Source organism: Cynocephalus volans, chromosome 9 (assembly GCF_027409185.1).
Source record: "Cynocephalus volans isolate mCynVol1 chromosome 9, mCynVol1.pri, whole genome shotgun sequence".
Lineage (NCBI taxonomy): Eukaryota > Metazoa > Chordata > Mammalia > Dermoptera > Cynocephalidae > Cynocephalus > Cynocephalus volans.
The window spans coordinates 136,825,369-136,897,457 of NC_084468.1; the positions used below are offsets into that span (position 1 = coordinate 136,825,369).

At 34.6% G+C, this 72,089-nt stretch overlaps 1 protein-coding gene across 2 annotated transcripts; it reads left to right on the plus strand.

Moving 5' to 3' along the window:
* The first annotated feature begins 7,714 nt into the window (after window positions 1-7,714).
* Window positions 7,715-42,348, plus strand: RBM46 (RNA binding motif protein 46). 2 transcript variants are annotated; one of them, XM_063108593.1, is made up of 4 exons: window positions 7,715-7,865; window positions 8,798-9,265; window positions 9,777-10,559; window positions 42,149-42,348. In XM_063108593.1, exons 1-4 carry the CDS (start codon window positions 7,715-7,717, stop codon window positions 42,346-42,348), a joined length of 1,602 nt encoding a protein of 533 aa, XP_062964663.1. The 2 variants fall into 2 exon arrangements, with proteins under 2 accessions (XP_062964663.1, XP_062964664.1); XM_063108594.1 differs by lacking the exon at window positions 42,149-42,348 and adding an exon at window positions 33,675-33,730.
* Window positions 42,349-72,089: the final 29,741 nt, after the last annotated feature.

The following is a 72,089-nucleotide window of genomic DNA, read 5'->3' on the forward strand; positions in this document are numbered from 1 at the left end:
TGTTAAAAGCAATACTTTAAAAATTTATTATTAGTTACAAACTTTTTAAAAAATAGTTTAGTTGAGTCATTCTAAATTTAAACCTGCCTTCTGCAGTAACACTAGTACTCAAACTTTTTATACATTATTTATTTAACTTCTAGCAATAAAAGGTGTTCTTATTTAATAAAAATAATTTAAAATGAAATTGAACTGATTCATCTGTACATTTTCATTTTGAAATAATTTTAAATTTATGTACCTACACACTTTTTATTAATCCCTCTCATTTTCCAACCATGTAGCTGTAGTGCAAAAAAAAAAAAACCTCCATTGACCTGGCAATCAATGTACCATACTCAGTAACAACTGAACTAACGAATCAGGAATATAATACCATGTAATTTAAAGATCTAATGTGCTTTCTAAAAATGTATTTTGATATCTTAAAAATTGTCTTTTTATTATTACGTTTAGTTTTAAAAACCCACAGTAAAATGTAATAGTCGCCTTCAGAACTTTGTAAATTTTTACAGTAATTTGGAAGATGAAATTTCAATTTAAGTAGTTTGAACACAGCTGAAACAAATTCCTGTAGATAAATGATTTTTGTTTATATTTTGCTAAAATTGTGCTTGCCATTTTTTATTAATATATTTTCTATTTTTGAAAGGCAGTACCAGTACAAGTTTGAAATTTTGTGTTTTTCTTAACTATTAAGATGCTTAAAATTAAACACGATACAGTTAGCAGTTAAAGCTAAAGACTTGGTTCAGATTGTCACTTGAATATCTATTTTGTGATTGGCTATGCTGTCTCAGCCTTTTACATCATAGCTTAGTGGGTTTCTTCTTTTTTTCTTTTGAAACCAAGCTAGAGAAGCATTTTGAAAGTCCAAAGTTCAGGAAAAAAGATTTATCTGTGAAAGCTTGAGTTAAATATGCTACAACAATTTTTAATATACCATTTCCAATTTTTTTTTTTTTTTTGGCACAAGCCATTTATGTCCTCCTCTTTTTCAGGACCCCTCTTTCTCTTAGTCGGATTGTTTGGGTCAGCAGGGTAAGGAAAATAGTTTGTAGAACACTTTGGAATGTGAATCCACAGTGGAAAATGGCGGAGAACTAATTGAGCTGGGAAGCCTAAATTGGTATATCAGCTTTGTCATAATGTACAGGATTGCTATGCTTCCTTGGACATCTAGGTAACTTTCAGATTGAGTCTCGAATATTTTAGAATGAACATAAAGATATTGTATGCTTGCTTTAGATTTGATTATAATTCTCTGGCTAAGATTCTTGAATTCGGGCTTTTTTAGAAATATATATTTTTTTGGTTAAATTAATATGGTGTTAAAGTTAGGTATTTTTAAACTTTCCTGACTGAATTATACAGGCGTATGTATGTTACTTTTGCTTTGGAGGCTTTAAAATGAGAACACATTCCTTCTAAAGAGAGGACGGGATTGGTGATTCCAGTATGTCTTATACTTCTGTAATTTTAAGTTTTTGTAATATTTTTGATTGAGATTTCTTGAAATGTATATAGTCTAGCATATGTTTCTAGTAAAAGGAGTCTTTAATGTGCAGACTGGCCTGTTATTTCAACATAAGACCTTAGATTGTGATCTTTTAAAAAATACATTAGAGACATAGATTAACAAAAAAAATAGATGTCTATAAGGTAATTGTATGGGTGGGCTGGGTTGCAGAAATCAGTCGTTTAGAGCCAGTTATGAATAATAGTAAAAAAAAAAAAAAAAAGTCCTATTTATTAAATTAAAATCTACATTTTGGATGAAATGGGAGCAGAACCCATATTTGTCTATTGCTTTTATAGGCTATAAGTAGCATATGTAAGGTAGCGTATTAAACTAGATTCTTATTTTTTCTCTTACCCTTTTTCCTGCAACATATTTAAAAAATATAAATCTTACTCTTTCCTATTCTCCACATTATATCAACACGATCTTTAGTGTAGTTGGCCAGTATGATGTCCTGTGGGATGTTTAGGCCATCAGAGTCCCTCTGGAATAGATTATGGAAGGGAGCCAGAGTTTATGAATTTCTGAGGCAACATGAGAGACTAGGGTTTGAGCTCCAAGTCTTTTCAATTACTAGTTTTTTGGCCTTAGGAAGTCTCTTTAGCTTATTTGCTCTTGGTTTTCTCATGAATAATTTAAGGTCCACTTACAGTCCTAATGTTTTCTTACTATAAAATCTTCAATAATGTTATAACAGCAAAACCTAGAGTAAGAACAATCTCAAATGGAGAAGGGTAGTTATATCATTTAAAATGCTTTTAATTTTAAAGTGATGATTATGGAAAAATATTGCATTTTTTAAAAGACAAAGGGCTGGATGTTGGTTGGTCAATTAATTGTTATCTCATTAACGGTTCTGATTATCAAAAAATGACTTTTTATGAGGATTTATTAATACATTGTTTTATTTATTGGATTTGATGTCACATAAATCACATCTGTCCCTGGAGGGTAGGTGCAAGATGTACAGTTAGCTGATAGTACAGACTTAAGACACTAATGTTAGTAAGATTTCTTCCCTACTTCCAAATTCTGCCATTTAATAAATATGAGCCTAGTAAATTAGAAGAATCTAAAAACGATATAGATGAAGAGAAATGGGATAGTGCCTGTCATGTTGAACAGACTAGGGGAGGAGGAATTGAGGGAATGCTGAACAGCTTTTTACTTTCTCTGCAGGTGGGCCTTTACAATGTAGCTTTATAGTTAAAAAAATAAATAATTTTTTTCCGGAATATCACATATGCCTGTTCTTCAAATGTAAGTACATTTTAAGATGAATTTTTCAAGGCCCAAATAATATTGATGGGTAGATATTTTATGTCATTACAAGGATGACAGAATGTTGACTGTTTAAGACAGTGCAGAATCCTGTTATTACTCACTGGTTAGACTAAGGAGTTTTAAGATGGTTTCAGATTAAATTTGGACAGATAGCTATTAATTGAGTTTGCCAATATTAAAAGTTATATCTTGGCAAAGGGGGATAAGTTAGGCCATTTCATGGATGGGACACAAGTGGGTAGAAGATCAGAAGGGAGGTAGGAAGAACTGGCAGGTTGAATCTGATAACCAGGCAAGCTGAATTTCCTCATGGTAACGTTTTGCAACGGTTGAGTGCCTACTGTCCTTTTTCAGATGGGCTTTCCAGTTAAGCATAGTACATACCACTTTTTGTGGTCTTGTACTTGCCATCTACTCTTAACATTTCTTGCCAGGGTCTTGTAGGCATTTGAGTTGTTTATTTAGTAGATATTCAAATATAACATGTCCAAAACAGAACACTAATCTTACTCTTGAAATTTATTCTACTCAGCCGTCTTCATTTCTCTTCTTTTTGCCCAGGCCAAAACTTTGGTGTCATTCTTCACTTCTCTGTTTATCTCACAATCCATATCTGATATTTCAGAAAATTCTATTGGATATACCTTCAGAGTATATCTCAAATCAAACTGCTTCTTACCTCCTCCACCTCAGCCTCTTCTATGCCATTGTCATCTCTCACCAGGATTTTAGTAGTAGTCTTCTAATTGGTCTCCCTGCTTCTACCTTTGCCCTTAGGCTGACTTTTCAAATTTTAAAATGAAAGATCGTATTGACTCCTGTGCTCAGAATCTGCAGTGGCTCGTCATTTACTCAGAATAAAAGGTGGAGTACTTAAGTTACCTAACTTAAAAGGCATACGTGATGTGGCTGCTAGTTACTTCACTGGCTACCTCTCCTACTGCTGTCCCCTATCTTTCCCTTATTGGCTCCTTTTCTGTGCCTTGTATATGGCAAGCACACTTCTATCTTAAGGCCTTTGCCCGTGTTTTCCATTTGTGTGGAGTGTTCTTCCCAGATAGCTGCATGGGTAGGTCCCTTTGTTCTTTGCTCAGAGGTTACGTTCTTAGCAAGGACAGCGCTAGCTATCCAGTTTAAAATTGCACCCTCTCACCACTCCATGTGCTCTATCCCTGTTTCTTTTAGGTATTATATTATTTACTTACTATTTTTATTATCTATCATTTGTTTTCTCCAATGGAATATAACGTATTCAAGGGAGAAGGAGGAATTTCGTACTTTTATTTACTGATGTATCCCAGGCATAAGGAATAGTCCCTGGGACACAGTTGGTGTTCAATACATACTTGTTGAATAAATGAATGAGTTTGGGTTTATAGTCCCTGGTAGGCAGTTTGTGTTCTCCTTACTGTTTTATTAGATATTGAAAATAGTAGATACATTTATAGTGCTTATATGCAAAGGACTGTTTTAAGCCCTTTATTTTGAATCCTCTGAGTCCTTCTACCCTATGAAGTAATAACAAAACAGAGGCATTGAGGTAACTTGTCCAATGTCAACAGCTTTATGGAGGGAAGACCAGGATTTAAATTGAAGCTATCTGGTACCTGAATCTGCTCTTAACTTTGACTCTCTGCTGCTCTTTTTATTTTAAGGAACGTAGCTCTTTATCGTGTCTGTTGCTGATGATTTTTTCCCGTTTGTAATTTTTTTTTGACAGTTTTGTGGTATTTTTTTCTTCCAAAATTATTTTTTATGTAGTAGGAAATAATCTATTAATATTTTCCTTTGAGGCTTTTTTTGTTTAGTTTTTAGATGGACCTTCCTGATTCGAAGACTTAAAAAAATAAATTTACTAATTTTTTCCATTAGTTTTGATTTGAAATAGAAGTTTAAGAGGATCAGATATATATTTTATATCACCTTGATAGCATTATGAAGATTTTGCTTGAGGGGGACAAGACTAAAAAGTTGGAAAAACATTTAGGAACCTAGCACTAATTCAAGTAAATAATTGTCTGAGAACAGGTCAGGAAAAGACTGATTTCAAGAGATATTTAGATTAAATCTGGAGGTCTTTGTGGCTCATTACCAGTGAGTCAAAGGAAGACTCTGGGATTACTCCCAGGTTTCTGATTTTGACAGTTTGGTAGAGAAGGGTGTGTTTGCTATGGTGCCATTTATTGGTTGAATGGATGAATTGATTGAGATAAGGTAAAACAGGAAGGAACAGGTTTGGAAGATAAATAGACAGTTCAGTTTTTGATATGTTGAATTGGAGATAGGTAATGAACATCTCATTTTCAACATTTATGTTTATTTGGCAATTTGATAAATGAGTCTTAGCTTAGGAAAGAAAATTGGGCTGCAGGTATGAAGTTTAGGGAAATGAGGTAGATGGCAGGTAGAAGCACTATGGGTACATGAACCACTTTCCTGCCTTGTTTTTTTCAGAATTACTCCATTTGATGTAATACAATAATAGCTTGGAAGAAGCTTTAAAGACTGTAAAAAGATTTTGTGTATGTGGCATATGATATGGATGTGTTTGTAGCTATATTCATCATCACTCAGAGAAATGTAGATTTTTCAAAGGACTTAGAGATCACCTAATTTAGCTATATTAATTTATAGTTTTTGAATACTTCATTTGCATAAAGGTCAACTGCGGGGGAGGAGTTCCTGTTCTTTGGGGCACATTCAAGTAAAGTTGTGGGAAAAGGTATGCCAGGATAACTTTCATGGCAGGAAGGGGTGTTTGAAATCAGGGAGATCTTGGTTTGAATTCTGTCTGTGCCACTTTCTGGCTTTGTGATCTTGGTTGATGTAGTTTTTCTCTCTAAGCCTCAGTTTCTTCATCTAAGTGAAAATAATAATTTTCTTTTAGCAAGGTTAATACTCCCTTCTGGATGTTATAGAGATTAGAGATAATTTGTGGAAATGTCCTGGCATTTATAATAGCCCCCTACTAAGTACTTGAACCTCTTATGATCATTATACCTTATTTCTATCTGTTGTCACAATTTAGTTTTGAAGCCAATTATAGTACTTGAAAGATGAGTTGAATAATTGGATTCTAAGCTATAGTTATTTGCAGATGTTTAATGATTTGAAAAGTTCCAGTGTATGCATAAATATTAGTATGATAGTACCTCAGAAAGTTCGTGGATTCATATTATTTTTTAATTTACTTTTTCATGAACTTTTTGAAATACCCTTGTATTTGTGAATAATTTTTTTATTATTTAAGGACAAAAATCCTAGGGTTTTTTTTTTTACATCAGTTAACTGACTTATTATTCATAAAAACTCTGTGAGATATCCATTGTTATTATCTGCAATTACAGACGAGAATACTGAGGTACGAAGGAGTTAAGTAACTTACTCAAAATTATACATCTTGTAAGTGAAAAGGAATGATTTGATTCCAGGCAGTCTGGATCTAGAGCCATCGTGCTACATACTAAGTACTAGTGAGGATAACTGTAGTAAGTTTCTCTTGCTCTAGAGCAGTGATTCTTTGGTGACATCCTCTACACTCCCACCCTCACTACAGATCCACTGTAGAGATGCTGATACTTTTCTGTAGGTATCTGAGTACCATATCATACCACCCCTCCTCCTTTGTGAAAACAAAAGATGTTTTTGGAAAAAGTGTACTGCCTGTGTCAACAGTGTGGGTGCATAAAAAATTATGATGCACTGCTCCCTAGTATTTATCAAAACTAACCTTTATTTGATCCTTATGGAATTTTAATAAGCCTCTTACATACAGTGTATCATTTAATCTTAACAACAACCTTGTGATAATTTATGTGGGTAAATCCCATTTTCAGATGAAAGGACTAAAGTGTAAAGAAATTGAATAAGTTACCCGAAGTTGCACAACTAGGAAATCTGAAATTGAGGTTCCGTGGCTCAGAATTTCATACTTTTTCAAATGCTGTGGTACAGTGATTTGGTTTCATTTATAATTAGGAAGTTTCTACTGAAAGCCAAAATAGCTTTCCCAGTGCATTCTCTATGCCGTGAATTTCAATTTTTAAATTTATGATAACACTAAATGAAAGGGATGTGAAATTAACTAAGAAACAATAAATCACAGCATTGCATTGATCATTGGGAAAAAAATTAAAGGCTATGGTAATTAATTTCATTTTAAAAAATTAAAACACACATATGGTGATCAGCAGATGTCTCAGCTCCTCTGTCTTAGCTCCTGCCCAACCATTGATGTAAGTTTCTTAAGCTTGGAAATCACAGTAGCTTCTGTTTCTGCTCAGATGACAAGGGGTTGTGCTCCCTGTTTTCTCGATTAACTTCTTCTAGTAGATGGGTACAGGGGTAGAGTTGAAGCTCTCTTTACTTATTCCAAGCATCTGTTCAATTTCTGATAACTGGTGAAGCTCTTGAGGATTGCTGGCAGCATGAGTAGTATTAGCATTAGGTTACATGAATCTGACAAGTATAAGTCACAGAAAAATCCAGTTGGCGTAAATGATAAAATGATTTAAACCTCGGGCTGTGTAAATGATGCAGTGATCATATATTCAGAGATAGCGGTATATTTTTACTCCTTTGGCTTTCTTTTTTCTTCTCTAACTCTCACTTCTGTTTTCCTGTTCTTTGTTCCTTTCTCTTTATCACTTTTACCTCTTTTTCTTATAGCTTAGGCCTTCTAAAGGTACTGCCTAAACTGATAAATGATATTAAACAACTTTTCCACTTTCTGCTGTATGGAAGAGCTTTGGGGGCAGAAACCCAAGGGGACAGTGAAGTGTAATCACCAACATGGCAGCCACAACTGTCCTTGGTTTCTTGCAACCCAAAGAAATGCTCAAAGATTCCTGGTACTCTATGTCATAAACTTAAACACTCTTATTAAACTTTGTTTTAGGAACTGCAGCCATGAATGAAGGAAATATAAATGGAACAAATGGATGCAGTAAAGTTCGAACTGGTACTCAGAATGAAGCAGCATTACTTGCTTTGATGGAAAAGACTGGTTACAACATGGTTCAAGAAAATGGGCAAAGGAAATTTGGTGGTCCTCCTCCAGGTGTGGATTTGTTTATATTCTTTTAAATTAAAAATTTTAAGTAGTCATTTAGATTAGGTGAAATTCCCACAAGTGTCCCAAACAATAGCTCTTTTGTTGTAACTACTTTTAAGACCTCAGCAATCATTTTTACTGTATGAGGGGAAATAGGTAAATTATAAATGTTATGTATATCTTACCCTTACCTTTTTTCGACCCTGCTCTTGCTTTAAGAAGCAGTTGAGAAAGAAGTTGGGTTGGGCTGAGAAAGAAGTCAGGGTGTGGGGAAAAAGGTATTCTATGTAATACTCTAGGTATTAAAGGGGAGGTCATTTGGGAAGGAATTTGAAGGAGCAGTGAGTAGAGGAGTAGTGTTTATACTGGGAAAGCAGGTGCAAACAGGTGAGCAGATACAGTGCTACCTTTCTACCAATAGCCAATGCAGTTCCTTTGCTCATCACCCTTCAATTAACTTTATCACACTTAAAATAAAATTCTGGCTTCTAGTTACCTCATGGCTATGTCCCTTACTGCTTTCTTCCTCCCTCAGGTACACTTTAGCCATACAGACCTCTGTATTCTATGTATTTCTTACATATAGAGCACTTGCTCTCTCTTCTTCCTAAATGCCCTTCTCCCAGGTAATCCTCGTGGCTCTATTAATTTTTGGTCCCAGTGTGACCAGAGATTCACCTGGCCACTCTATTGAAGATAACACCCCTTATGTGGCTTGATTTTTCTTCATAGCACTTATCACTCATTCATTGTTTCCCTTCCCTATTGAATATAAACTTCATGGAAAAAGGGGCTTTATTTTGTTTGCTTTTGTATCTGCAACACCTAGAATGGTGCATGGCACATAGGAGATTCCAACAAATTTGTTGAATGAATAATGATTGAATAGTGAATGTAAATATCTTATTAGAATTTGTTTGTCTATTTTTGTCTTTCAGGTTGGGAAGGTCCACCTCCACCTAGGGGCTGTGAAGTTTTTGTAGGAAAAATACCTCGTGATATGTATGAAGATGAGTTAGTTCCTGTATTTGAAAGAGCTGGGAAGATTTATGAATTTAGACTTATGATGGAATTTAGTGGTGAAAATCGAGGTTATGCTTTTGTGATGTACACTACAAAAGAAGATGCTCAGTTAGCCATCAGGATTCTTAATAATTATGAGATTCGACCAGGGAAGTTTATTGGTGTGTGTGTAAGCTTGGATAATTGTAGATTATTTATTGGAGCCATTCCCAAGGAAAAAAAGAAAGAAGAAATTTTAGATGAAATGAAGAAAGTTACAGAAGGAGTTGTAGATGTCATCGTTTATCCAAGTGCAACTGATAAGACCAAAAATCGTGGTTTTGCGTTTGTTGAATATGAATCTCACAGAGCTGCTGCTATGGCTAGAAGAAAATTAATTCCAGGTAAACCGATTCATTTAAAGGTTATTGTTTCATGTTAACCTTATTATAAATATGGAAAAATGACAGTACGTCATAGTTCAGTATTATCAAAATATATAATGTACTTAAAGAGAGATAAATGATTAAGAAAGTAAAATAAATTATTCTAAAAAACAATCTTCCTATTAAATCCTATTAAATATTTTCTGATAGTTGACTGATTTACTGAATATGTATCTTCAACTGAGCTGATAATTATTATTTAATACAAGTCCAAAAGGGCAATACTTAATTCTTCTAATAAAGGTTTATGTTTGAAGTGAATTTATTCTTTTGACTCTTAAAATAATTTCACCATAAGTTCTGGTTAGGTTGCTTTAGTAAAAACTTGTGAGAATAGGAAGCAAATGATTAACCAAATATATATTGATCTGTATTTGAGTTTCTGCTTCTTTGGAGAAACAGTTTTGCTTAACATTTTTAACTTTTATCCTTTGTATTCTCTTCAAATTAATTTTTTCTTTTTTTACAGGAACTTTCCAACTATGGGGCCATACCATTCAGGTAGATTGGGCTGATCCAGAGAAAGAGGTTGATGAGGAAACCATGCAGAGAGTTAAAGTTCTCTATGTAAGAAATTTAATGATCTCAACTACAGAGGAAACGATTAAAGCAGAATTCAACAAGTTTAAGTCTGGTGCAGTTGAACGAGTAAAGAAACTTAGAGATTATGCTTTTGTTCACTTTTTCAACCGAGAAGATGCAGTGGCTGCTATGTCTGTTATGAATGGAAAATGCATTGATGGAGCAAGTATTGAGGTAACACTGGCAAAACCAGTAAATAAAGAAAACTCTTGGAGACAGCATCTTAATGGTCAGATTATCCCCAATTCTGAAAACCTGATTGTTTTTGCTAACAAAGAAGAGAGCCACCCAAAAACTTTAGGCAAGCCACCAACTCTTCCTGCTCGTCTCAATGGTCAGCATAGCCCAAGCCCCACTGAAATTGAAAGATGCACTTACCCTTTCTTTCCTGGGACAAAGCTTAGTCCAATTAGTATGTATTCCTTAAAATCTAGTCATTTTAATTCTGCAGTAATGCATTTGGATTATTACTGCAACAAAAATAATTGGGCACCGCCAGAATATTACTTATATTCAACAACAAGTCAAGATGGGAAAGTACTCTTGGTATATAAAATAGTCATTCCAGCTATTGCAAATGGATCTCAGAGTTACTTCATGCCAGACAAACTCTGTACTACGTTAGAAGATGCAAAGGAACTGGCAGCCCAGTTTACATTACTTCATTTGGGTAAGTTTAAAAATACTTTAAATAATATTGTAGAATATGAAATCAGGAAATATTATATATTATTTATAAACTCATATTTTGAACTCTTAACATTGTGGTAAGTATTTAATGTAAATTTTATCTCAATTTTATGAATTCCTGATAAACTTTGTTGAAAGTTGTCTCCTCTGTACTCTTCCTACGTTTAGCCTTCTAAGCATTACTTACTTAACTAGGGGAAATGGTTTTGATTTACTGTAGAGTATGACTTTGTTACATTTATTTATTGTTTTTCTAATGACTAATCCTCATTTGAAGTAAAAATTTCTATATATATTACAGGATTTGTTACTTAAACCAGTTTACAAGAATGTCCCTGCATCTTTGGTGAAGTCTACGCAATGATCTTTTGGGGGGGCAGGGTAGGGAGTTGGTAGAATTGGAGGCATTTCAAATGGGTCATGTATAGACATAGCCTTATGCTCACCAATCTGGAAATTTGTCATTATTACTCATGAAAAAGCATCATTAGGAGATGTTTATGACCATTCTCTTCTTTAATTCCATGCTTTTTAAAAAGTAGGTTTTCTCTAAAATGTTTGAAGGATAATTAAGAAAGGCTTTGGACATGTAAAGATATGCTAAGTAAATATTTGATGTTTTGAAGGAAGAGACATAACATCACTCTGGTGTTTTCCTACTCCCAGTTGTTTTTCTTTGTTTGTTTGTTTTTGTTTTTTTTAATGTTAGCCTTTTCTCCTTTCTACCAGTTTGTCTCATTTACTAATGCAGCTATGGATTTTAGTTGGTGATTACTTTTTGCCCAAAGTAATATTTATTGGAAGAGTAGTGATTTCTCGGGAGTCGTCAATAAAAGGGAAAGGTCTCCTACTAAGAATTATAATTGTTTCTTGATTATAATTGTCAAATTCTTATTTTAAAATTGGATTTTTTATATGGTTGCACATCATAATACTGAATTACATCTATTTAAAATTGATATTCTCAAATTTGTTTAAGAGAAGGCAGTCAAAAAAGGAACAACATTGTCAAAAGGGAGAGTAATTCTATACATTATATAGAATTGCTTTATCTGTCATAGCCACTCCCATGGTTTTATGAATATTTTAAGAGATTCTGATTTGGAGATCTCATCAAAATTTTAGGGCCGAAGGTAGGGTCCCCTTCAAAGAAACTTTTCAATGGTGTCCTTAATTATTAGTTTGGAGATATTCGGGAATTTAGCAATTATCTAAGTTGGTAAATCCTTAGAATGGTTTTTATTGATTGCACAGTTTGTGTCTTATGTATTTCCTAAGTCTCAATTTACCATCAGGGAGAAGATATAAACAAAAAAATTAGATCTCACCCTATGGTGTATTTGGGTGCAGTATGCAAGGCTGGAGGTCTTGTCCATAGACAGCAACACAAAAATCCTTATTGTGCTTGACTAGGAATATAAGTGAAGAATGTTGAGTTAGAAGTAGGAAATACATTTAGGCAATTGAGAAAGTAAATTCAGTGAGGCAGAAGAGCCACAGATCAGGGGTCTAGGAAACTTTGACGAGAAAATAAATGTCAGACCTTCAGAGGTCATTAAAGTAGAGTCAGGAGCAGCCGACAGCCAGGAGGTTACATGTAGCCACATGGCAGGTTAGGAATGGATTGACTATTGCTATAGACATGTTCACTCACTTTTTTCTCTCTGTTAATATTGGAGCCTCTGGGCTTTGAAGGGTTGATGCCTTTTTAGGTATACCTTCCTTCAGGTGAAATTTGTAGGGTTTCATTGGTAGTTAAAGGTTGAGATCAACTGGTGGTAGTTGTGTGTTTAGAGGAGCCAGGGTGGTGTGTTATTGATATCCTGCCGAATACGTGTTTCAAGGATTGTGTTTTGGGTCCTGGAGTTCCTCAAATGGAGTTCCTTATGTTTTAAATGATTCAGCTTTATTTTCTTGAAGAATTTGAGAAATCTAATTTTCTATATAGTGTGTTTAGCTACCCTTTTTAAGATATTTTCTTAGGTATAGTAATATTTTTTAAAAAATTTGCCTTCATACTCTTAGTTTAACCCTTTCAGTTTGATGCTGCTTCAGGCATTATTATCCAGTCTTACGTGGTGATCTTGGACTATTGTATAATGGACTACTGTGATACAGATAGCCATTTATCTTTTTATTTTGGATTTCTTTAAGAATAGACTTCTAATATTCACAGTTTTGGCATTACCATCTCCATTTTTCAAGTTTAAAAATAAAAAAAAAGGCTTAATTTACTTAAATGACCATTATTGGTGTTAGGGAAAAAAAAAATTGTCTTTTTTTGGATAACAGGTACCTAAATGAGTACTGGAAATCAGGGAGTTTACTTCTGGTGACCATAAAGTCCCCCTACCAGAATCTCAAAAGTTTTTAATCTATAGTACCTTAAAATCAATTTTAAAAATATTTTTTGTCTCATCTGACATGAGCTCTATTTTAAGTAAAATACTCCTAATAAAAGAAAAGCTGAAAACTGGGGTTAATGCAAAAATTGAGCCCTCTTTATTTTTTATTTTATTTTATTTTTTTACGTACTTCAAAATTAGAGACTGTCTCCATTTTTGTAATGTCTCCATCTTTGTAATGTCAGAGAGTAACCTCCTTTATCTCATTGGAAAGTGATCACCCAATTAGCAGGATAAGAAATTATGTATTCACCTGGTTATTTTTAGGGACCTGTAATAGCTAGGATTCTCAGTGAGTTTAATTGGTAGAATACAAACTTTGGGGTTAGGATAGATAGGATTCTATACTAAATGTTTGATATTTGAAGACATCTTGGGTCATTCAATAATCATTTCTTTTTAAATAAGTGTTTTCTATTTCATAATTTTATATCTGTTTGGTAATGGTACAGACTATCAGTGTTAATACTACTTTTCCTAAAAGTTTGATTCTGTTTTGCATCTGGACCTTCCGTTATTGCCACTGCTTTTCTTTCAAGGATTCTTGGTCATGTAAGAGTAGAAAAAGCAAAAAGCAAAGAGATGAGAGAGAGTTCTGGAGAATTATAGTTTTGAAGAAGAAAGTCCTGGAGATTACTTAGTGGAAGAAGGGAGGTGGTCTCAGTCTTGATAATTCACCTTGTTAAATAATTTATTAACAAATAATTGTAGGCAAGACATTTCTTGTTTCAATATTTGTATCGTATTGATGCAAGTTGTAGTTTTTTCTAAACCACCCAAAGCTTTTAAAAACAGAAATGAAGAATCTCTGTGTCACAAACTAGCTTGTGTCATTGATTTAAGTTAATCTGATTTGTGTACTGTTGTTCTGGCCATGACGGATGAAGTTGTATTAGATACCAGATCTTTATTGAATGCCTCTTGTGTGCTGTGTACTTCCCTAAACATTCACGAGCTAAAGAGAAATAAAACTTGGTTTTTTCTCAAGGAGTCACAGTCTAGTGAAGAAGGCAGGTACACAAATTCTATGCATAGGCTATTTTGGTAGTAGTACAGGGGAAGGGTACACTTCCCATCTGATCTGAGTTGTGAATCTGAGGATAATTTGTGGGCAAGAAAAATAGCATTGTGGTGGGTTAATGGTGGCTTAGCGAACATTTGTATAATGTTTGCTTTGGTGGTTTTACTCAGATTTGAAAAAGAATTAGAGAAATTGAAAAGATGTGGATGCTGGATAATTAAAATTTCATTAGTCCTGCTTATTAAAACTTTGCAAGTATTTTTTTAGTACACCTCCATTGGCTGTACTTTATTTTCCTCTGAGCAAGTAGGTTTTTTCTAGATAAATGTATGCTGATTTCTGCGGACCATTTTATGTGTGAATATTTATGTTTTTAATATCTTTTGTGCCTTCTTTTTTCAATATTCATTTTGTGTCTGACTTGTATATTGCTTCTTATACTTGACTTTGTAAAGACATGCATCATTTTTTCCTAGCCATTGAATGGTAAAGTATTTGTTGTATATATTCTAAGCAATATGTTTGCTGTCTCCTTTGTATCATTTAAATTAAAGTTTTGATTTCTGTTATCATTTGTAACTTTGTTGAAAGTTATGAAATAGACAGCAGGGTGAAGTTATGCTGTTGTGAGAAGTTTTAATCTGAAAAATAATCGGTGCTTTTTTTCTTATGAGCTATCATTTCCAGATTGATGGGCAGAAATGCAAAAATAAGAAAATAGAAATTTCAGATTTAAAAAATTTGCCAATAAATTGCTTTGAAATAAAGAGAAACTTTCTCCAGGTTTTTTAAAGTTTAAGAAATTATTTTGTTAGACACTTAAGCTAACTATAAAATAATGGTTACAGCATTTTATAATAGAATTTTTAATTATAAATAAAAGAAAAATAATACTTTCAGAAAGGTATTCTTTCCAGTTTTAGAAGACAGAACTAACTTTGATAACTATTTAAAACTGATATTTTAAAGAACAAAAATAATTTGCTGAATTCACCTAGTTAAATGAGAAGTAGACATCAACAACATTTTACACATTTACTTATTTTCACATGACCAAATGGTGAGACCAAATTCCATTAACTCAACTATGTGTCTTCCACCCTCTGACAGGGCTCAGTCCTTATAAAAATGTATTTGTATTCCTCTTGAAGTTTCCTTTTTTTTTCCTAATAGACACTTTGAGCAATCATCTAGTAATATTCATAATTTTGATCTAACACTTGTGTTAATGGACCATAAATATTATTATGGAGTTAGTACTGTGAGAGAAGCAGCTTAATTGAGTAATGAGTGCTGGAGTAAAAACAGAAGAATCCTGTGGTCTCAGCCAGCAACAAACTGTATGACCTTGGAATGGCAAAGGAATCATTTGATCTTTGTGGACCTCAATGCCTTCACCTCTAAAATATCAGGGTTTTATTTGGTGAACTCTGAGGACTGTTATTTCAAAAATTTATGGTTTTGTTTAAAATATAGTCAAAAATCTTATGTGGGACCAAAAATAATACTTTGAAATATTTTATATATGCCAAGATACATATTTGAGTTCACATAGTTTAAAACCAAGAGCTGCTTTTGCAAGAAATAACTACTTGATTTCGATATCCCTTTATAGAATTCAAAGCTTATGTCTGTCTACTTGACAGCAGAAAAACTGGTTAAAAAAAGGATTCAGTCAGTCAGCTGTTTTATTTGAATGGTGACAAGTAAATTGCTTTTTGGTTATTTTCTTCTCTGAAGTTGCCAACTAATTATAGTCAAAACTAAGATTTTATAGACCAGGTTAATTACTTTAAAAGTTTGGAAGCGTTTTCTTTTTGTAACAGAGGATCTAGGAAAATTATGATGTATGATAAAACATAATGTGGCAAGTATTTGTCCATGATCATTAAGTTGTTACAGTGATCATTGTGATTTTATTTACTTTATAAATTTATTTCATCATGCTTGATACTTTACCCTGTAATTTCTTAGTATCTTGGTTAATACATTCCTAAAGTACCTGTTCTAATACACTAATTTTAACAATAGCTACTGATGTATTAATAAATGTAAAGTATAATTCCGTCATTTAAATTCATATTTTTTAAAAACAATAGTTTTTAAATTTTCCCCTCATATTAAATGCCACAATAAAATTTGCATGTATGTTCCATTCTTAGATGTCAGCTGCAATTCATAATTTTGCCACATGGTGTCGCCTAAATATATTTTTTCATGTGGTTTTAAAAGGAATTTTAATGTTACGTTGTTTTGTTTTGTTTTTCCTTAGGTCCCCTATGGCTTACCTTTTTGGGGTTTTAGAATTAGAAAAATCTGTAATCCGTGCGAGAAGCTGCGCTTAGTCTTCTTCAGCCTATCGTGCCTTTGCTTTCTGCTTCCTATTTAATATTTAGTAGATTAGTAGGCAATAATTGTTTATTCTATAGCAGTATGATTTAGTGAATGGACTAGTGATGGAGACAGAATATGTTTTAGAATAACGGCTTCACTGTGATGAATTTATTTTGTTCTTTTAACCACTTTAAAATTATTCAGTGTCAGTTGCTTCCAGGCCTTTTGATTAAAATCAAATGTAGTATCTACTCTTACTAATTTATGTGTGAGATATCATTCAATCACAGAGCAAATTGTCCTCAATCTTAGTTCTCTGTCCTAGAACAATACTCTGTCTAAGACCTGGTAATACATTACCTCTAGGAATGGTATACTTCCCTGAGGGAATTCAAAGCCAAAGAAAAACCTTAGTCTCCCCAACTAATTAGAAACTTTAAATCACCAGAATATTAATAACTACATGGGTTTTCTTCTTCCTTAAAATGATAGTATTTGGTTAAATATGTTTAAATTACATGTGGGCCATTATTTGTCTCACAGCAAGTGACATTAGAACTATAAAAATGACTATGGACTTTTATATATGCAGTAGTTCATGTTTTAAGAAAATTTGAGTAACAAGATAAACTTAGTTTATTTCTATGTTGCTTTGATCCAGTAAATATAATCTTCGTACACACTGATAATAAAATGATTTCTACTGAAACTGTCCATAACTTTAAGTTAAAAAATATATTGGAGTACATTCATTAGAAAACACCAATCTGCTGTAAATGTGTTGCCTCATAAATTTGTGAGGGTACTCTGGAACCACTTTTTTATTTTGTGTTTAAACAGTATACCTTGATTTCTGTACACAAATTAATTCAAGAGATTGACATTTGAATAAATAAACTTTAATAAAAAATGTAAATCATAAAACTCCAGTTTCTTTTATAGACTAGATATTTATGTTGACCTTTACTTCAGTTTTTTCTTCTGCACATTTTGATTGTCCTTCATTATGTTTCCTCAGGATGTTATTACTAGAGATACTTTTCTTCTTTTTACTTTTATTTTTTTTGTAATTCTGTTTTGTATGTGGATTATTGTAAGACTGCAAGCCCATTATCTGTATTCTTATTAACTTTGTTTCGGCAATACATGTTCCAGTCTATTTGTTTACTGGCCAGATTATGAGGTAAGTGAATGTCCGTAAAATTTGCAGCATATGTGCTGTATATGTGAATAGCTTTTTTTTTTTTTCCTGCTACTGCTCTGTTAATTTTTGGTCCAAGTGTGACCAGATCTGTAATTACAGATTTAAGAAAGTGTGGAACTATTTTGGGCACAAAATTTATATGGTTCAAGGTGAGCCATTATGAATATTTGGGAAACAGGTTTAAAATTGTATTCTTCAGAGAATTCCGGTCAAGATGGCAGATTAGACAGTCCCCAGTGTCACTCTCTCCCACAAATCAACCAATTTACAACTATAAAAATGTAACATCAGCCAAGCTGGGGCCACTGGAGCTCAGGAGAAGAGGAGGAAAGACCTACAGAGCTCATGAAAGCGGGAGAAACCACAATGAGAGAAAGAAAAAACTGCTCTTGAGCGTTTGGGGCCGCGGCTGCTTTAATGCTGGAGCGTATGGAGCAGGAGCTGGCAGAAGCCCCAGCTGTGCCCTTTGGATGGAGTTATTTGGTGGCGGCAGGGCAGAAGAGGACTATGGTGGCCCCCAGGAGAGCAAGACCACTAATAGGGTTCCCGTGGACCCACATCAGAGTGAGGAGCCAGAACAGCCGAAAAATCATCACAAGGGACCGGCGCACAGCCTGTCCCATGGGAAATGTTTGCAGCATGGGTTGTGGGGGAGACAGGCCCACTGGGAGAACACTGGGACACAGCAAGGACAGCTGATTAGCCCTCCAGTCAGCGTAGGACCACTCAGAGGAGACTGGTCGGGAATGCAGAATTGCATGGGTGTAGTTTGATGAAAAAATTCAGGCCCAGATCTGAATTTCTACACAACCCAAGTGCACTGAGTCTCTGGAGAGCTAGAAGTACCTATAAGGTCCACCGTTAAACGCTGAGCTACACATAAAGGCTTCCTAGGGAAACAGCAGGAAAGCAGCAATTTAGCTCAACCACAGAGCTCAAGTACTGGTCTCCACAGGAAGTTCCCCCAAGTTAGAAGTAAGCAAAGGACAAAAAACTAGTTCTGGCCCAGGCATACCACCAATGCCTTGGGGCCCTCCCAGGAACCTGAGGCTTGGAGCTAGAGACCAGACTCCACTCCCATATCTAGGCACACCACCAATACCTTGGGGCCCACGCAGGGGCCTGGGGCTAGCAGCCAGGGACCGGACCCCCCCTCCCACAACCAGGCACACTGCGCCAGCGCCTCGGGACTGGACCTCCCTCCCACAAGCAGGTATACCACGCCAGCACCACGGGGCCTGCAGGGGGACCCAAGGCATGGAGAAGGGGACTGGAATCCCCTCCCACCACCAGGCGTACCACACCAGCGCCTTGGGGCCTGCCCAGGGTCCTGAGGTCTGGATCTGGGGATCAGATACTCTCCATAACTGGGCACACTGCCAGCACCAGGGAGTATGCCAAAAACATCACCTCCATGTGGGTGGCCCACCACAGCCACCACAATAACCATGGCTGTAGCGAAAGCAGCTAGATGCCACAAGTACCATGCAAATGGTCCACCAGCCACTGGAGTGCATTGACACAAGGAGAGTCACCAGCAGAGATAAAGAAAAGAAGAGGATGTCTCTCTCCAGAAAGCCCATTTCAGAGTGACAGAAGAAGCATCTGCTTTATTATAATATTTGGGGACCTGATCATACCTCTCAGTGTTAGACAGATCTTCTAGGCAACAAATTAACAGAGTAACCATTATTCTTTCAGAAGGAAAGAAGAAATCTAGGGTAATTAGAGGGAGGGGTGAGGGAGAGGAGGATGGGGAGAGATTGGACAAGGGGCATAAAGAATAATTACAATTTGTAACAATATATATGCTAGTAATATTGATTTGATCAGCATATCTCAGTGTTGAACCCCCAAAATATGTATAATCAATTTTGATTCAATAAAAATTTTTAAAATAATTGTATTCTTCACTATAAGGTTATAGGTTTTATCAAAAGCAAAAAAAAAAAAAAAAAGCAGGAAAATGTTTATTAATTTAAAGAAATCTCACATGTGTATATTATATGTCTACGTGTGTTCCTTGAGAAATTAAGAATCTCTTAAGGGATTCCTTGGTAAGAAATTTAGATATATCAAGTATAAAAATTGTGAGGCTATCAAAACATTGGAAAATTATTTCTTTTCACTTATGAATTACAGGTAAAGAAGAGATATTAAGCAAAAATATGATTACTTAACACTATGCAAAACACTCACTTAGATTCTGAGGGGATATACAAATATGAGAGAGTCATGATTTTCCTTATGACTGACTTAGTAGACTCAAGATTTTTAAGTTCTTTTATTGAAATACAGGTAGATATCTGGCACTTCTATACTTCTCATTTGTGTATCAGCAATTTAAAAAACTTGCTTCTCTTGATTTTTAAAAATCTTTACATTTTTATTTATTTTCTTTAAAAAATTTTTTTATTGTGGTTTATGCAACAAGGAAGGAGTTGCTACATTTGCTAACGTGGCTTGGGGAGGGATGGACAGGCTTTGCATTAATCCTTTGAGGCCTCAGAATATAGCTTGGTGTTGATCCTGAACTGAATTGAATTGAGTTGAATTCATTTGAATTGGAAAATTGGAGAATTATTTCATAGCTTTAAGATTTTATCTGAATTTTTGTTTAATAATGATTTTTATTTTATCAGCTTTCCATGATAAAAATTTATGTAGTCAACTCAAATATTTATATTTAGATATGAGGCATGAATAAATTGAAGATAAATAATCCAGATGTACTTGGCTTACTTATTTAATTATATTTATTTATTTATCCTGGGATGCTCCTCAAATATATGGCATATGGATTCAGGAAATTTACACAAATTCAAAAGCTCTATTAAAAAAACCCAACTTAGGGAAAAATGGAAGGATGTTCAATTTCCCCTCAGCTCAGTTTCTTATTAGGGAGAGAGAGCATCTGACCTAAGTAGAATAGTAATCTGCCCTCTGTCTTTTGTCTATCCTTTTACTGGTAATGCCTCATTCCACAAAAGATTTGAGGTGCCTTATTAAAAATATGTAAACTACAAAAGGATGCAGTTTTTAAATGGAAGGAATTATGGCAATGGGAATTATGATTAGGAAAGTAGAACCAAGCAAAAGTAAACAATATATTGTTCAGGAATATATGAATAGATGGTAAAACGATAAAGAAAAGCAAGGGAATGGTTAACACTTAAAAATTAGCATCATGATTTAGGGTCAGAGGGAGAAATTGGAAAGGTTGCCAAAGGAATTTCTAAGTTGATAATTTTCTGTTTCTAAACCTTAGTGGTGTGTACATGTTTTATTTTTAAGTTATGTAATCTGTACATCTGTATACCTTCTCCTGTTTGTATATTTTTATTATTAAATAAATAAGCTGGCAAAGAATGATGAAAGTCAGCCAGCCAAGAGCAAGACTTTTGTATTATTTTGTCAGAACCAGAATGAGTCATTAAGAAAGATTCTCAAATTAATATAATTCAAGGCAAAATAGGAAAGTTATGTGGTATCCAGACCAAATAATTTTATTCTGCTCAGATTATATCTGGGATGTTTTGTTTCTTTTGTGCACCACAGTTTAATTAAACCTTGACAACTGGAGAGGGCCTGGAAACTTTATAATATGAAATGAGACAGTGAACAACTGAAATATTTGGGGCTGTTTAGTCTAAATATTAATATTTACAGGGAGGATGTGATTGCTGTCTTCACATGTTTGAAGAGCTGGCACATGGAAAAAAATACTTTAATATTAATCTTTGAAGCTCCAGGAAGTGAAGCAAAGTCTAATAGAGGAAAGTTTTTAGTAGGTGTTATGACTTAGTATGACCCAGGACCATCTAAACCGTTAAACTACAAAAAATTCTGTATCCCTCAGTTAAAAAACAAAAAAACAAACCTTTAATTTTTTAACACTTATTTTAAATCTTTTTATGTATTTTTTAAATGTACGGTGAAAGAGTTTTTACTAGACTATTATAACTTAGAATTATCATCCCTAACACCACTTGGAGTAATAGGGGCCTTGCTATTTTTGAAGCCCTCTGAAAAATTTTCCCTTTGCGAGCTGTGTTTTAAGAAAGTTTGATTTGGGCATCCTTATTCTTCTCATATGAATATCCCTTTTCTGTATTATTGTTCATTACTTTAGGCTTTCCATTCTCTTTTTCAGTTTATTAACTGGCAGCTGGCTGGTTGTTAATCCTTATTAAAATATGTTCGTTGAACAAATACTTATTGAATACTGTGTCTTGTGTAAAGTCCTGAGGATCACTGTAATGAGTCAGACATAGTTGCTTACATTGTATTGAGGGGACTGCTATTGAGTTTCAGTTCTGATAAACGCTCTGAAGAAGTACAGGTTATTATGAGAATATACGATTGGATGACCTGTCCTAATCTGGTATGAGAGGGTCAAGAAATAGTACATTACATTTGAGGAAGAATTTCATCAAAAAGGAAATTTGGTACTTTAAAATTCATTACTTTAAATTTAGTGTATAGCATGTAGGCAATATAGAATAAATGAACATATGGAGCCAGATTTCTGGTGTTCACATTCCGTTCATTACTTGGAAAAGTCACTTAACTTCACTATACTTCCGTTTCCTCATCTGTAAAATGGGAATTATGATAACTGTTTATCTCGTAGTGCACGCGTATTATATGTATTAAATGAGTTAAAATTATAAAGGGCCCAGAACAGTGCATTTTATATATTAAGTGCCATGTAATTATTGAATAATAATTATTCAATACTTATTCAAGAAAACAAACAAATCCAAGATGCCAGTTTCCAATCATATGTAATAGAAAATATTAGTAGTAATAATAAAGATTCTTTGAGCACTTACTGTATGCTATGTGTTGTGCTAAATGCCTTTATACATTATTCTCACAATTCTTTGAGGTAAATATTTTAATGTTTCACTTTTTTTTTAAACAAATGAAGAAACAGGTTTCAGTGGGTTAAACAGTTTATCTAAGATCCAAGTTAGGTAAGAGGCTGTGCTCTTAACTGTTGTTCTTTGTAATTGCACATGATTCCAAGGAGAAACTGGCCTTTGTCAAATGTTAAACGGGTGATAACAGACTGTGGACTTGTGGAATATTATTGGCAAGTTATTCTTTTAAAAATGAAAATAAAATGAGATGGTTTTTTTGGTTCATGCTTTACCCCATTTCAGAGGCAATTTTGGCTTTTACCAGTCCTACAAACCGATATACCAGGCTGCTCTAGGGTGGGGCTGGGACATCTGGCTGAATCCTAAATGAATCATTCTTAGTTATTACAAAGATCTTGTGAACGTATCTTGTTTACAAGATGGCTTTGGGATTTTTAAGTTTAGCATACGAATTGCCAACCAATGGCATATGTATCAAGGTGGCAGGTGATAGGTATTTTTCCCCCTTCCAGATGCTAGGTAAAATTTCAAATAGGTAGGTTTTTATATCTATTTCTTGGTCCTCTGTTGCTTGGTGCTTTCATTTTTACTCTCTGATTATGTTCAGAACATTGCTCAATACATAGATCAACCATACAATTTATCAGTCCAAATATGTTTATACCTTTTCATTATTATTTTCTTGCTCAGGAACTTACAATGGCTTGCTGTTGTAGTGTAATCAAGTACTTTGAACTCTGCATTCTCCTGTTCAGAATGCTGTACTGTTTGGCCCCACTTTACCTAACCGTATACCTCCTGCTTTATCTGAACTTGCCATGTTTATTGGTAGTTATAGATGTTAGTGCTTGCTGCTCACTCTACTTGGAATATTCTGCTTACCCTCATCTGCTTATCTCTTGTATTAAGCTTTTCTTGGACATAGTAACCCAAAATGACTTGTTCTTTATAATATCACTCAACAACTTAGTAATTTTTATATTACTCGTTACTTACTATTATAAGATTTTTGATCCATCAAGATTTTGTTAAGCCAGGGGACTTTGTACATGTATGGTCTATTGTTGTTGTTATGCACTGCATTATTTAGGTGAGAACTCTCTCCCCTTTTAGTACATACTCAGCATGTAGTGCTTTTCAAATGATTTAAAGTGATCTACATGCTATAAGGTTAAAAGATAGAGTCAGAGTAAAGAAAAATTTTGGCTATGCTTTCGGCAGAAAGAAGAAAGGATTGGAAAAGAAATACCTGAGATATGGAGTTGGCAGACACAGACAAAGGAACAATTAAATTATGAATGGTGGTTAACAGGAAGAGATATGAAATTATCAGTGTATAGTTTTAAAAATGCTCATGAGGACATAGGTGTTTCAAAATAGAAACTCTTAAAATACAGAATGAGGCATATGGATTATTTTATTTTGGATATGTATATATTATATATGTAATACATATATACATATGAATCTGTATCATGGAAGATTAGGAGATTAAGGTTGCAGTAGTTATTTTTAAACCGTATGAGAAAACCTTTATATTTTTATATATATCAACAAAATGTAGTATAGAATATAATGGATCGTGTTATATACAATTTTATAATTTCTTCTTAAGTCCATTACCTAATCCACACTTATATCTAGTGTCACTTATAACATTTGATTAAGGTTTCACAAATAGGAAATAATTGGCAATAGATTATTATATGTTATTTCTAATCTTATTTTATACTAGCATTGTATTCTTTATTCTTCTACACAGGTATAGACTGAAAAGATGGTGGTGTTCCTTTTTGTTCAGTTTCCTAAAGGTGAAAAAACCCCGATAATTCAGGATGCTAATATAGCAGGCTTATTTAGAATGCACTGAAATCCTGTGCATTCAGTTATTTTCTGTCTTCAAAAGAAGTATGACATATGAGAATCTGAACAATTTTTTTTTCTTTCGTATCAGTTACTTTAAAATTCATATGGAATTTTTCCTCAAACTAAAGACCAATAAAATCTTCAAAGATATAGAATATGCTTGTACAATTAGTTTTGTGACTTTTCAAACTTTCATCATTGTTTTATAGAACAAGTCATATCTAAAATGTCACATCTTATTGAAATTGATAAAAATTACAGTCCTTATGAGATTTTTACTTAGCTTATCATTCTTTTGGCTCTTATTCCTACATAACAAAATAAAAAGTAATACATTTTATGATTCCCGTTTTACAGAAATCAGGTAAAGACTTTGTGATTTTTTGAAGTGTAATTTATCCTATTCGTATTCTTGTCTTTTCAACATGCCTTTTCTTTTCCTTAGTCTCTTTCTTATTATCTTGATTACTGATGAATCCCTTTTGGGATAATTTCTCATAATATATTTATTAATAATTGGTGCTTTTTTTTTATAGGAATGACGCCAATAAAATGGCAATTAAATTGGGCTAAAGCACCAGTAAGTAGTTACCTTGTGTTTGATGCTAAGTTGAGACTCTGCTGATAGTTTTTGCTTTTGTTCTGAGAATTATCACCATTTCTTCTATATGTTAACCAAAATTTGTCATAGATTAATAATTTAAATCCCAGCATTTTTTCCTGTTAAACTTGATTTCATTCAAATTACAGATTGACAGAAATACTGATTCTAAAACTCCAGGTGGTAGATAGCGTAGGCATTATGAAGAGAAGACGTGTTCTATATTTAATGGTATTTTCGTTTAGCATCTGTCCTGAAAATCACCACTATAGTTTTTTTTTTTTTTTTTTTTTTTTTGTCGTTTTTTCATGACCGGCACTCAGCCAGTGAGTGCACCGGTCAGTCCTATATAGGATCCGAACCCGCGGCGGGAGCGTCGCCGCGCTCCCAACGCAGCACTCTACCAAGTGCGCCACGGGCTCGGCCCCACCACTATAGTTTCTAGTCTGAATCATTTTTATCTTATATGTTCTAATCTAATAGTAACTTCATTATGATTAGTGATTTTATGTTTTGTGATAATTATACACTATCAACTTCTTTATGTATGTCACTGGCAGGTGTTATATTTCTCTTTTTTTTCTTCTACTTAAGATATAACACTACATACAAACAGAAAAGTACACAAATCATGAGTGTAAGCTCAGTTGAATTGCCACGAGGGACCACATCTATAACCCACCACCTAGGTGAAGGCAAAATATCAGCGCTCCACAACGCTCTACAACGCTCTCTTGTATTCCTTCTAGATATTACCTTTCCTGCTTTCCAAAGGAATCCACCCTCTGACTTAATAATTCTATGCATTTTTGAAACTTATGCGACATGTATTCTTACTGACTTCTTTCAATATTATGTTTGTGAGATTGATACATCCGCTTTCCTGTAGCAATACTGTTTATTTGCTCTCATCAATGCAAGTGTTCCATTGAAAGAATATAATTTATTTGCTGTTTCTGTTATTAATGGAAATATGAGGTGCTTTCAGTTTGGGGATGTTGGAATAATGATGCTGTGAAGATTTTTGTACATAGTTTTCTTGGTTATTCACATCCATTTCTGTCAAACCTGTTGGAGTGAAAATTATGGGTCATATTTTTAAAACTTTAGTAGATAGTGCCAAACAATTTTGCAAAGCGATTACACAAATTTACACTTTACTAGCAGTGTATGGGAGTTTCAGTAGTTCCACATTATGCCAGCACTTAGGTATCAGTCTTTTTAATTTTGAATATTCTGGTTAGTATATATTGCTATCTCAGATTATAATTTACTTTTTTTATTAATATACATACACGTGGGGTACAATGTTGATTTTCAATAACTGTGTACAATGTGTGGTGTTTAGATCAGGATAGTTAGCTTATTCATCATTACAATACACAGTCATTCTTTGTGTCTGTTGACCAATTCCTCATTAGCCCCCCACCCGCTCCCCGCCTTCCCTTTCCCACCTCTAGTTTTCTAAAAGTTCAGCGTATTACTGTGATTGCTTTTCTTTCTTTCTCTCTCTCTTTATTGTTCATTTATTTATTTATGAATTCAGCTGCCAGTTATGAGTGAGAACATGCGGTATTTCTCTTTCTGTACCGGGGTTGTTTCACTTAGAATAATTTTCTCCAGGCTCATCGTGTTGCTGCAAATGGCAGAATTTCATTCTTTCATGTCACTGTTTACTAATGATATATTGAGTATCTTTTAATAGGGTATTAGGCCATCTTCTTGATGAAGTATCTTTCTTGTTTAAGTCTTCCGTCCTATTATTCTATTGGCTTGTCTGTTTTTTTTCTTAATTGCTTAATATACAAGACATTTTTTGGATATGTATTTTGCAAGTAACTTCTTCCACTATGTAACTTAACCTTTTTATTCTCTTCATGGTATGTTTTGAAAAAACAGAAGCTCCTAATTTTGATATGATTTATCAGTCTTTTAAAGTTAATGACATTTGTGTCCTGCTTAAGAAATCTTTACTTGCCTCAAGGTCATGAAATACTCTTTCTGCATGATCCTTAGGAAACTATTTTTTTAAATCTTCTAAATTTAGTGAAGGTGTGAAGTAAACATCAAAGTCCCTTTTTTCACCCCAGTATGGATTCACTTACCCAGCACCATTTATTGAAGACTGCTATTTTCCCATGGCTCTGCAGTGCCACCTTAGCACAAATCAGGTATGTGTGTATACACACACACACAAACCTATATACACATGTAGGGATACTTCAAAAAGTTTGTGGAAAAATAGAATTAAAAGATAATACAAATCTTTCTAGGAACTTTTTGAAGTACCTTCTTATGTACATACATGCATTATTCTGGATTTTCTATTCTATTCCATTGATCTGTTTGTCCTTGCATCAATACCACATTGTTTTAATTATATAACTTTTAAGAAAAGTCTTGATATTTGGTAGAAGATATCTTTCCACATTTTTTTTTCTGTCTCACAATTATCTTGGCTTTTCTCAACCCTTGCATTTCCATATGAGTTTTAGAATCAGCTTGTAAATTTAAATCAAAAAAGAAAATCCTACAGGATTTTTGTTGGACTTGAATCTGTAAATCAATTTGGGAACTAATAACATTTTTATAGTATTGGGCCTTCTGATCAGTGAACGTGATATATCTCTTCATGTAGTGTTTCGTTCATTTCTCTCAAGTATTCAGTAGTTTACTGTGTAAATATCTCCTACATCTTTCATTAGATTTATTCATAGGTGTTTAATGTTTTTCAACACCATTGTAAAAGGTGCCTCCTTTTAATTTTGATTTCTAATCGTTTCTGTTTTATGTAAATATAATTTATTTTTAATATAGTGGATAAAACTACTTATTTGATTCTAATAGTTTGATTCTACAGTACTTTAATTTTTCTGTGTACACAATCATGTCAGCTGCATATACGAGCTTTTTCTTCCTTTCCATCCTTGTACTTTTCTTTTTTCTCTTGCCTTATTGCACTAGCTAGGACTGCTTGTCCAGCAGTGAATACAAATGATTACAGAAGTCATCCTTGTAAACTTTCAGTATTTCTCTATTAAGATATGATGTTTGCTATAGCTTTTATTATAGAAACCCTTTATCACCTAAAGATATTCCCTTCTATTCCTACTTGCTAAAAAAATTTTTTTTAAACATGAATGGATGATACAGTTTATCAAATACTTTTCTGCAGCTATTTAGAAAATTAATAATTTTTGTCTTTTTATTCTTTTAATGTGGCAAATTACATTGATTAATATTTGAATGTTATTTCAACCTTTGCATTTCTGAAATAAGCTCAATTTGGTAATCGTGCATTATCTTTTTTGTATATTGCTAAATTTTTGTTTTGATATTTTCCTTAGGATTTTTACATCTGCATTCGTTAGTGAGATTGGCCCATACTTTTCCTCATAAAATGAGCTGGGAAATTTTTTCTTTTACTGTTCTCTGGAAGAGTTTGTATAAGATTGATGTGATATCTTTTCTGAATATGTGCACTATCATTTAAGAAGCCATCTGAATTTAATATTCAGCCTTTTATTATAATACGTAAATTTTAAGGCTACACATTCCTTCTTAAGTATAGTTATAATTCACCCCGTACATTTTGATGTGTTTTAATTTTAACATCATTTGTTTCAAAATATTTTCTGTTTTCTGTTTTGATTTCTTTTTAACCTGTTAGTATTCATTTCTAAACATACGGATATTTTCATATTTGTTATTCATTGTACTATCATCAGAAAATATATTTTGTATTATTTCAGTTCTTTGTTTTTTTAATGCTTCAATTAAAAAATATCCCATGCCTACTTAAAAAAATGTGTTTGCAGTTATTATTTGCAATTTATTAGTTTCCTAAGGCTGTTGTGGCAAAATACCACAAACTGGATGGCTTAAACAACAGAAATTTATTCATCTATGTTCTGGAGGCTAGAAGTCAGAAATCAAGGTGTCGGTAAGGCCAGGTTCCCTCTTAAGCGTGTAGGCAAGAATCCTTCCTTGCCTTTTTTTTTTTTTTGTCTTTTTGCGACCGGCCGCACCGCGCTCAGCCAGTGAGCGCACCAGCCATCCTTACATAGGATCCGAACCCACGGCGGGAGCGCTACTGCGCTCCCAGCGCCGCACTCTCCCGAGTGCACCCCAGGGTCGGCCCCTTCCTTGCCTTTTGAAGCTTCTAGTATTTGCCAATAATGCTTAGAGTTTCCTGGCTTGAAGGTGTGTCACTCCAATCTCTGCCTCCATCATAACATGGCTGTCTTTTCTCTGTGTGTTTGTGTTTTTACACGGTGTTCTTTTTGTCTCTCTACTCTTATGAGGATACCAGTCACATTAGATTAAAGGTTCATTCTAGTCCATTATGACTTTGTCTTAATTAATTACATCTGTAATGACTGTATTTCCAAATAAGGTCACATTCTGACATACTAGGGGTTTAGACTTCAGCATATCTTTTTGGGGTATATAATTCAACCCATAATAATTACATGAGGGTAGATCAAAAAGTTTGTGGAAAAATATAATTAAAAGTAATATGAATCTTTTCTGTGAATTATTGAAGTATCCTCATATATATCAATTAGGTCAAATTTGTTAATCATATTTTTAAAATTTCTGTATATCTCATGATTTTTGTTCTGCTTGTTCTATGATTTACTGTGAGAGGGTCATGAAAATCATCCGTTAGGATTATAGATTTATCTTTCTGTTCTTTTAGTTCTGTCAATTTTTGCTTTATATATTTTGAGGTTGTGTATTACATGCATAGAAATTTTGAGTTGTATTTTTTTGGTGAAGTGAATCTTCTATCATTATTCTGTTTCATTCTATCTCTGTAATGTGTTCTTAAAGTCTACTTTCTGTGACAGTAACATAAACTAATATAAGCTTTCTTTTAGTTAGAGTTTGTATATTACATATTTGTCCACCATTTTAGTATTAAGTTTCTCTATTTCTTAGCCTTACTATGAGCCCAATATATAGTTAGGGCTTTTTTATTGTTGATGTTGGATTTTTTATTGTTGTTGTTCTAAGTCTGTCTTTGGAATGTTTGGTTGGTCAGTATGCATTTAATGTACTTAACTGATATGCTTGGGATTAAGTCTCTCATCTTGCCATTTGCTTTCTATTTTTTCTGCTTGTTCTATTTCACTTTTCTCATTTCTTGCCTTTTTTGGGGTAGGTTGTTTCTTTTGCCTTTTTTCCTTTTCTTTAGTTGGATTAGTCCTATAGTCTCTACTGTTCTTTTAGTGATTACCTATAGACTCCAATATGCATTCATAACTTACTGAAGTCTGATGTTAATTGTTAATTAGTACTCTTATCACATACCAGACAATGCAAGGACCTTCGTATGTTTTAACTCCTTTTCTTTCTTCTTCCATTTTATATGATATGGATATTTCTACATCTTTTAAACCTTACATATTTTAAACCCCGTAATACCTAATGATAGTAGTTTTCAGACTTACTGTACATTTATATTCAATTACACATTTATCATTTTCTTTGCCCTTCATTTCCTCCTACATCTCTAAGCTTCCACTAGAATTTTTTTTCTGTCTAAAAAACAGTTAATCATATTTCCTTTTGTTTGAATATGTTCATGACAAATTACCTCACTTTTTGTTTGTCTGAAGGTATTTTTAATTCACCTGCCATTTTAAATGTTATTTTTGCTAGGTTAGCAGTTATTTTCCTTTAACCCTTTGAAGTTGTAATTCCACTGTCCTATGGCTTTCTTTGTTTCTGTTGAGAAGTCAGCTGTTACTCCTTTGAACTGTGAACTGTGTTGTTGTTCTTCTACCCCAAAGCTACTTTTATTTTTTTTTCCCTATATATTAGTTTTTGGTTTTTTAAAAAAATTTTTTTATTGTAACATAGTTGACTGTACATATCTGTGCGGTACAGAGTTGAATATCAGTACCTGTGTGTGATATGTGATGCTCAAATTAGGATAATCAGTATACTGAACGTTACACAATGTAATCAATTTTGTGGCCCTTTGCCAAGTTTTCCCTTATTTCCCCTCCCCCTCTCCTTTTCCCACCTCTGCTAATCTCAGTTCTGTTGTCTCCTTTTGAAAGTTAAATGTATTATTGTGATTATTGCATCTTTCTTTTATTTATTTGTTTATGTTTTAGCTCCCACTTATGAGTGAGGACATAGTATTTCTCTTTCTGTGCCTGGCTTGTTATGTTTATTATGTTTAATTTTCTCTAAGTTCATCCATGTTGCTGCAAATGGCAGTATTTCATTCTTTTTTATAGCAGGGTATTATTCCATTGTGTAAATTTGGCACATTTTCCTTATCCAGGCATCCAACGATGGACATTTAGGTTGGCTCCAACTTTTGGCTGTTGTAAATAAAGCTATGATAAACATGGAAGTGCAGGTATCCCTTTGACATGATGATTTCCATTCCTTTGAGTATATACCCAGCAGTGGGATTGCTGGATCATATGACACTTCTATCTGTAGTTGTTTGAGGAACCTCCATACTGTTTTCCATGTAAATGGCTGCACCAATTTACAGTCCCACAAACAGTGTAGGAGAGTTCCCCTTTCTCTGCACCCCATCCTCACTAGCATTTGTTATTCTCTGTCTTTTTGATAATAGGCATTCTGACTGTGGTGAATGCCATGTGTGGTCTTCCTAGATTTTATCTCCCTTGGGACTTTTCACCAGTTCTAAAATCAGCGGATCAATGTTTTCCATTTATTTTATTTTATTTTATTTTTTTGTGACCGGTAAGGGGATCGCAACCCTTGGCTTGGTGTCGCGCGCACCGCACTCAACCAGTGAGCGCACCAGCCATCCCTATATAGGATCCGAACCCGCGGCGGGAGCACCGCTGGGCTCCCAGCACCGCACTCTCCCGAGTGAGCCACGGGGTCGGCCCTTCCATTTATTTTTTAAAGTTCTAAGTTATTCTGTCTTCAGATATTGCTCTTCTCCCATTTTCCCTCTCCTTTCTTTGTTATTCCATTTACACATATGTTAGACCTCTTTTACTGTATCTCATATATTGATCATAGTCCTGTATTTTCTATCCTTTTGTATGTTCAGTTTTATATTTTCCTCTTCTTGTCTTCTGGTTCATGAATTCTTTTTTCTTTCTTTTTTTTTTTTTTTTTCGTGACCGGCGCTCAGCCAGGGAGTGCACCGGTCATGCTTATATAGGATCCTAACCTGCGGCGGCGGGAGCATCCCCGCGCTGCTAGCGCAGCACGCTACCGAGTGCGCCACGGGATGAATTCTTTTTTTCATCTGTGTCTAACATGCTGCTAAAACCATTCATTTGGGTTTTTCAGTTCTAGACTTCCATTTGACTCTTTTTTATGATTTCCATTTTCTTGATCTTTTATTTCCTTGAGCATATTAGACATAGTTGTTTTAATTATCTAAATACCCTTTAGATCTGTTACTGTTGACTGCACTTTCTGTTGGCATTAGGTGAAGTTGTTTTATCTCCTTGTATGACTGGCTATTTTTGATTGGATTTCAGATATCGTATATGAAGAATTGTAAAGATAAATTGAAGGTTAGCATGATGTTATCTTTACTCAGAGAAGATTTATTTTGGCTTCACAAAGGTGGCCAAAGGACTGGTAATCCTAGATTGCCTTAATCCAGGCAGGGATTGAGAAGATTTGAAGTTGAATTTAGTCTGTTAAAGTTGGTCTACTTCTGGTTCAGTTTTACTCAGGATTCCAGTCATGCCTCATCAGTAGCTCCTCAGCTCTAGTTTTTGTCCTCTTAGCCTCAGAAATTGTATGTCTCTTGTCACCTTGCCTTGCCTCACCTCTCATCTCCCTCTTGGGAAGTGGCCAGCCCTTTTAGGGAAATGTACCTCTTGTCTGATGTACCTTTGTTTTCTTCTTGTCTAAGATCATAGCCCCATAGTTTGTCACTGTTTTTGGTTGTTCTCAATGCTTTCAGAAAGATGTTTTAGTTTTTTATAATTTTCTCCATTTTCTAGTTCTCACTGGGAGGGTTGATTAATGTTACTTATTAGTTCATTGTGTAAAGCAGAAGATATTGTGACTATTGTTTTCTGCTGAGTTGTAATCTTCAGATGGTTATTTAAATATCTACAGTTTTCTTTGCATCATCAAATATTTTTTATTTGTTCATACTTTTATGAAATTTCTTAGCATAGAGCTCATACATCCTTAACAGAAAGCTTTAAGGCATATAAAAAGATAACTACTCAAATGGATGGATGCCCACAGTTCTACCATATATGATTAAATTAGGTTTCAAGCAGATAAAGTTTAGCTGTTAGCAAGCAAAATATTTTTTAAGTTTAGTATTATTTTGGCCATCTATCTCTTTTTTAAGACAGGAAGAAAATGGTGTTTCATATATAAATTATCTACACCTTATACAATATTTATATTTTCCAAATTTTCTTAGAATCTTTGGCTCTCTGCTTATCAGAAATTGGGCCATCTCATTTATTTTTAAAATATTTTCTTTGTCTTAGTAGGGTAGTACTTTTCAGAAAGACCAACTAATAAAGACTTATTTGTTTAGTAAGGTAAATATGCTATTTCCTGATAATATATTAACTAATTTTCATTGAAATAGCAAAATACTGTTGTTCTCTTTATTCATCTTTGAAGAACTTCAGAAATAGCTATTTGCCATGTTTCTTTTTCCCTAAATTTATTTTCCTGTTTACTGATCAAAAGGTTTTTAACTGAAGTTATCAAGGATTCCGTGCTTTTCCAACATAGGGATAACGTCAATCTAAAGACTCAATTCTTTTCTGTCTTCACTGCCTACAGACAGGGAACACAATCTCTTCAGCCTGGACCTTTGTAGAAGAATTTGGAGAAAATAAAGAGGTAAGAAAAAGTCTCTTGGGAATATTAAGTGATATATTTAGTTTCCACAAAGCCAGTTATGTTATTCTTATGTCGGTAAGAAGAAATGTTTAAAATTGCCTATTGAAACCATGTAAGTATTTTGATTATCTTTGTTAACTATAGATTCATTAAGCAAAAATTTTAAAAAGTTAAACTGGTTTCTGTATTTCAGGTCTTCTCAAAACTTTTAACATGGTACATTGAATCACCAAGATGGCAGATAGTATTATTAGTTAGATATAGTTGGAGTGAGTGTATTATATGTAGACTATTCAGCATTTCTCAGTCGTATTTAAAAATGGTACTCTAATTTTTTCAACCTTATTAAACCAAAATCTTATCAGAACAATTTAGAATAAAAGTTATATTTAGTAGGAATCACCATTTTTTTTTTTATTGAGAAAGATAAGCTTTAGTATGAAGTTAAAGGCAGTTTATGATTTGAGTAAAGATTATTATTATCCAAACTCCTTTTTACATGTAGAGGCAAAAAGAATGTTATGGTTCCTGGAAAGCGATCTATGTACTAGTTCTATGTCCTTGAGTAAGTTACTTTTTACCTTTATATGCCTCAATTTCCTTATTGTCAAAGAGGATAATGATAACACTTATAAGGCTATTATAAAGATAGTTGTACTGATCTTGTATAGTTATTTTGGGGACTTAGTAAGCACTTAGTAAACATTAGCTGTTATTAATATAATGTGTACTTCAGATACAAGGAGAAATACGTGTATTATAATTGAGACTTATAAAGTTATGGATTTTAATCTTAGCATAAAAATTCAAATATGTGATGCTAATTCAGAACTATCTTCCTTACAATTGCTTATAGTTCAAATTTTGAATTATAAGGACTGATTTCACTGATAGAAGTTGAAACTAGAAGAGTTGCTATCTTTTCTAAGGCTTTTATCTTCACTTTTGCCCAGATAATTAATCTAGTAAGCTATAATTTTTGACCTATATTGAAGCGTAGATTACTGCAGCTCTAATCGTGATTTTTCCTCTCAGAGATTTGCTGTTTCAGTACTCTCTTGACAAATGCATTAGAAATTAGCATTTAGAAGACTTTGACAAAATTATCTCTTAATACAAAGGTAGCAAAGTAGAAGCTCCAGGTATGGTTTGTTTGGTCTCCTTAGTTTTTTGAAAGGAAGGCAAGTAGCTTAATTTCAGTACAAATAAGCACTTATTGTTTTACATTTGGTCCTCTTTGAGTTCTATTTTTTTATTTGTGTGTTAAGTCTTGACCTCTGAAGGTATTGAGTTGTAATTGATGTGTTTAACATATTTGAAGATTTTTTGTTTGCTTTTAACGTTTTCCCATTATTTATTAACCCTGTTAAGAGTTCTTCCCAAACTGATCTTTACAGTTGTTCAGTGAAGTAAATGTTCCTGAGGTCACACAAGTTTGGGAAAGACTGTGTACTACACACTCCCCTTAGAAATTCCTAATGCATATTAGCATAATAAATAATTGAGGTAGCAGACTATTTAACTTTTAAATCTATCTTTCCTAAACTTTTTCCAAGATTACTTGGCTAAGGGATTCTTGTTTTGAAGGATTCTTGCACTTGAATTGTACAGGATGTAGTTTGGAAAACACTGAAACTAACCCAAAGAAACACTTGGGTTTTGTGTGTGTGTTTATAACTTTATTGAGGTATAACTAAAATACAATAAAATGTACATATTTAAGGTGTATAATTTTATTTAAGGTCTGTTTTGATTTATGTATACATCTGTGAAACACACAGTCAAAAAACATTTTCATCACCCCCAAAAGTTGCTTTAAGTTCTTTTATAAACATTTCTTCCTTCTACCCTCTTTCCCAGGCAAACACTCTAGATTAGTTTACGTTTTCTAGAATTCAAAATCCTTGCTTTTGAAGGTTTAAACTGTAATCTTTAGATAATTTAGAATGAAATAGCTATAATTTCTTAAAGTTGCAAAATCCAACATATTTTTGTGTTTATGGTAAGTGTTATTTATATACCATAAAAGTTTCACAGTGAGAATTTAAAACCCAAATCATTCTTTCAAAGTTCTTTGGGAAAATGTATTGTAAATTGAGAAAGTATTTGAGTTAAAACAAAAGTAGATGAATTTTTCCACAAAACTGAATCTGAAAATGTAATTACTTTAGTAAAAATAAATTAATAGAGAACTAACCAGCCAGAACTTTATAAAGAAGCAGCAATAGAGAGTAGCTTTCTTCCTTATCCAGACATTCTTTACTAAGATTAACATATTCAAATCCTCCTTTAAAATTATCCTAAGCAGAAATAAATAAGCTACTCTGTGGGCATAGTCTTAAAAAAAAGTATTGGTAACTTCAGGTCTACTTCTTGCCTTTTGTTGTCAGTAGCCTGATAGTGAAATTTAGAGGATAAAAATACCTTTTGTTTCAAAATTTGATTGTAATAGGGAAAGTGGAGCAGAAATGTCAGGAAATTTATATACGTGTTCTAACCAAAAAAAGTATCAAAAATTTCTAATTAATGATTTTAAAATATTTCATGTTATATGTTGCTTAATAACTAGCAGTTCTGAGAAATACTTCCTCTGATTTACAGTTAGCTCTTGATTTTCTGTACTAGGATGGAAAGTACAAAATAGTAAGTGGTGAATATTATTTATATTCCAATACAGATTTTTTTTTTGTCATTTTCGTGACCGGCACTCAGCCAGTGAGTACACCGGCCATTCCTATATAGGATCCTAACCTGCGGCGGGAGTGTCGATGCGCTCCCAGCGCCGCACTCTCCCGAGTGCGCCACGGGGTCGGCCCTACAGATTTTTTAAAAATCTGTGTTTTAACCCATTCATAATTTGTGTTCTGGGAATGTATAGTAAAACTAAGGTTTTTTTGCACATGAAATTCAGTGTTTTTTAAAAGAAAGTTATTGAGCAGTTTTTAATTATGGTTACCAAATGTTAGAAATTGAAATAATAAGTGGTAAAATGAGTACATTTTTTCAAATATTTCAATAGAGATCCACAGAAGTCTAAAGAAGTGCTTAAAATATGTATTATAAGCCTGGAAATTGTATTTCATAGGTCAGAAGATCAGGTGTCTCATTTTCATATATTGCTGATGGGAGTGTAAAATGGTATATAGCCACCTTGGAAAACAGTTTTTCAGTTCTACAAAAGTTAAACATAGTGTTACCATATGATTCAGCAATTCCATTCCTGAATATTTACTCAAGAGAATTGAAAACGTGTCCATACAAAAACTTGTATGCATTATTCCTTAGCAGTCTTATTCATAATCTCCAAAAGATGTATACAAACCAAATATCTGTCAACCAGTAAACAAAATGTGGTATAGCCATGTAATAGAATATTATTTAGCTTTAAAAAGGAATAAGTTTCTGACATGCTACAACATACATGAGTCTTGAAAACATTATGCTAAGAAGCCAGTTCCAAAAGATCACATAAATTTTATTATTCCATTTGTGTGAACAATTCAGAATATGCAAGTCTGTGAAAATAGAAAGATTAGTGGTTGCTGGGCCTGGGGGAAAAGGGATTGGGGAGTGACTGCTAATGGGTAGGGAGTTTCTATTTAGGATGATGAAAATATGATGGAATTGCTTAGGGGTGTTAGCTGTACAACTTTGTAAAAACTTGGGTACTCCAAAAAGTTCAGGGAAAGAGTTTTATTGTCTTTTAATTTTATTTTTCCACAGACTTTTTGAAGTATGCTTATATATTAAAGCCACTGAATTGCACACTAAAAAAAGATTCATCAAGAGGGGTTGGATGTGGTAGTAGAACTCACAGATAACAAGGAGAAAAAGAAACCAATTATGAGGAATATACTTCTTAATGGAAAATTAGTGCGTGTCTGGTCAGAAGCAAACTAAAAGAAAAAGGTAGCCAAAATTAATATTAGAAGAGATTTTCACTGAACTCACTTTACAGTTTCTAAGAAGGGTTTCTCCCATCTTTATTTAAGACAGAAAAGCAGCTAGAGAATTAGTGGTGTTTGGTCAAGATATGTAAGATGGAAACAGAATAAGAAGCAAATTGAGTAAATCAGTATTTACACTACGTATAAAATGCTTACATTTTCACTGAGAAACATAATTGGTTGTATTCACTACCAGATTGTCTCTGTGTTGGAAAGAAAAAGGTAGTAGACTAAATTATACTAACTACACAAACAGCAGTGACAAGTATGTGGTATATAAGCTGCCAGTTTCTACACTTGATTCTGTGTCAGATGTGGCACACAGTTACTTTCCTACTCATTCCAGGTACACCATCACAATCTTTCTGAACCCAGCGTTTCTATCAACCATTGCTGCTTGATTAAAATTGACACTTAAGGTTAAGCCTATTTGCTATTCTTTATGTAGATCAAATTTGTTCTGTGAAAATATTTGTATTCCTTCAGGATATAGATATGAAATTGTAGCAAAATTTATCAAAATGCTGTCTCTAATGATCCATTATATTAGAGCAGTTCTTTTACTTTTTGGGTTTTTTTGGTTTTTTGCAAGTGACCTTTTCTTCAAATGATACATTGCATAAAAGTTTAGCATATAAAACAAGGGAATACAGAGCTGCATGAGTTGAAATGGCAGGTGTAGGAATGGCTAGTTGCAAGCAAAAGCCAGGTAGCTTACAGCAGTACCATCTACTGTACTTCTGTTCCCTGCCCATAATAACCTCATGAGATACTTTCTGTCAACCCTGTTTGAGAAGAAGATTGCCAGAGTGAAAAAGCTTGGTCATGCAGAAACAGTACTTTCTTAGGAATCAGGAAGCCTAATTTTTAACTTGTTCTTTCTCCATTCAGTTGTGGAAGTATGCATCATTCACTTAATCAACCATCTTTGTCTGTTTCATTCATTGATGAAAGAGGCCATTTGAATTACAGATTTCTAAGGTCTCCACCTATTCCTGGCTTGTGATTTTGAATTAGAGAATTTGATTCATCAAAAACTTTATTAATAAAAACAATAAGACAAATCCAGTAAAAATGAGCAAAGGGCTTGAACAGATACTTTACCAAAGATGTACAAATAGGCAGTAAACACATTATTAGTCATAAGGGAAGTCAAAATTAAAACCACGAGATCCAATTTCAGTTCACATTCACTGGAATAGCTGTGCTTAAAAACACTGGGAATATCAAATGTTAGCATGTGGAGCAACTGGGGGTCTCATATTTTACAGGTGAGAATATAAAATGGTCACACTGGAAAAGTCTTAAGGGGTATCTGTCTACCTATGACCCAGCAGTCCCTTTCCCAGGTATTTACCCAAAGGAAATGAAATAACATCCACAAAAAGATCTATATAAGAATGTTCATAGCAGCTATATTCATAATGGCCAAAACTTAGACACAACCCAAATCTTCATCAATAGGTAAATAAAGAGATTGTGGTATGCTCATGCAATGGAATAATACCCAATAATGAAAAGGAACAAACTTACTGAAATATACGATGTCAATGAATCTTAGAAATTACACCGAAAGAAGCTAGACAAAAAATACTTTAAGATGTATATTATTTGAAGTCTAAGAACAGGCAAACTAATCTATGGTGATAGAAATCAGAAAGTGGTTGCCTCCAACAGAAAGGCTATGGACTGGAAAGGGCACAGGAAATTTCTAGATTGGATATGTTTTAAATTTTGTTTTGGGTGTGGATTACATGGATTTATACAGTTATCAAAACTCATTGAAATGAACACATAGGATGTATGCATTTTATTGTATGTAAATTGTACCTCAATTTTAAAAGTGTTAAAACAGTTGAATAACACTTAGTATGAAAGTTAAATTCTGAAATTGGCTCTGTATCATTCCTTAAGAAGGGGAAAGGGGAGTACAGATCTCAATCTGAGGCAGAAACAGTGGGATTGAAGAGCTAAGGATGTTCATTGGGAAGAAAAACCAGGGGTGGGCAAGTAAGTATATGCTAGAAATTTTAACTCATTTAATTATTTATTATTTTCTAAATATTCATGAGAATTTCTGCTTTTTATTTTCTATGATATGTAAATTATGTTAGATCTAAGGAAAACATGATTCTACTTCTAGGTTTATACCACTAGTTAAGTATTTTCAGTTTACATTTCATTTATTATCTTAAGTTCAATATATACAGTATTTCTAATCACCAGATGCTTTTCTGTATATATTTAGATTCTCAGTGATTTTAGTAATAAAATTTAGTTTTGAAATATTTATAAAATCCTATAAACATCTGAAGCTTTTTGTTTCCTAATTTTTGTAGTACAGTCATGCATTGCTTAACTATGGGGAGAAATGTGTCTTTCAGTAATTTTATTGTTGTGTGAACATCATAGACTGTACTTACATAAACCTGTATGTATAGCCTACTACACACCTAGGCTATATGGTATGGTTTGTTGCTTTCACCACCATTGTATACGTGGTCTGTCATTGACCAAAATGTTGTTATGCAGTACATGACTGTATTTGGAAATTCTTTTCTCTTGATCAAATCTTCATCTCTACATCAATGAAGTCATCAGAATCAACTTTTAATTGTACATTTAGTCTCCTTACAAATATAATAATACAACAGTCAATAAGTGTATGTTTAAATTAAAGATTTAAATTAAAGGGTTATAGTAGGAAACTATCAGAAATACAGATATGCTAAGCATTATGCTAGTAACCAGTTGTTTGGCTAGCTTGCTTTTGAAATCTTCCCCTGAAGATACCTTTTGTATCAGCTTTTCATTCTTAGGCTGTGTTACTTCTCGAATGAGTATAAACTCTAAGCAAAAATGATTTCTCTTTGAAAACTACATTTTCCTACCTACAGAAGTCTGCCATTCTCAATGATGTTGTTGATGACCACATTGTTAAAATGCAATGAGCTAGGTTTATCATAGGTAAATGACTAATAAGAACTTGACTATGTTTGTATAATAATCTTCAGGAGGAAAGAATCAAAACTTTTTAGAGCAATTATTTGGGCATACATAGGAACACTAATGTTTCAGTTTATAGTCAATACTGTAACTCTTCAGGTGAAATGAATCCTTTAAAAGAAGAAAAAAAATTCTATGATACGTGGAGTCATCTTACTTTGGCTATTCGAAAAGCAGATGGTATCAAAGTAATTTCTCATCCAATTTCAAAATACTGAAAATATTTTGAGCTGGATAGTTTAAATGTATTTATGTCTTCCTGGAACAAACTGCTTTATAGATTTTATGGTAACATCATAAAAATAAAAAGATTATAAAATTATTCTAATTAGAGTTTTACAGTGCTAGAAATTAAACATACATTTAACTGATTTTTATTTATTTTTATTTTTTTTCCCTTAACTAGGTCCTTTCTGATGTTGCTTGAGCTTATTCTCCTGCAGTTGATCTCATTCCTGATGGCTAAACATTAAGTCCCATGACAACATAAAGTTTATGCTCATATGTTTTAGGCCTCATTTATAATACCAGGACAATATTATAGAAAAAAAACTTGTGCATTAGTTCATCTAATTCCTTTTCTTTAATTCCTAAAAACACCATACCTTCTACAAATAACCATTTTCAGCATTGTCACATCCTTGGTTTATTCTACACTAAAGAACATAGTTGAGTTTTTGGAAAGTACAGGATTTACAGATTTGGTCTTTAATATACACACATCTATAAATATTACAATTAATAAGGCAGGAAATTATTGATACATAAGATGAATGTTTATTGTGGAATAATATTTCTTTTTAAAAATAATTTAGTTTAATTTTTGGATATTTTTCTATACTCTAAGTTGATAATGGTTTCTCAAAGTTTATTTTATAAAGATAATTCATTTTAGTGTTTTATGGTACCAATAGGACTCTAATGTTAAATCGATGTGTTGGGTTATACAGATGTTTATATTTACATTTAAATAATGAAATATTGGACAATTAGTTTATACCAAATGTTTCTGCAGTCCAGGGCTGAATGTTTTTGTTGGTTTGATGCTAATACAGTTTCAAAAATGAAAGCAAATATGAATTCGCTGTTTTTTAAATCTTTTCTTCATGTATTACCACTATTGTCAGAACCAAATTTAAAAGAAGCTTCTTTGTGGAGCAAGAAAAATCAGTTTCTCTTTTTCTTTAATTAAACAAACAAACAAAAAAACATTCAATGCATTCTAGTAAGATCTCTGAAGCATTTTGTCAGTGAAGGAAAGCAACACTGACTGATAGAACTATCAGGATTTGCAGTGCAGTGAATACTGAGATAATCTTTACCAGCCGTATAGGATCATCAGGATTTTGAATGTTAGAACATTATGTTAAAATGTGATTATAGTTTTAATGCTTTGTCTCTTTGAATTAAATTTGTATCCATAAAGATGTGCAGCATAATTGTTCATGTATTTATTTACAGACTACAATATCCATCGCAGCTCAATAAATAGTCTTTCCCCTGTTAGTGCTACCCTCTCTTCTGGGACTCCCAGCGTGCTTCCTTATACTTCAAGGCCTTATTCTTATCCAAGCTATCCCTTGTCATCAACTATATCACTTGCTAATGGCAGCCATGTTGGACAGCGGCTATATATCTCCAATCAGTCCTCATTCTTCTGAAGAAAATAGTATGAAAATTTTTTTGTGTAAAGCTTGCAAATTAAAATACTGTTTTATTTTGGAATCGGGTTTGCACATTTGGTTTTAAAAAGAAAATATATTTATTCCAACATACTAGATAGACATCAACTATAATCCGGAATAACTGAGTTGTAGAATTTATAAAAATGCAAAGTTTAAAAGTTATTTAGTGGTTTCTCTTGATAAAGGTATAACAAATTACTATTCTTCTTAAACTTTTGGAATTTTCTTCTAATTCTTGAGTGGGCAATAGGAGCCAGTAAGTTATGTTAATTTTTTGCATAATAACTTTGGTAAATAGCATTTCATAAATATTAAAGTACTTGAAGACAGTGGTTATATTAGATTTTTGATTACCAAGGATCACTATCTATATTGGAGATTAGAGCCATTATATAACCAGAAGCATCTAACTATTATGTAGAAAGAAATGATGAGGCAAAAGATTAAGATGCAGATTTTATGCAGTATTAAAGAAAAAGCAGCCTACCATTGTGGTCCTTGAAAATAACCATAAATATTTAGTTAATAATTATTTGTTACAGAAATAAATTATAATTTTGCTGTTAATGTATTTAAGGTTTTTATAGTTAACTTCATTTGTGTTTTTGATATTCACTGTATTGTTTGAATAAGTGTTACAGTTTTTTAATGTTGAAATCATGTGTTGTTTAATTTTTGTACTTGAATTCAAATTCTTAGGCATTAAATGTGTGATGCTTCTAATATGTGTGTTTTATTTTTATTAGAATGCACAAAAAGAAAAAAAATAACTTAGCTCTTACAATCTCTTTGATCTTGACAGCAATTTCTCTTACAAGGTATACAGTCATAGTCTCAGTGTCTTCATGAGACCAAAGCAAAGGATATTGTAGACAGAAAACTGTTAGTTGTGTAAAACAGTAACAAAAGTAATTTTTAGGGGTCAATATAAATACTTTGTTAATAGGCCCCCTGAAGTTTCTCCCATTTACTTAAAAATAATTAATGAATCCAGGTAATTTTTGTGGTTTAATAGTTTAGTATTGTACATTTATGTACAGAGACAGAAATCTTTCAGATATCAAATGTTACCTTTGTTGATTAACTCATTGTGCAGCTATATGGGAAGAGGATTTGCATACATAGTATTTGAAATGGTTGTAAATATTTTTCTTACCAACTTAATTTGAGTTTCTAGAAGTTATATGAAGATTAAATTAATCTCAGTTTATTTCATCCTCTAAAGAAGGTTCTTTCCATACAAATCATATGCCATGCTTAATTACCTTTCCAGTTAACTGCCTTAGATTTTCTAATTTAAATGAGCATAGACCCTGTACTTAACCATCATTTTTTTTTCTTGACGGAACTTTGTGTGAATTGCATAGGTTTTGCAATTAAATCGTCATGGATATGGCTCAGAGGTGCATGTCACTCATTCAGCAAACATATAATGAATTTTTATTTTGTTACCTACTGTGGTACCCTGCTGAGTGATACAGAGGTGACTCAGAATTCTTGCCAGAAGAAACACAGACATATTTACTTTTTCATGGAAATGCTTGGAATGGCCCAAATCATAATAATCACAAATTTCCACAGAGCTTTTTCACTTTGGAAAAGGAAATCTCAAACACTTGAGAGAGCTTACCAGCCACACAGTGTATTTGGAAACCCATGGTAATGTTATGAGAAATGTATAAGCTTTGGTATCCAATTTGGTTACTGATTCTACCAAGTAATAGCTCTTTGAACTTGGACACAGTTTTTAATCTCTCTGAGCCATATCTTTCTTTCATCTCTGTAAAATGTTGATAAATTCCTTATAATGTGTAAAACATCTGGAAAATAGAAGGCACTCAAATGGTCACTGATACTATTTGGGTATAATTATATAAAGAGTGTAGTATCATTTCTTTGTAGTTTTTCATTTCTTTTCCCTTCAACCAGAAATCTAGAAGTGAGTACATTCATGTCAAACACTGTCTCTTTCTGTGAGGTTATGGATGATGAGTTAATCTTATTCATACTGCATGCAATTTTATTTGACTTGTGAACATAGCTACTAATTATTTGATGCTTTAATTTTTATATGATGGCTATTTAAGACCTTTGTTTCAAAGGAGGGCTTCCCTAGTCAGTTGATCACAAGCTATTGATAAGTCTTAGCCATATGATACAGCTTACTGGGCAGGGAAGCAGTTCTAAAGAAAAATTTTGCATGCAACTTTGTGCAAAGCACAATGGCTGAGATATGGAAATATGGCTTGTTATGGAGCCATTATCTCACTTAATATCCCTTGTAAGCAGACATATTAGAAAGGTATACAGAAAGTTTAATTAACCTTATATCTCTAGTTGAATTGTTTTCTAATGTTAGAGTGGGAAAGATTTAACTATGACTCAAAATCTAGAAGCCATAATATAAATGGTTGATAAATTCAATTTGAAAAGACAGGCCTGAAGCCTGCATGGCAGGAAAGTACCATAGGTTATGTCAAAAGACAAAATGATAAAACTGGAACAGAATTTGCATGTTGTTTCACAAAGAGCTAATATTCTAGATATCAATACTCTAGTTTTCTAGATATCAGTAAGGAAAAGACCAATGACCAAAGAGAAAAATCAATAAAATGTATGAATAGCCATATGACAAATGGCCCTTACAGTTATTAAAAAAAGATGTTTTATCTCACTCATAATAAGAAATGCAAGTGAAAAGTTTAGATTGACAGAAATCTAAAAGTTTGGTAAACTTTTGATGAGCTTTTAAGGAAATGAGTATTCTCATACATTGCTGGTAGAATTATAAATTGGTATAATTCATATAGAGAGTAATTTGGCAGCTATCAAAACACGTACTTAAATCTTTTGATCTAGCCATCTTATTTGTGGGATATACTTACATGTGTTTATGTGAAGCAATAAGTCTATTCATCATTAAGGGACTGATGAAATAAAATAAGAATTTATCAGTACATACTAAAAAAGCTGTACAAAAGATAGGGAGGACTCTCTTTATCCTGATACAGAAAGAGGTAATAAGTGAAAGACAATGCTAAGTGAAAAAGAACAGGATTCAGAAATGTATGTGTAACACAGTATGCTATTTTTGGATAAAGAGGAAGAAAAGAACATACATATGTGCTTGTATTTGCACACAAAACTTTGGAGGGATACACAATAAAAGTGGTTGTGGGAGAAGTAGATGAGATCACACTATAGAAGTCCCTTTTATTTCCAGACACAGTGCAATGATAAATAAAGTAAAGACACACATAATTGTTCTCGGAGTGAAGTAAAGATCTCTAGTGAACAGTAATCTGAACAGGAACATTAGGGAAAGCTGCACTGATCTATCTACTGAATGGCCAGAAATTAATAGGTTTTCAGTAGAAACCCAGGGCCAAAATAAAGCTAAGTGTTAAAGAGCAGGCAGCAGTGCACTTCACTACTTTTGACTGAATTGGTCCAAAGTGCTTGAAATGCATGTTACTAATTACGATGTATGTGGTATGAAGCATGTTAAATCTCTGGTAGAAAAATCTTAGTGATTTAGAGCAAAGCCATGTCCTGTTAAGCAAAGAATTAGTCTTCTTTTGAGAAATAGCTTTTAGCTAGTGACTAGGTTTAATAAAGATGGACTATGGAATACCAAGTATGTTGAGCTACCCATATAAATGGAGTATTACTTGATCACCAAATTCATAAACTTGAGTGTGTCAGGTACCATGCTGCCATCCAATACTCAGTCTATTGTATCATTGAGGGTTCCTAAGATCAGTTGTCTGAGGGAGAAAAATTGGGAACCTAGTATACTGAGGATAGTGGAAGTTATCAAAAACCAAATCTCTTCACACATCCTGTAGAAACTATATACAGCAGTAACAAAAGTAACTGAAGCCACACGTGATTCACGTCTTCAGCATAACTAGAGAACATTATGATTTTCAAATTACCTGTATGTAAAAATAAATAAATACGGACATAAATTCCAGCATGTATCTTCTGAGCTCTTGCCACAAGTCTTTGTTGAAAAGAAGGGGTGTCTTGAGGGGCTGGAAAACAGAGAAGACAAAAGAAGAGTCGAGGTCCTAATGGTGAGCTAACAATGTCCACCCCAACTGTGAAAATACTGTAAAATAATCTTGGTATGTGTAAAGCAATAAGTAAAGAAAAAGGGCTTAAAATTGTGTGGACTTTAGGTGATAGTCTTGGAAAGGCATCACTTCTAGGAGAAAAGAGTCAGAAAGACTAGTAATGTGACTTAAAATAGCACCAGAGAGACTGCGGTATCACAGGCAGACACAAGGGGAAGCTCCTAAATAGAAGCTGGTAAACCTCTTCAATTAGATTATGCACATGCAACCAAAGAGAACATGTACACAGAAAAGGCTTGAGAGGTATCCAGAATCACTAGTTAGGCTGAGTGGAGAAAGTCTTCTCTGTATGACACCAATCACAAAGTCTGGAAGAGGTGGCTGATTCTTCATGTGGCGAAATCTCAACAAAAAAACCATGACATATAAAGAAATAGAAATATGGCACTTTTAAGGGAACAAAATCTCCAGAAGCCAACACTTCAGAAATGGAAAAGTATGAATTACCTGATACTATGGATTGAATTATGTCCCCCCAAAAGTTTAGTGTGTTGGAGGCTTGGTTCCCACCATGGCAGTGTTAAGAGGGTGGGAAATCCTACTGTGGTAGTGGAAAGATGGTGCCTCAAAGAGGTGATTGGATTGTGAGGACTGTACCCTCATGAATGGATTGATCCCTTGGAATAATGGGAGTTGTTCTGGTGGCTTTAAAAAGATAGCAAATGATGAGGTTAGCCTCTCCTCTGCCATTCTCACTACATGACACACTGCCTTGCTGTAGAGCCACCAATGAAAAAGGCCCTTACCAGGTCTGTTCCCAGGACTTTGGACTTCCATATTCTGAAACTATAAGCAATAAATATTGTTTCTTACAGATTATACAGTTCCAGGTATTATGTTATAATTAACAGAAACAGACTAGTACACCTGACAATTAAAAATTAATATTATAAGGATGTTCAATGAATTAAAAGCACAGATAGAAAACTAAATGAAATCAGAAAAATTATGTATAAATAAAATGGAAACAGCAACAAAGAATGAAGAAGAACAAAAATTTTGGAACTGAAAAATGCAGTAACAATTGAAAAATTCACTACAGAGAGGATCAAAAGCAGACTTGACCAGTCAGAAAAAATCATCAGTAAACTCTGAAGACAGGCCTTTTGATATTACCAAGGCAGAGGGACAAAAAGAAAAAATAATGAAAAATGAAGCAAGACTAAGGGACTTATGGAACACCATTAAGCAAAAACAACATATGCATTGTGGGAGGCTCAGAAGGAGAAAAAAAAAAGCAAAAGGAGCAGAGGACCTATCTGAAGAAATAATGGCTGATACTTCCAAACTTTGAGGTGAGAAGTGGACATACAAATTCATGAAGCTCAGGGCCGAGCCCATGGCGCACTCGGTAGAGTGCTGCGCTGGGAGCGCGGCAATGCTCCCGCCGCGCGTTCGGATCCTATATAGGAATGACCGGTGCACTCACTGGCTGAGTGCCGGTCATGAAAAAAAAAAAACAAAAAAACGACAAATTCATGAAGCTCAAAAAACTCCAACTAGGACAAATATAAAGAGACACACTGAGACACATCTGTCAAAATGTGAGACACAAACTGTCAAAAGTTACACAATATTGAAAGCAGCAAGAGAAAAGTGTCTCATCTTGTACAAGGTAGCTCTTATTAGATCATTAGCAGATTTTTCAGCAGAAACCTTGCAGGCTAGAAGGGGTTGAGATTATACACTCAAAGCAATGAAAGAAAAAAAAAACCTACCAACCAAGAATATTATATCCAGCAAAACAGTCCTTAAAAAATGAAGGAGAAATTGAGACTTTCCAAGATAAACAAAAGCACAGGGAGTTTGTCACAACTAGACCCCTGCCATACAAGAAATGCTGAAGGGAACCCTTCAAGTTGAAGTGATAGGATAATAATTGGCAACACAGGACTGTATAAAACTTTCTGGTAAAGGTAAATATACAGACAAATATAGAATCCAGTTGTATTGTTATTATTTATGTAAATCATTTTAAAATCTAGGATAGCATTTTAAAATACAAAACAATAAAGAGTAATTATAAATCTATGTTAATGGATACACAATATAAAAGTAATTTGTGTCATCCATAACAAAGTGGGGTCAGATATAAAGGAATAGAGTTTTAGGCATGATTATTTGTTATTAGTTTTTAAAAGGTTGTTATAACTTTAAGATATTTTACATAATTGCAATGGTAATCACAAAGAAAATATTGATAGAATATATACAATGGGAAATGAGAAGGGAATCAATACAAAATCTGTGAAACACAAAAGAATGCATCAAGGGAAAAAAGGAGGGAGTAAAAGCTATAAGACAGTGGAAAGGGAGAGGGATTGGGAAGAGGGTTGTTCAGTGAATACAAAATACTTGAGAAATAGAAAGATTGGGATCTAGGATTCTATAGTAATATAAGAAAATTACAATTAACAACAAAGTACTGTGTATCTTTGAATAGCTAGTCAAGGTGATGTTTACTGTTCCTAATAGAAATGTTTGAGGTGATGGATTCACTAAGCATCCTGATATGATCATTATACACAGTATGAATGTACCTAATTATCATACTGTACTCCATAAACATATACAATTAGCATAGGTCAATTAAAAATAACTTAAGAAATAGTAGAATAGTAATTACCAGAAGCAGGGAAAGGGAGGGAGGAGGGGGGCCAGGGAAAGGTTGGTAGACTGGAAGTTACAAAGTCACAGTCAGATAGGAAGTTTTGGTGCCCTAGGGTAACAACAGCTAATAATATTGTATATTTCAAAAGAGCCAGAAAAGAGGATCTTGAAGGTTATAGCCACAAAGAAATGATAAATGTTTAGGTGGTAGATATACTAATTATTCTGATTAGATAATTATACAATATATGCATGTATTGAAACAACAAATTGTACCCTATAAACATGTACAATGAAAATTTTTTTTAAAAAAATGACATAAAACATAAAACAATGAATAAAATGGCAATATTAAGTCCTTCCCTGTCATGATTACTTTAAGTGTAGATATATTAAATGCACCAATTAAAAGACATGAATTGGCTAAGTAGGTTAAAAAAATAAGATCTATCTATAGGCTGTCTACAAGAAACTCACTTTAGAAATAAGGACACACATAGGCTAAAAGTGAAAAGGTGGAAAAAGATATTTCATGTGAATGTGAATGTAAAGAGAACAGGTAATATCAGAAAAAAATAGGTCAGAAAAAAATAGACTTTAAGACAAAAATGGTCACAAGAGGCAAAGAAGGACATTCTATAATGATGAAAGGGTCAATTCACAAGGAAGATACACAATTATATATGCATTTAACATTAAAGCTCTCAAATATATGAAGCATACAATGAGAAAATTTAAGGGAAAAATAGCACCACAATGATAGTATGAGAAGACTTCAATACCCCACTTTCAACTGGAGAGAGGACAGAAAAACAATAAGGAAACAAAATTCAAACAATGATATAGACAATTGGACCTAAAAGACATATAGAACACCCCACCACCAACAACAGAATACATATTTTTCTCAAGTGCAGATTGCATATTCTCAAAGGTAAACCACATGTTGGGCCACAAAACAAGTCTTAACAAAATTAAAAATATTGAAATCATACCAAGTATCTTCTCTGGCTGCAGTGGAATAAAACTAGCAATTAATAGCAGATGGAAAATGGGAAAATCCACAAGTATGTGGAAATTAAACATTGCACTATTGAACAACCAAAGTGTCAAAGAAGAAATCACAAAGGAATTTAGAAAATACCTGGAGCTAAATGAAAACAAAAATGCAACATACCAAAACCTATGGGATGCAGCAAAAGCAGCACTATGAGGAAAGTTTACTGTAGTAAATGCTTAGATTAAAGAGAAGATCTCAAATCACCAACCTAACTTACACCTCAAGGAAGTAGAAAAAAAAAAAATTAAACCCAAGGTTAGCAAAAGGAAGGAAATAATAAAGATTAAGGCAAACGTAAATGAAATAGAGAATTTAAATAAATAGAAAAAAATCAGTAAAACCAACTGTTGTTTTTTTTGAAAAAATCAAGAAAATTAACAAACCCTTAGGTAAACTAATTAGAAAAAAAAAGAATGAAGACCCAGCTGAAATTAGAAATGAAAGAGGGAGTATTACAGCTAATGTCACAAATAAAAAGGATGGTGAGAAACTCCTCTGAACAACTGTACACCAACAAATTGGGTAATTTAGAATAAATGGATAACTGTTAGAAACACACAACCTACCAAGAGTGACTCACGAAGAAATAAAAAATCTGACCAGATTTAGAACTGATAAGAAGATTAAAACAGTAAACAAAAACCTCCCCCAAAAGAAAAGCCCAGGACCAAATGGCTTTACTGGAGAATTCTACCATACATTTAAAGAATTGACACTGATCCTTCTCAAACTCTTTCAAAGAATTGAAGAGGAAAGAACACTTCCAAACTAATTCTATGAGGTCAGCATTACCGTGATACCCAAACCAGACAAAGTTGCAATATGAAAACTATAGACCTATAACCCTGGTGAATATTGATGCAAAAATCCTAAATGAAATACTAGCAAACTTAATTCGACAGGATTAAAAGGATCATACACCATAACCAAGAAGGATACATATCTGAATGCAAGGATGGTTCAATATTTGAAAATCGATCAATCTAATACATCATATTAACAAAATGAAGGACAAAAATCCATGATCATCTCAATCAATGCAAGAAAATCTTTTTTGACAAAATTTAATTCCCTTTCATGAGAAAAACCCCCAACAAACTAGGCATAGAGAAAACTACCTGAATATAACAAAAGCCATACATGAAAAGCCCATAGCCCAACATCATACTCAACAGTGAAATACTGAAAACTTTTTCTCTTAGATCAGGAACAAGGCAAGAATGCCCACTGTCACAACAAATGTTTAGCAAAATACTGGAAGTTCTAGGTAGAGCAATTGGACAAGAAAAAATAAATAAAAGTCTTCCAAATTAGAAAAGACAAAGTAAAATTATCTCTTTGCAGGTGACATGATCTGACATGTAGAAAACCCTAAAGATCCCTCAAAAAAATCTGTTACATCTAATAAAAAATAACAGTAAAATTGCAGGAGACTAAAGAAACACAAAATCAGCTAGTTTCCATAAACTAACAAAGACCAATCTGAATAAGAAAACAATCCCATTTGACATAGCATCAACAAGGAAAAAACACTTAGCAAAAAACTTAATCAAGGAGGCAAAAGACTTGTTATACACTGACAAATACACAACATTGTAAAATAAATCAAAGAAGATACAAATAAATGGAAAGACATTCCATGCTTCTGGATTGGAAGACTTAATATTGTTAAAATGTCCAACTGTCTGCTATGGGTTAAATGTGTCCAACCAGAAGTTCATGTATTGGAAAGTTGACCCCCATTGTAACAGTGTTAAGAGGGTGGGAAATCCTATTATGGTATTTGAAAGGTGGAGCCTTTAAGAGGTAATTAGATTGTGAGGCCTGTGCCCTGGTGAATGGATTGATCCATTCATAGAGTAATGGGCATAGTTTTGATGGCTTTAAAAGGAGGGCAAGTGAGAAGAGAATGCTAACTCTTGCCATATGACACCCTGCATTGCTGTAGAGACTCACCACCAAGAAGAAGGCCCTCACCAGATATGTTCCCTGGACCTTGGACTTCCCAGTCGCCAAACTGTAAGAAATAAATTTCATTTTTTAAAATAAATTACCCAGTTTCAGGTATTCTGTTATAAGCAACAGACACAGACTAACACACTATCCAAAGTGATCTGCAGATTCAGTGCAATCCCTATCAAAATCCCAATGACATTTTTTACATGAATAGAAAAAAATCCTAAAATTTATATGGAATCCCAAGGGACTCCAAATAGCCAAACAGTCTTGAAAAAGAACAAATTGGAGGCCTCACACTTTCTGATTTCAAAACATATTACAAAGCAACAGTAATTAAGATGGTGTGATAGTAGCATAAAGATAGATATATAGACCAGTGGAACAGAATAGTGAGCCCAGAAATAAATACTTGTATATGTGACCAAATTATTTTCTACAAGAGGGTAAAGACTACACAATGGTAAAGGACAGTCTCTTCAGCAAATGGTGTTGGGAAAACTGGATATCTGTACACAAAAGAATGAAGTTGGACCCTTATCTTACACCATATACAAAAATTAAAATGAATTAAGGACCTAAATGTAAACCCTAAAGGTGTAAAATTCCTAGAAAAAGACCGAAGAGAAAAGCTTCAGGACATTGCATTTGGCAATGATTTCTTGGATATAACACCAAAAACAAAGGCAACAAAATAAAAATAGACAAATAAGACTACATCTAATTAAAAACTTCTGCATATCATAGGAAACAACAGTGAAAAGACAACCTATGGGATGGGAGAAAATAACTTGAAATCCAATATCTAATAAGGGCTTAATATTCAGAAAATATAAGGGACTTCTTCAACAGCAACAAAAAAAAACCCAGTTAAAAAATGGGCAAAGGACTTGAATATACATTTCTTAAGAGAAAATATACAAATGGCCAATAAGTCCATGAAAAGATGCTTTACATCACAAATCGTTACAAAAATGCAAATTAAAATGACAGTGAGATATCACCATACATCTATCAGACGGCCAATATCAAAAGGACAGAAAAATGACAAGTGTTGATGAGGATATTAAAATTGGAACCATGGTGCACACTATTGGTGGAAGGTAAAATGATGCAGCAGTATGCAGGTTTTTCAAAAACTTAGAATTACCCTATGATCCAGCAATCCCATTTCTGAGTATATATCCAAAAAATCTCAAAGCAACATCTTGAAGAGATACTTGAACACTTACATTCATTGCATTATTCACAATTACTGAGAAGTGGAAGCAAACCAAATGTCTAGGAACAGATAAATGGATCAAGAAAATGTGGTATATACATACAATGGAGTATTGTACAGCCTTAAAAAAGAAGGAAATTCTGTCACATGTTAAAACATGGATGAATGTCAAGGACATTATTCTAAGAGAAATAAGTCAGTCACAAAAGGACAAATATTGTCTGATTCCACTCATAAACTATCTAAAGTGGTCAAAATCATAAAAACAGAAAGTAGGAAGGTAGTTGCCAAGGGTGGGGGGGAAGGGAGTGGGGCAATCGGCATTTAGTGGGTGTAGGGTTTCAGTATTGCAAGAGGAAAAAGTTGTAGAGATCTGTTACACAACAATGTGAATGTGCTTAGCACTACTGAACTGTACATTTAAAAATGGTTAAGATGGTAAATTTAATGTTATATGGTTTTCACCATAATGAAAAAGGAAAAGGGCCATCCAACCCCTTCACCTACAAAAAAATTCATGAAAAATTCTGCATTTTACTACACTGAGAACAAAGGGCATTCTTGAACTTAGAATCTTGTGAACAACACAAAACTTCTGATCCTTGAAATGAATAGACAAAACAGTCTTCCTTACAAAGACACTATTAAAAGAAAACAGAAATAAAACATCTCAGCCGATGAAAATTTCCTCCAAAAGCCAAACACTAAATAGCAGAAAACATTTTCACCACACTCGAAACTGAAATGTCATCACACAAACATTTGGCAAGATGGAAACAAGCAAGCAAGCAAGCAAACAAAACATCCTGTAAAAACTCAGGGACTGTTATCTTCTGGAGAAATCTACTAGACAAGCTTCTAACCAAGAGATGACTGTGGACACTATAACAAGAGTAGTTATTGTGAGCATTTAAGGTATTCACTTGTAGATCTGAGGCAAAAAGTTGGGGCTAAAGGTGGTGATATAATACATAAATGTTATATATTGTGACAAAGTAAAAATAATGCAACTCAAAATGAGAGAAGGGAGAGGAGAAGAGGAGGATGGAATAGCTCTTTGTTTTGTAGATAATAGGTAGCAGTCAGCTGATGCCACGAAAAACTGACAAATCAGATCGTAGAATATCAGATCAGAAAACAGGAACTAAAAGCCTTTTAAAATATAAGTAAAAAGTAACCACTAGGGCAAAAATACCTTCTAAAATTTTTAGAGAAAACAAAAAGAACAAAGAAAACTTATTCTGTAGAGAAAAGCACAGTAAATATAACAATACACATAGTAATTATATCCTAAAATAATGACAATTGTGAATGGGCTTACCCCAAATTGCCTCACAAAACAGGATCCAATTTATGCTCTATACAAGATACAAACCTAAACAAAGTGATGGATAAAGGCAAAATATAAAGGGAAGACAAATGTCTACCAATATAACACAAATAAAAGTACATATGTGCCACTATGTTCATTGCAGCAGCATTTGTAATTGCAAAATATGGCAAACAACCTAAATGTTCATACATGTGAAACTGGTTGAATAAACTGTCTCATCCCCATCATGGAGTGCTATGCAACTATAAAGAAGGAAAAAATTCTATGAACTGATATGGAGGGTTTCCAGGATACATTGTAAGTGAAAAAACAAAGTAGGAGAGAGTATAATGTATGCTACTTTTTATAGATGCTTCATGATTCTTTTTGTTTGAGTTGGACAGGAAAGAAAAAACAATGAGCATGTCCTCTTCACCTAGATTGGTAAAAACTTATGCAAAAGAATGCACCTCTGTGACCACTTCTGACTTCAGAAGCCTTGAGAGGTGGGACCAATGTTTTCTTCCCTAGCAAGAATAATGACTCTTCAGAAGTAGCGTTCTATAACAGCTTGTGAAATGGCCTGAGTTTTCCTGCAGGGGGAATCATCCTCCAGTTTATGAGGAAAAAAATACATTAGACTGCAATATCAGCAATCTGGCTTAGGAAAGATTGTGAGTGCTTTTTAAAAATGAAAGTCGCAACATGTGTGCTTGATTCCTATTCTGTTTTTTGGGTGAAAGATAATATCCTCATAGTTTTGTAATAAAAAAGAAGGACCTTAAAAGAATGTGTGTTGTCTGTCAAGTAAATCTTAGTTGGTCATTGTGTAATATCTATTGCATATACAGTTCTTAGATAGCCTGCATCATCTAAGAACTTAGCTGCCGTCTACTGTAATTTGTATGCCTGCCTATGAGAATCGCCACTCCTTCATTCATTCCATTGGTCAAAATTTACTGATTAACTCTCATGTGTAAGACACCGTGCTATGTGCTAGGGATGCAAAAGTGAATAATTTTTGACTTTGAATTCAAAGTGAAAGAATTAATGTTTGGCAACAAAGCATTTAATTTTTTAAAATCTGATTTCTAAAAAAATTATTTTTCAGAAAGATAATTAGGACATATTTTTGTCATCTGATTTTACCTTTGAGCCTAGAGAGAAGAGGCCACTTTTACTCTTCATTGTATTTTCACCTGGTCCTCAACCACCTAATGGTGACACCCAGAGGTCTTTGCCACATTTCACATTCTTTGACTTTTCTGCACCATTTAATGCCACTTCTTATATGGCTTTACTTGTATGTGAATTGCTAAGTAATTTTACATGTACTATTTTCTTTAGTCCTCCTTCAAACCCTCTATTGTTAGCAGTTCAGTGATGCTACAGTGAAATTATGTGAATTGACAAGCATCTCTTCTTTCTGCGTACATCTAAGTGTGTTGCAAAAGGTTTTCTTCTTCTTATTATTATTACTATTACTATTTAGATCTTTTTTCTTCATGGGACCCTCTAGATGTTCCATGGGATCTAAAATTCAATATATCTAATATGTCAAAATTGCCAATAGAATAGCAATTCCCATTCTATTCCTTCCTGAATATCTCACTTATTTCTTTAGCCTTTACCTCTTATCCTGGTAGCTCTTTCTAACTCTGCAGACATACAAATTATAGTAGGTGGCCAGCTATGTTCTTAGATGATGCAGGCCATCTGAGAAGTTTATATGCAATAGATATTACACAATGATCAACTAAGATTTCTTTGATAGATAACACATATGATAATGCAGGCTGGCTTCATGAGGTATTATAATCAGCAGTAAAGAAACCCATCCAAAGTCAAGGTTCTGTCTCCCTCATGGTCTCTCATCTGTGCTTTTCTTTTGGTGTTTGTGTCATTATTTACCTTCTCTGTGGAATGGTTTTCACTGATAATTTTATAATGTAATAAATTCATATAAAGTGATACTATGTGCTGGGTACTGTTAGAGATATGGGTAAATGGCAAAAGTCCCTACCCTCATGGAGCTTATGGTCTAGTTGGGGAGAGACGTAATTAATAACCATAAAAATACACTGTCTGGTAAGTGCAATGAAGAAGAAAGGGATAAGGCAAAGCATGTGAAGGGCCATTATATATACGGGAGAAGGTGACATTTGAGAAGATAATTGAATAAGGGAGTACTGAGATCCAGTGACTGATCAAGGCAGGTGTATAAGGGCACAACAATTTCTGCTCAATGAAGGATAAAACTGAAGGACCATTTTGCATCAGAGCTTCCTGTGGGGTTGGCTGAGGATAACAGACCTGTGATCAACTTCTCCCTCCACTCTTTCCCCAGCTTTCCTCCCTTCCATAGGTATTGATACCAATAGCACTCCTTAGTAAATGTTCTGAATACTACACTCATTCTCTAAGGCTGATTTCCAGAGACTCCTACCTATAACAGTTGGTACCAAGAGTCTTCGGAGAAAGCAAGTGATAAAATGGGGTTTGGGAGCTAGATGCGAAGACCCGCATCTCTGGTAGGTGGAGTGCAGATAGCTCCTGGTACCTATAGATGCCTCAGTTATTACAACTTACACTAATGGTGATTGGGATGGTGTGCTGGCGAAAAGGAATATACTAGTTGTTGCAATATATCAGGTATTTGAAAAGTACAGAAGAAATAGTACCTATAAGAAGAATGAAATTTGATGGCTGCAGGTAAGTTTGATGGATGCTCTAAAAGATGATAATGAAAATCTGAGAGGTTTAATAGGCAGCTGAAAACCAAGCGTGAAAACCGCAGAGATCTAAGTATATTACAAACAGGCTCTCATCTTCTGAAGGGTGAGATCTGAGAAAGCTGTGGGCCTTCCCGGGACTTGTCAGAATAGCTCAGCTCTGAAAAGGATTAAACTCCCAACCAAGGCAGGTGGACTATACATAGATTAGAGCTCTGGTTGAGGAAGAATGTAACCTTGACATATAGACTGGTGACATCTGAGCAGATTCCTCCCTGCAGTAGTCTGTTTCTGTTGCTTAGAATACCAGAAACTGGGTAATTTGTAAAGGAATAAAATTTATTTCTTACAGTTTTGGAGGCTGGGAAGTCCAAAGTCCAGGCAACACATCTGGTGAGGGCCTTCCTGTTCTTGGTGGTGACTCTCTACAGTGATGCAGGGTATCATATGGCAAAAGGCTGCAAGAGAGAGCTACGGTTCTCACTTCCTGTCCTTTTAAAGCCATCAGAACTTTGTCCATTACTCCCTGAGTGGATCAATCCATTCATAAGGGCATAGTCAAGGCCCCACCTTTCAATTACCATAACAGGATTTCCCACTCCCTTAACAGTTGCAGTGGAGATTAAGCTTCAGTGAGTTTTGAGGGGACATTCAGTCCACAGCACCCCACATCTCCAAATCTTGAGTTCCCAGATTCCCTTGAACTCTCTGAGTCTGAACCAGCCCTCTTCTCCCTATTAACTGCTAGCTTTCTCCCATGGCTGAAGACAATGTGGGGAAACCTCTCCTGAGAGATAACAGGATCTCCCCCTATCTCTCCTCATGGCCTAGACCTAGGATTAAGTCTCAGCAAAACCCAGCTGGGAAGTGCTGGGCCTGACACAGGTGCTGCAAGACTCAGTTAGCATGTACTGGCAGGAGCCAGAAGAGTAGGAATGGGTCTAGATTCTAAGAGTGCTTGGTGAAGGACGCTAGCACATAAAATTGATTAATGCAGAGTTTATTGATTTGTGAGCCCTCTTCAGTGATACAAGATTTAACATCCTTGCAAGGATCCCAGGAAATGGTGTGAACTCGCTATGAGAATGGCCCCTAGATGCCAGCCAGTGATGCGCATGCTGAGGCTGCTGCTCAACCCTTGTACAGACTTTCCTGTGCCCCTCAAAGACTCTGCTCCTCAAACTACTACTCATTAATGCACAACATCTATGCTTCTAAGAGTTTCTTAACTTTGGGAAATCTCATCCTTACTTTATTTGAATGTGGTGGAAATCAATATAAATCTGCTTTGGGCTTGCTGGTCAGGTGTTTCTTCAAGACTAATTTCCCCTACTTTCCAAGCAGAAGATGTCCTGGTGGGAATTCAGGAATTCAGGAATTCAATGTGAACCTGAGCATCAAAAGGTTGTCATAAAACTCACGTTCTATTGCTTCCTCTTCCTATATCAGCTCACCCTCCAGTGATCATTCTAAAACTTAACCTCTTATCATTTATCTTTATGTATATTTTCAGTGAGAGAATGGAAGAATGCTTTAGGATAGATGATCATTTGGTCAGAGATTTCAGACAATGTGAACAGACTCTGAAAGTATAAGAAAGCACCTAGAATAAAAGCTATGGTTTGAGGAACTCTGTGGCTGGATTGTGGAGAGTGATGGTAGGAATGGCAGGTGATAAAGCAGGAGAGCTAAGGGGGGGCTAAGAGTTTGGGTCATAACCCGTGGGCAGCAGGAGCGAAAGGAGGGCTTTGCTCAAAGCAGCAACACCGTCAACTACTTGTTGTAGTCTGGAGAATGATTTGAAAGGGAGGATTTATTAAGTAACTTTTAAATATTTATTGAAGTGAACTTATATTTATAAAAGGAAATAAAATATTTATAAATGATACAGTATTAAATATTGTATATATTTATATGAAGTGTTTAGTACATAATAAATTAAATTTTTATAAATAAGAATAAATAGTATTTATTAAGTACCTTTTTAATGTAAAGCCTGTGTTATGACATTGAAGATGCGGATGTCAAAATAGCAGACCAGGTCCTGTCCATGTTAGGGAGGCTTTGTGGCCCCAGTGGGTTCAGTGTTAAAGCTGAGCATACAGTAATAGGCATAATGACCCAGAGGCTGCATAGGTCAGAAGATGAGCTAGAGTAGTTGAAGGATTTGTGGGGAGGTAGGAACCACGCATGGTGAGAGCCTTGGAGCTGGGAGTGACCTAGGGGGCAGTGAGGATCATCCGCTCATGTTTGCAGCAGAGCAGTTGTGTCACTACACACACTGTGGACAACAGCAAGGGTCAGATTATCTCCACAGCCTGGAATGCCTTTTTCCTTTCTCACCTTCCTGGAAAAATTCTATCTTTTAAAGCTCAGCACAGATAACACCTTCTCCAAAAGTCCTCCCTGATTCCAAGTTGAAATTAATTTCTCTTCTCAGTTCATTGTTTGCATAGCTGTTAACTCGTTCTACTTGGAGCCATATGTGAACTGCCCATCTTCTCCACTAGACTGTGGAGGAATCATCTAGCAGGAATCATCATATAAAAGTTTTGAATCTTCTATTGCTGAGCACAGCCCCTAATGCCAAGAAAATGTTCAAGAACTATTTATTAATTTTTCTAGAAAGGAACTCAAATCCCAGGCTGAAGAACTGAGTTTTATTAGTGTAATTCAATTAGTGCTAGACTTGAGAACAGGCTCAAGTTCCTTGGGCCTTCCTAGGGCTTCACAGAGTCCTTGCCAGGGTGTGAGTCCACACATTTTGCAAAGTCAGTTACTAGGGTCTGTATGATTGCCTTTTCTATTATTATTTTATCTGATTGTCATAAGTTGATTTTTAGTACGTTTTCTCAACTTTTGTGGAAAGAGACAGAATACAAGTAAATTTTGAAAAAATAACTACTTATAATAAATAGTGAATATGTACAACTCTTGTAGTAAAACGATAGCACTGTGAAAAGGGGTCATTATAAAGGTACACGATTGGTTCTATCTTCTTCCAGTTGTAGGGGTAAGGTTTTAGTATTCAGAATGTCTTTAAGAAATCCTCAGTAGCGGTAAATAAAAAATTTCACTTATTTGACATTTGATTAACATGTGTTTCTTTTTGTATCTTCATAAGTAGAATTTTCCCTTCAGGAAAGCAAAAGAAATCCTGACACTTGGACTTAAATTGCAAACCAACAGCCATTTTTCATAGACATGAGTAAAGCTTTGATTATCTGATGGTAATTAATAATTATGTTAATACAAGCATATGTCCTGTCTCAGTAAAAACACTGCTCTTGCTGGCCTATGTTTGGGCATACACAATTTCAAAAATTGATTTTATGATTTGTTTTTTAAGTAAAATTTGCTTTTGTGAACTCTCACTCTTTGAAAAATTTAACTTGTAGAAATATAGCTTCAGTGGCTTTCTCTTGACTGAAGATGTATGTATAAGCGTGTCTCCAAAGCCCAGTGTGCACAAAATGTGACAATAAAGTCATAAATGATTATAGTAAATAAATATTTCAAAAGTTGTATTCAGATCTACTGTATGGGCCATATAAGAAAATTAATCTTATTTTAGTCACTTCTTATAGCCTCAAACATGATTATTCAACTTTTTTCAACTCATTTACCCCATTAATTTCAATTGTTCTCAGTGGATTAATGCCATCACTAAGACTACCTTGAAGGCAGGATCTGTTTTTGAATCACTTTATTGCATAACATATTGTCTGTCTCATGGTAGATTTTCAACAAGTGAATAGCTGTGCAACTGAAAAAAATCCACAGGAATTCCTAAACTTCTTCAGTGCACAGAACTTGCCTCCGATTTCAATTTCTGAGATGTCACATAACTCAATAGTTATGCCCCATAATTTTGAGCTTGAAATGAAAACCCATTTATGGAAGTCTCTCCACCACATGTGGAAGCTTTAGGTGCAAATGGAGTCATAGTCAAAAATATAATACCAACACTTTGCAGCACTATAGTACTTTTTACTTTTCTTTAAAATGTACTATTTCATTTTATCCTCATAACAACCAAGTGATATGAGAAAAGAAGTGCAGGCAGAAGAGGATTCAGATATTATGATGGAGACTAAAGCTCATGTAATTTTGGGGGTGCTCTATAAGAAAAAGAATATAAAAGTAAGAAAAATATTTATTTAGAATGAGGGAAGAAATTACAAATTTAAAATAATGATAAAATCCGGAAAAATAACACTATATATATGTATATATTTTTTTGTCTTTTTGTGACCAGCGTACTGCGCTCAGCCAGTGAGTGCACTGGCCATCCTTATATAGGATCCGAACCCGCAGCGGGAGCGCTGTTGCACTCCCAGTGCCGCACTCTCCCGAGTGCGCCACGGGGTCGGCCCTATTTTTATTAATGAATTGACACATATTTATAGAATATTTTTCCTATGCTGTCAGCAGAATAGTCTTTGACTGCCTATTCATATGACAATAATTCAATATAATTTTATGGCAATATCAGAAAGATAATTCAGTTTTTCTTTTAGCCTCATTTTTTTTTTTATTATTGATAGTTGGTATGTGTAAAATATGTGGCTTTGTACATAGTTACATTTGAGGTTTGTAGGCTGCTACAAGTTTGTGTCCTAAAAACCCAAGAATTCTGAAACTTCTATGTTGTATGATTTATAACATAAAGAAAAATAGTTATGGCTCATTGACAATTGTATTCATTGGATTATAGGGTATATTCCTAACAGGAGTCAACTTCCATTTTGACTGGGTCAGTGTCTTCCAACAAATTAAGAATTGTTATATTTTTTATAGTAACTAAAACCATTTAAATAAAATTATCCTGGAAGATACACATAAACTAAACATTAAAGACTTTAGATCACATAAAGATATGTAAGATTTAAGTGACTATTTAAATTTTCTACATGTTGCTTAGTTCTAAAAAAGTTTAAGACAGCCCTTATTGATACATACAATATATCCCTATCAAATACATTTTAAGTAAATGAGAAAATGAGGCAAAGGGAACATAAGGCCATGGGGCAGCAAAATGAGGCCAAGACAATGACTGCAAACGAGGATAATATACTAAGAATCTAAGCCTAGGACACTTGAATACTGTGTTAATTGAACAAGTTACTTAACCCTTCCGAGCCTTTGTTTTCTTATCTGTAAAATGAGGACATTAGCAGACTAGTATTCTATTGTGTAGATGTACCACATTTTCTTTATCCACTCATCTGATGATGGACAATTGGGCTGGTTCCAACTCTCAGCTATTGTAAATAGCGCTGCAATAAACATGGGAGTACAGGTATCCCTTCCGCACGATGATTTCCATTCCTCTGGGTATATACCCAGCCGTGGAATCATGAAATACTGCCATTCACAGCAACATGGATGGACTTAGAGAGAATTATATTAAGTGAAATAAGCCAGGGGCAGAAAGAGAAATGCATGTTCTCACTTATTTGTGGGAGCTATAAACAAACAAACAAACAAACATAAAAACAAATAAGGGGGGGAGGGAAGAAGACAAAGCAATCACAATTCCTTGAACTTGTTAGGGCAAGTGAACAGATATGATGTTGATTGGGGGGAAGGTGTGCGAAGGGGGAAGAGGAATTGGTAAAGGGACACGAAAATCAACTACATTGTATATTGATAAAGTAAAATTTTAAAAAATGAACTTTAGTAATAACTGCTTCATAGAATTTGTGTGTGAGGATTGAATAACTTAAACATGTATGGAACTTAGCACATAATTAAGCCAACATAAATATTAGGTAATGTTATTACTTTATTGTGAGCTTCAAATATTATTATGGTTTATTCTTAGTTACCCCTTTAAATAATGACCAACAGATAACCAACTTTTTATAGTTTTGGATTATACCCTGCTCTAATATTTGAGTTTTTTCACAATGCTATAACCTTACAACAGTGATAATTTTCTTTGTGCTGCAGCAATAAGAACTTGAGGTCTGTTTGAAATAATTTTGAAGACTTAATTTACTTTGAAGGTGAGATCTGTTCTACAGCCACCAAACAATTAATATACTGTTTGATGGCTGCCTGCATTCATAAGCCAAATTTCAGAGACAAGGGAGAAAGCAGAGAGAGATGCAGAGGAAAAACAATGTGTGCGTGCATGGAGTCAATGTCTGTCTTATTCGTTTTTGTTTCCGGGGATTTCTTATGATGTCTAGCACAAAACATAGGAGTACAAAATGTAGGCACCCAGTAACTGTTTGTTAGGCTTGAATTTAGTGGTTGAGAATGTAAAATTACAAAATGCTTGAACAATTGGTTTGGTTTTTAAACATCTACTTCTAGTGATCTTTTCCTAGACAATTGAATAGTTTATTAGCTTCTAGCGGAGGTATTGAAATAGGAAATTTTATAATAAATACATTAACTCTTATTTCATTGATGGATAATAAAATGTATTTTCTACAATATGATTATGCTGATGGAGTGGAGGAGGCAAATTAAGAATAGGTAACGTTTCTGCCAGTTGCTCTGCCACCTCTGCGTCATGATCTTCACTGCATGTTCATAACTGGATTGTTGACACATCTGCCTTCCAGTTTGCAGGAAAGAAAAAGAGCCAGTGTCCTGGGACAGAAGCTTGTCTGTGAAAAGGAGATGACCTGGAAGTTGTTAAGTTCCCTTTCTCTCATTTCCCATTTGCCCAAACTAAGCCACATGGCCACACCTGGCTATAAGGGAAGCTTGGAGATGTAACCTCTAGCTGGGCAGCCATGTGCACGGGAAGAGGGAACACATTCAGTATGTTCAGTCAGCAGTCTGCCGTATTTGTTATGACCATTTTAAGCAGCATCAATGATTTTTTTATTGAAATTCCTCAGTACAGTGATACACAATTTCTTTTCTTTAGTTAGTAAAGCCTTTAGTGTATTCAAAAGAATCTCAAGTGGATGACAACACAGAGCCGAGCACTGCTGACAGAATAGACAGTCAGACTGCTGTGTGAGAAAAAAACAAATCATTTAACTAAAATTACTGTGTTTGGGGACTTTTTTTTTCTTAGAACAGTTTAGCCTTTACCCTAATAAATTCAGAAATAGATAAGTTGGAATGATGTGCAGCCATAACAAAAAGTTATGACATGTGGCATATTAGCAGTCAACTAGCAGGTGACACGGAAGCAGATATTACAGCCTGGACTAGTGTTGTCCATATATCATCACATAAGAAAACATTTGGTAAAACCGTCCTGATAAAATCTCTTAGCAAGCTAGGAATGGAAGAGAAGGTAGTTTCCTTATTCTCCAAAATAACCACGGCAAACATTATACTTAATTGTGAAATGTTGAATCCCTTTTCCCTTTGAGATCAGGAAGACAAGTATATCTGCTATCACCGCTTCCATTCAACACTTTACTGAAGGTTCTAGTGAGGACATTGAATCTAGAAAAAGAAACAAAAAGTACAAGGATTAGAAGGAGGGAACCAAACTGTCATTATTCACAAAGAGTTTTGCAAGAGTTTGCAAAAACAACATACAAGCATAAATTGTATAAATATATCATTCACAAAAGCATCAAAAATATGAAACTCTTTGAGATAAATCCAATAAAATATGTGCCAGACCTTCTCAAATTACATAAAAAGACTTTATTAAAAGAATACTATCAAATGGAGAGGTATATACTATGTTCAAAAATGGAAGACTAAATACTGTACATCTCAGTTGTCTCTAGTTTCATTAGAGAGCAAATGCAATCTGAATCAAATTAAAACCTTTTTTTTTTTTTTTGACAAAATAGTAATTAAGGTGGCAGGGTATTGGCAAGGGGGTTAAACAAACTGGTGGAGTAGATAAGAGTGCCTAGAATCATATCCACATGACATCTGAAGAGCTTCACTACATGTCAGTGGAAAAAGGACACAGGTTTTAATAAATTATTCTGAGACAACTGGGTATCCATGTGGGGGAAAAAATAAAACTTGACTACTTCGTACCATACAGAAACACATTTTAAACATTCAAATATCTCTGAATGAAATCAGGGTATTTTTATGATCCATGGCATGTCATAGTTTACTTAGTAACTGTTTTTCTTTTCTTGTTTTGAATAAAATAATGGGGGATCTTACATTTGATGATGACTTAAGTTTTATAAAATATGGTGTAACACTTTGGGTTTCATCAGGAAAAGTCAATCTGTGTATTCCAAGAATAAATCGTTTTAACACAGCCAATGGAAGGACTAAAGGAGTGAAGAGCAAGGAGGTTGTCATTGTTGATCTCACCCAGAAGTGCTTGACAGTTCACTCGTAAGCTTCTGTAAATCTCAGGAACCTCCAAGAAGCTATCAACATCCCTCTCAGTTTGCATCATCGGAGAGAGTGACTCTGAAAAAGCCACTACTGGTGCCTAGTAGAAAGCCACTACCAGTGCCAATGACTCTCAGAAAGCCACTCCCAGCTGTCTAGAGCACTGAAACATTTAAAAGCTAGTTTGAAGATATGCATTCCTATGGCCCTCTAATGTTGTTAGCGAGGTATTATAAGGAAGAGATATGATCAGGCTAGAACTAACTGGCTCTCATACAGAGGAAGAGGTTAAAAATCCAGAAATCTGGGGTTTTGCAGGGTTAGAAAATCTGACATCTTCTGTGTCATAAGCGGACATAAGACTGCACAGGGGGTCTTTTTTCTAAGACCTCTGTCTTCATCCATTTTCTGCTGCTATAATTTACAAGAGTTTGTTGGTGGTAATGTATAAAAAGCAGAAGTTTATTTGGCTCATGATTCTGGAGGATGGGAAGTCCAAGCGCATGCACAAGCATCTGATGAGGGTCATCCCATGGTGGAAAAGTGGAAGGCAGAAGTGAGTGCCAAGATAGAAAGAGAAGCGGGCTGGACTCAGGTTTTTTATCGGGAACCCACTCCTGTGATAACTGATCCGTTCCTGTGATAAAGAAATTAATCCATGAGGGCTCTGCCCTCATCACCTAATCACCTCTTAAAGGTCCCACCTCTTAATACTGTTACAATGGCAATTAAGTTTCCAACACATAAACTTTTGAGGGACACATCAAACCATAGCAACCTCACATTAAGACTTCTCAGCCAAACATAAGGAGATAGCCCTGTGACGAAGATTACAATAAGAGCATTACCTTTTCACACAAGTTTAATGTTTCCAATGCCTCAGTGTAGCTGCCATTAAATGAGGAGGAAAGCCATGAACCAAGTTGCATAGCCATACACAAAGCACACTTAAAGTCTGTATCCAGAAAAGGAGTTTGAGTGTGGCTTACTGGTACATGGAAGTGACTGGAAGCAAATTAAACCAGAAGCCTACAACATTTTGGAGGGAATTATAAAGCCATAGAAGCCACAAGCTTGATCTGTAATTATTCAAAGCAATCCATAGTATGATGGTTAATTTTATGTATCAACTTGACTGGGCCACATGTGCCCAGATATTTGGTTAGACATTATTCTGGGTGAGTCTGTGAAGGTGTTTGTGGATGAGATTAACATTTTAATTGGTAGACTGAGTGAAGCAGATTGCCTTCCCCAACTGGGGGGGCATCCTCCAATCCCCTGAAGGCCTGAACAGAGAAGAAGTCTGAGTAATGGGGAATTTGCTCTCTCTGCCTGACTGTCTTTGAGCTGAGACATAAGTATTCTCCTGCCTTCAAACTCAGACTCAAACTGGAGCTTACACCATTGGCTCTCCTGGTTTTCGGGCCTTCAGACTCAGATAGGAACTATATCATTGGCCCTCCTAGTCTCCATCTTGCCGAGGCCAACCAGTATACTCAGCTTCCAGGATCTTTGTAATGGATTCCCATTCTTCCTTTTTCTCAAACGAAGTTGTTAATTTGGCTTATCCTTTCTTGGTTCACATTACATATTATGTGTATATTGAGGAGGATGAAGGTAACATATATTACCCATCTTCTAGTTTATATGTTCCTAGATCATGAGGATCCACTCTGGACTAGATGGAGAAGCTGCTCGTTGCTCAGGGATTCTGAATTTTGAGCTGACTGCAGTAACTAGATGAGACCTTGAGTAGCCTTCCTTAAGAAGGGCAGGGCTGTGTTGCATGTGTGGGGAGAATACTGCATAGGATCTAGATGGTCAGAGGGGCAGGCTGCTATTTGTCTCTTTCTTCATGGATATACGGCCATCCATGCAGAAACTACATTTCCCAGTTTTTCTTGTAGCTAGGTGTGGCCATGTAACTAACACTAGACCAATGGAGATATGAGTGGAAATGACATATTCAACTTCAGATCTTCTCCTACTTAAGAACTGGTTATTTTTCTCAGACACTTTTGACCTGGAGCAAAGACATGCCAGAGACCTGGTTATGACCATGAAGACAAGGACAATGCCTTTGGGCATGGCAAAGCACAAGGCGGCAGTCACACAGATCTCAGAATGTCCATATGTAGCAGAGAGGTGCTGCCAGCCTGGAGCAGCTAGACTATAATGTGATAGGGAAGTGATAATCTGTCTTATTTAAGCCATTGTATGTTGGGGTCTCCTTGAACTGTAATATCAAAATTATAATCATTGACAAATATTTATAATAAATGTGATTTTTTAAAAAAGTTATTTTACCACAGAAATTTAACTGTAACCATTTAGCTCTAGAAGTCACTTTAAAATTAGCAAATCTAAAGGCTTATATTTAAAGTTTTTCCATAGCCCTAGCTTTATAGGAATTTCTCTAATCCTATACTCTCTACATTAGCAATAGAAGACTGACTCAGACAATGTGAATTTTTTTATGGTGTGTCAGGCTAGATCACAGACACCTCTGCCCTGCCCCATGCAGGTTACAAGACAAGTAGATGAAAAAAGACTCTGGTAGCCAATGGCAGGGTAGACATGCTTTTTTTCTGATGCGAGCTCTGCCATCAGTGGTTCAGGGCTGTTGTCTTTTATACCAAAAGTACACAATAGGAGCAACAAGCCAAGGAGTATATGGGTGCACATGTGCAGTTACAGTACTTTTATATAACTTGTTTACAACAGATGTGCTGAATCATACCCAGCCGGATATGAGGAAAGGGGGTCTGACTATACTGACTCCATTTTCCTCATATCAGGTATCTTTACAAATAATGCCAGGGCTATTGTAGAGGCTCAGTAAACATCCTTTGATTGACTAAAATGATGCAAATGGACCAAATGGTGTTTCAAAAGAACAAAAATGTTTAGAAAATTTAATAGAAAGAAAGATAACTCTCTTCAATTCTGGAGAAAGGTGTTAATTTTGTCCTGAAGTTTGAAGTTTCTGACTAAAACCATTTTTTCAGCCTTAAAGGAAGTTGTGTATTTTTCACACTGATACATGCTGGATTCTTTTCTTTCTAGTCACAAAGCAGCATTTGGCCATCATTAGGCTCTTCTCTACACAATAGATAATTTTACAGTTTGCAGATCAGATTTTGCATGTAATAATGTTTTCTATCGTTTGGTTTTCCTGAGATGTCTTATTTTTATTTTAATATTTCTAGTGGTAAAGGCTCTGAACATATTATCACACCTCTCTGTTAATTTCTTAAGAGACGATTTAATACTCCAGGCTTTGTTGAATTAGTATGATTACAAGTGGCTAGTTGGCTCCGAAAGGACCAGCATCATCTGTAAACACGAGCACCATGTGGGAGATTGCGGCATTGCCACCAGGCACAGGGGTTAGTTACCTCAATTCTGCAAGTGTAAGTTCTATATCTAATCAGTTATGCTGGGGGAGCGGGGAGGAGGGGTTCAGTAAGCAGCCATCATTACTGCCTATATAGCAAGAAGATATACCTGATACCTTAACACTTGGGTGCAATTTAGTGCCGCCTTATTTTATATTTTTGCATCCACACCCTCATTTATACCCCAACCTCTTTGTATTAGTAGCTAACATTTATTCACCACTCACTAATACCAGATACTATTATAAAAACTTTATATTATTTTATTTTATAACTAACTCTTCCCAACAATATGAATTATATGTTTTAATTACCCCTATTTTATGGGTGAAGATTCTGAGGCATAGAGACAATTTGCCCAAGTTCACACAGCCAGTAACTGGTAGAGCTAGCATTCCCAGCAATAGTCCTCCTTGAGAGCCCAAACTCTCAACCCCTGCCCTGTTCTAAGATTACTGCTTCATTCTCCAGTTCAGGGCTTCCTGGTGCCTGTTGAATCTACTGCCCTCAGCAGTCAGTTCTTTCCATAACCCAGCATCATCGTCCCCTGCAGCATGTCTGCCAACATTTGCTCTGCTTCAAACTCTTTTTCCCTGAAGGATTTATTGCTGTTTCCTGCCTATTTTATCAGTGGTAATTTACTTTCTAAAATCCTTCATCAAGACATTGTCACATATAGGGGTGTGTTAATTAATTTTAATACAAACGGGCAGTGGTTAGTTGCCTGAAGAGGGAATATACACTTCAGGGGTGGTGATGTGTCATTTAATCAAAAGGGCACTCTCAGAGGAGAGAGTTCCTAGGAAGTTGGATTTACCTTTAGCTGTAATCAACACTAGAAGTTTTGTCAATTAGCAAAATGAATGTTAGAAATTAGTTTTCATTGTGTTCAAGACACGTGGATTGGCCTAATATGGACAGCAAATAAAAATCTAGCAGGCCCAGTAACCCGTACGTACCCTTTGGAATGGTGACCAGGGCTGGATTCCAAAATGCTGCCTATGAGCAAACTCATGTTCAGAAAAGCCTTGTGGCCTAATGCTCAACACAAGGCCACTGACCCTGCCTTTGGAATTTCATTGCTTTCCTTTCTACTGAATGTCTGTAAGAAAATAATCTAAGTGGTTCATTTTCAGAAATAATTCAGGCCCAGCCTGAAAGTTGTCTGACTGGTCCAGCCCATTCCTGGGGGGTCACTGAATAGATAAGGTTCTCCTTGAGATGGTAATGAGTTAATAGCCCTTTATTTTTCTCTTCATTCCCTAGTGTCTCTTCTTTCATAGGGTTTCAGCAGGACTTTTTCATGGGCTTGTCCTGAGCCCTCAGACAAAGACATTTTTTACGAGAGGGTAGTAAATCAGAGTAATCTTAGATGTCATCCGTGAAGATTGTGCACCCATAGTACTCTCGGACAATGAGGAGGCGGGGGCAGGGACTTGCTCACTAGGGAATACATTGCTGGCTACAGCCCCTTTCCATGTGCCTTCCTTGCAAGGCCATAATTAAAGACTCTCTTTGCTGTACCTCATGTCTCCATGTCCATCCTTTGGCCTTGGATGGGTGAGGGCATTTCTCACAATGTCCCATGCCAGTTATGATCAGAGAACCTAAAAAGACAGAGAGGTAGGACCTGACCTCATAAAAAGATTTCTATTTTATTTATTTGCCTGCTTACTAATAAATGTTTATAGGCACAGACAAATTCAGTCTGAGAGTTATTGTTTTTGAAAAGTGGTAGTGAGATTGTGGGGAGGTTCCCCAGGCTGTTACTTACATCTGATGGCTGTTTCCTACTGGTGGCTACTGATATCTATTATGAACTTCTGGTAACTATAAATGACCATACTGGCTTAATCAGTTTGCTACCACACCCATTCCAAGTTCATTTCTCCTCTTTAAGCTCTCTCACAGTATTGTTTCCCATGGAGATGCTGTTCATTTCACCTGGATGTCTCAGAACATTCCATCTTCTCATTTCAAGAACCAGCTTAAAATTCCACATCCTCATGGATGCTGGAAGCTTTTGCTGACTCTTTCAACCCTCTCTGATCATTGTTATGGACCCTTAAGGCACTTATGAAGGACACACATAAAAAAGCTTTTGATTATACATGCATTTCCCTGACAGTTTTTATTATGTGATATAGATACCACTTAATTAACTAAGGAACAAGATTTGCATTAAGTGGATCCCAGCTGCTTAGAATGCCACAATTGGGAACTATTTCTTTGCAAATGGGAAGGCTGAGTTGCTGCTTTTTGCCTCAGGCATCTCTGTTCTTTCTTGCTGTGGTGCTTTGTTTATCATTTTGTTCTTTTGTTCTCTTGTTTACCCTTTGAGATTTTGAACTTTGATATAAGCAAAATTGCAAAATAAAGGCCAAGGGTGATACAGAAAAAATAGTTACTGAATATGCGGATTAAAGATCAAAGGAAAAGGTTTTAAATTTGCTTTGACCAGTCTTAGTCCACCAATTTAGTATTTTAATTTGTAATAATTGCATGCACTTACAGAATATTCTGCTATAAATATCATGTTTGTTACTGAAATTCCTCTAGAGTAAACAATTTTGTATGGTGAGTCTGAAGTTGCCTAACCACACCCCTTTCTCTTTAAATTAATAATTTTACACATTTTTTGATGTCTTAAGGTTTCTTAGGACCTTATTTTATGTATGCATATGTAATTGCATTGTAACAGAACAGACCACATACCAGTGTGATAAAGTATCTAATTGTTTAATGGTTGAAATATTGTTTATTCATTGGGATTACAAAATCCTCAAAGGGTGGAACCTGTTGAGCACTTTTTTGGATTTCCTATATGCCTAACACAATCCTAGGCACGTGATAGGAGGAGACAGGAGGGAAGAGAAGGGGAAGAGATCCAGTATCAAGTGTTGATTGATTAAAGTCCATCTAGCATTTTAAGTATATTTACTGACAGAGGAAATCAACTTTATATATGTAGTTGGTCTCCTAAATATTTTACAGAC

What these genes read in the sequence shown, in the direction of transcription:
- RBM46 (XM_063108593.1), top strand. Translation starts at nt 7,715, where the DNA reads ATGAATGAAGGAAATATAAATGGAACAAATGGATGCAGTAAAGTTCGA. An exon ending in ATTTGGTGGTCCTCCTCCAG is followed by an intron (nt 7,866 to 8,797) that starts GTGTGGATTTGT and finishes TTTGTCTTTCAG; the next exon opens with GTTGGGAAGGTCCACCTCCA. An exon ending in GTTTACATTACTTCATTTGG is followed by an intron (nt 10,560 to 42,148) that starts GTAAGTTTAAAA and finishes ATTTATTTACAG; the next exon opens with ACTACAATATCCATCGCAGC.